The sequence below is a fragment of the Micropterus dolomieu genome, linkage group LG06 (genome assembly GCF_021292245.1).
Source record: "Micropterus dolomieu isolate WLL.071019.BEF.003 ecotype Adirondacks linkage group LG06, ASM2129224v1, whole genome shotgun sequence".
NCBI lineage: Eukaryota > Metazoa > Chordata > Actinopteri > Centrarchiformes > Centrarchidae > Micropterus > Micropterus dolomieu.
In genome coordinates, this window is record NC_060155.1 from 12063089 (window position 1) to 12133720 (window position 70632).

Sequence of the window (70632 nt, forward strand, 5' to 3'; positions counted from 1 at the left end):
GAGGCTGGTCAGATCAGCAAGCCTCAGTCCTCATAACATGCCTCAGCCCTCATTATAAACAGAATGCAGTCTCTATCTGATTGATCACTGGTCAATAATATGGACTGCATGAACATGAGTTCGGATTATCACAGAAAGGAAACATGCAACATGATTATATGTGGTCAGAGGTGATTGCCCTCTGGTGATCTCATTTCAAAAGGTAGATAATTAAATGGATCGTAAACCAGCATCAAATAAAAGATGTGTTCTCTCTGGGGATTAAGATGACAATGGATTTGAAATAGCTTGACACCAGCTGATCTTTCATTCATAAATCCACTAATGTCTTTTCAACTGCCTCAGGTTTTAAACAGAAACAAAAGGTTATCAGTATGATCATGAGTGGATGTGACACAAGGCTGAATGTAAATAAATTCGTGGCAAGAAGAAGATCTGCAACGATGTTGCAAAATGCAGTTTTAGAAAATAGATGAGTGTGTTAAACATCAAGTCACAAGCTGAAAAACAGCATATGTACTTATAAAAGCCAAGGCAAAACACCACAAGTCAGAAAAACAACCTTGTTTGGCCACCATGTACTTTTCTTTATAATTATTATTATAATTAATTTGAAAATGTTGTTTTTCCCAGCCCACAGAGGAACACAAACTCTTTCAATTAAAGATAAGAATATCTCTAAAACTGGAGATGTTAGCAGAGAGCACCTCCTTCCCTCTCTCACTGGGATGCTCGTCTCCATTCATCTGACTACAGGACTTTTGAAGAGCAGCATCCAATTAAATTAAGGATTACAATATTAACATGAGGCCTGGCACATACTGTCATCCACTGAGATGACATATTTGTAAAGGGATAACGTGTAACATCCCTTTAGTGTTTGTCCTCCCTAATGCCAAAATCTAATCTCAACTAAATATGCTCATTCATCATAGGAAAAAAACTTACACTAATATCAGTCCAAGATGGAGGGAATGTTGGAATTTAACTAAATGTATCACGGTTAATGCAGTTTAACAATTACTCCAATATTGACTTACGCACACTATCCATTATCTGCGAGATAAAGTTAATAAATATGACAGTAGTATTATCAGGGAAAAAAAGTAAAAAATGTAAGCTCCATGCTTGCTGGGACTGTAGCAAAAATTATGAAGATTTTGTATGACTTCTAACATTTATCAGAGATAGGGGTGAAGCTTGAATTCTAAGTAAAAATCAGTCTATATCTTTCAGGTTATTCTACAAGACACATAGCTTGTTTGCTTTGTGTGTTTGGTATATATGTGTTTTTTGCTGTTGTTGGCCATTGTTAGGATTGTGTGTTGCTATTTTCTTAATATGTGTTTATAAGTGTACATGATGAAGGTAGGTATAAAGTGGAACATTGAAAACAGAATCCCATATAAAAAAAACATTTTTGTGAAGAGTGCTGTAAAGTAGCTTTAATTAAAAATGTTAGCATAAGTATATATTATATTATATATTATATTTTATCATGAATATTCAGTAGGGTTTTTGCAATTCCTGGTGTTACCACTATCCATACTGTTTTGCATTACAAAGTGGAAACAGGAGAACTTACCATCCCATTATAGCTGCCCCTGTGGAACAGCGCATCAATACACCTTAAATGACCTGAAATGTCCTGATTCTGGATTATTTCCACTGTCACTGCCACCTATAAACTGATAAGATAGTCTTATCAAGGCTCGTTAGCAGAGTGAGCATATTAATTAGAGATGAAGCTGATAGTTCAATGAAAGGCACATTTTTGGGGGGTTTGAATGCACTTTTCAATTTGGATAAGATATCTCTAACTATCTCAGCAGATATGATCCCTATACAGATCTTTACATAGTTGAGGGACGAAGAAGATATTTCCCTGAGGGGAAACTCAATGTTTTCACTCTGTTATTACACACACGGGTCTGAAATACACACACAGAGAGATGTGGCTACCAGTCAGTGCAGCGCCCCGAGCAGTTGGGGGTTCAGCTCCTCTCCCACTACCAGTCAACTCTGGTCCAAGCTGGATTCAAACCAGCAACCCTCCAGTTCCCAGCCTAATCCCTATGGACTGAGCTACTGCCGGCTGGTTGCATAACAAAATCACATTGACAAACACAGGCTGGAATGAGTTGCCACCAGTTGCCCACAGCCAGTCATCTCTTTTACTACTATTTATTTCTCATCTGCATACATTTTATAACAAGTGTCCTTTGTGCCATGTCCAAACTGCTTCTATTCAGCTACTGCCAAATGGCATTCTGGCCAACGTTTGACTTAACACCTGCAAAGTCTTGAAAATTTGATTGTACACACCTTGAAAGCAAAAGAACATTTCCACTAAAGAAGAAAATGCTAACCTCTGTGGTGGAACATCTCCCTGAATCCATTGTGCTGGCACCAAGTGTTTAAATGGGGGGCAGTAGAAAGTCTGAGGGCACAGTTACAACAAGTCTATTTTGAGAGATTTCATTCCAGCTTTGAGTGTTTATCTTTCCCTTTGGCAGGTGGCAAGGGAGATCAATTCCAATCAAAGTCGACTGTTGACCAAATAACCAAGATGCCCGAATGTGGGTCTCTGTCCTCACAGTCCTGAAATGGTGTCCAGTGTGTGAGAACATTTTGCCACTGATGTCTCTATCCTGGCAGAATGACAGGTTGCCAACCTGTAGCAGAGCAACTTGTGAGTCTATGTGGTTTTGTGTACATGTTTTCTTGGACCTGAAACTGTGAATTTGAACTCAAACCAAATGCAAATAAAAAGTAAGCTAATTTTTCTACGATTTAGATCAAAGGAAATTAATTGAAGATCTTATTGCATCCTCTTTCCAACAGTGTAGAGCAGCTTTTCAGAAAATGCATCCTTGTTGCAAATGTATTACAGAAACAGCTTCTGTTAGTTAACTGTAGAAATACATAAAACCCTTCTGGCAAATACTATACTAAAGTATAGTGCACAAAATTAGTGGCAGAGTGATTTCCCGTGTGTGTCTCAGGTTTCAGGTTTCACCTCACTATAAAATTAATTCAGAAAAATAATTTGATTGACATGTTGTCTCTTCAAGGCACAAAAGCTAATTAGAAAGTCACTTGTGATTGCTGTATGCCACAATTATAGATTTAGCATATATAAGTATACTCACTTAATTGAATTGCCGATGCGAGGTGCATCTCTGCATACAAAATATGGTCTAGAGATTTCAAGGGCAATGCTTATGAATGTATCAAGTGAATTTAAATTATCATGCTCTGTGACCAAACAGCTCACAAGATAAACCTGTTTTGAAATGTCAACTGAGCCTTATGGGGCAAAACAATGGTGCCGCTAAAGCTTCACCGTGGAAGATGTCATAATCTCTACAGTAGAATTTACTTCCACGTGGAAGATCATGGCAGGGTGCACAGTTACACCTTCATGGAGGTGATGGGGGTAATCATTAGAACATCAGAGTGGCTTGTTGATAAGAAAAGGCGGCGGGGATGGGCCGGCCTCCCACTCAACAGGGTACATATTGCATCTATGTCACTACAGCGGTGCCCTGAACAAAAAGGCCGCTTGCCAAGCTGAACGATAATTGTAAATAGCCTATGCAAATCAAGCAGCATGTCTATTGTTCAGAGGGAACCTGCACACAAAGCACTCTCAACTCATCAACAACGCAAGGACAGGCTGTCAAAATTTTAGACAAGGTAAAGCAAAATGGATCAATACATTTAAATTAAAGCCTGCTATGATAGAGTTCATTTACACACGCTTTCTATGCAACCTGACCTTACCGTTTCCAGTAAGCCAATTTTCCCAGTAAGTTGAGTTTACGTGATCTGTTTAAGAAGAATGATAATAATAAACATCATCTAAACCCAAAACATCATGTAATTTTATTACAAAAAAAAAAAATTATATTGCATTTGTGGGGCTGACCTCCATGCACAGTCTCGGTTCTGGAACTGTACTCCTTAATAGGGGATGGACACTATTCTTCGTGGTGGTGAGCTGCTCCCCCCGCGACCTGATCCCGGATAAGCGGATGAAGATGGATGGATGGATATTGCATTTGTATTGGTTTTCTTTTTTTATGTTAGTGTTTTCTTGTGCTCACTAGAAACATTCAGTAGGAACACACCACTACTGCAGTATGACCTGTTTGTCTTTCTTCCTGCTTGTCTCCAATCCGGAAATCACTGAAAAGCAAAGTGAATGAGAGAAGGAGACAGATGCACATAAAAATGGGACAGTTGTTTTCCAACATCTTCCATGACCAGGGCAGACGATATGCCCTTATTGAAAGTGAGCATTGCTTTGACAGTTTTTTAAAATATGTAATTTTGTCACTGGCTAGAGCAGGTCTGGGCACTTAACGGCCGAAATGTTAAAAAAATCCTGATATATTGTGGTTAGGTAAGTCAGATTTGACACAAAAGATTTCCATAAAAGATGTTGTACTCATAGATAAATTATCAGAAAAGAATAGATGTACGGGCTGCAAGGGTACTTTCAACTAGAAAGAAAAATAAATTATACATTTTTTAAAAAGTACTGATGGCATTACCACAATGTGCAACAAGCAAGCTGCTTGAAGAAATGAATGAACTGACAAGTAAAAATTTCAGAAATGTGACAGCACTGCATAATTAAAAAAGCTTTTAAGGATCATTTCAGTATTTTTTAAACCTGGGCCCTATTTTCATGTATTTTGTGGTTGAAATGACTAGTAGGTACAAAAGGTTTTGTGCAGTGGATGTAGCCTTGATCTGTCTGCAATACTGCAACGCATTCCTTCGTGGCCAGTCTGTCCTCCTATCTGAAAAAAGTAAATGGTGAGTTATTTTGAGTTTAGAGTTAAATATTTCTGACTTCCATCACGTGAGATTCTATCACATGTGTGAAGTCATGTGAGATATGCGACTTAGGTAAAGTACTTATTTTAACCCAAACCATGATGTTTACTTAAACCTAACTTAGTAGTTTTTTGCCTAAACCTAACCAAACTGCAACAATTTCACAATGTTAACTATGTGTTTAATGTCATGTGACTTGCGTTACGTGACTTACCTATTGTACTTACTCTCTTACTCTACTCCTGACAGCTGTCGCTGGACTGACACGGTAAACGCTCATATGTGTCGTTTTAGGAGGCATGGATAAAAGACCTGTTTTGTTGTTATGGTTGGAGGACATGTTGTTTCCCCCGTCAAAATTACGTCCACAAAAAGTGCCTCTTTTTTCCACAGGCTCAGACTCATATGCGATCTGACCATTTCAGGAAAAGGATCCCTATGAGTAACACCCGATGGAAACGTTGCAGCGGCTGCAGCCGGTTTGTAGCTGCCGGCTGAAGCCATCTACCACACAGAACAAAACTTTTTGTACCTACAACTGCCAAAATATGTGAAAATAGGGCCCAGGTCTAAAAATACAGAAATTACCCTTTAAGAGTCTTTAATAAACAGTGAAGCAAATTGTATGGAATGGGATTGCTGTGTTGATAGGTTTAGCATTGACCAATACATCATACGTAAGTAGTAGTGTCAAATAATTTGTTCTGCTGAACCCAGTTTATGTAATTTATATTCCACAACACCTAATCTGCATCTGCAAATTGCAATCTATTTAGTCTGATTGTACCAATTAACAACTAAACAATCTCTCAATAGTAAAGACGTAATAGATTGTAGTAACACATGAATGCATACAAAGAAAGTGAAAACAAATATCAACGTACGCACAACGTATGCATTATTTTAAATTTAAATGAGAAGAATTTATCCACCTCTTAATCTGAGTTGTTACTGCTTTACAATCAATACCAACAAAATGCAGACAAAATGCTAATCTTTTGAAACCTTGTTATGTCTTTTATGTATTCTGTTAAAAGGAAACTATGATAAGAATACGGTAAGAGGCTTACACCATTTAATTTTCTTTTAAACACCGAGATCATGCTAATTCCAGGATCTGGTTATCTTTCATATTATGGGCAGCGCTCTTTCTGGCTGAACAGAAGAGGAAATAATGACTGGCATGATTGGTACAACCCGGGATGTTTTTCATCTTCCTTCTTGTCATTGACTCATCTCCATGACAGGAGAGACACCTTTAGCCCTCTACTCTGATGCGTAATTCAACAACTTAGCAACTAGTGTTTGCACCTGTGAGTCAGCCAACTTAATTAAGATTTAGCATTTTGGACAGCATCACTTTCCATGTGAACTCAAGAGGTTTCAGTCATGATAGGAGAAAATATGTTTTTTTACACAGGGCTGCTTTAATTGCATCCGTTATATCATAACATGAAAGGTGTTGTTTTCTTATTAGTGTGATGTGTTTGCTCCCACTTTCTGTGTAGCTTTACACTTTCATTTCCTGTTCTCTCTTTAGTCTGAGATGAAATCACAAAGCTGATCCCTCATGTGTTTTATACAGTATATAGCACATCCTGATGTAGGAAATCATATGTGATTTTCAAAAACAATGGGAGGTTCCCACTGACAATCAGGGATATAGAGTTAAATTCAGTAGAATTTTGTTTTACAATATGAAAAGAACCATGTACATAATTTCACAATCATTCTTCTTCATAGAACCAGAAGAGGGTTATTGCCCAGGCCTTCACTCAACCTATGACATTTTAATAGTTATTTGCAGAAAATCCTCCATTAACCTGCAGCTATACACATTTTATTTGTTGCACCGTGAAAGAAATGTTCTAGATTCTTAATCTATAATCTGACTTAATATATAGCAAACATTAAAAGCTGCCCAAAAATATTGAGCAAATTCAAATTTAAACAGTGTTTATGGCAATAAATTAGTTCAAAAGTGTGTGTAAAAATATAAAGCAATTATTACAATTTTAATGTTCAATTTGTGTAAATGGACTCCAGCACGAAATTTTCGACGAGATTATTACACGAGATTAATCTTCATGACATGATTGACCTCGATTAGGCACTGTGAATCTGCCATATGTCACAGGCCTATAGGCCTATATGCCGAATGTCCCGCTGCCAGTTCATGTTTGAGTCACAGAAGGATTACTGTAAAATACTTCTAAATGGTTTGAAATCTGGTTCTCTCTCTGTGAGTTTTATACAGTATCTTGTGTTACAATCCAGAAAAGTGACACACAATAATAATATCTTGTGGAGGAATGGAACTGTGTAGCTGCTCTTAATTGTAAATCTTAAAAAGATGACAGAACAGTCTACTATGTTACAAACAATCCATCCAAGTAGCTCAAATGATAATGGATGGACAGGCAATTAATCAGGAATGTTCCAACCTACATTCAGTTTATTCACCATTGTATTTGTGTTATTTTACCCTGGATGTATTTACTGTAAGAATGTAACATGTTCACAAGCCTTACAGCTATTTTTACTTTATCAGTATCATTTAGAAGTGTGATGCCAAGAAATTCCAAGAATTCAGACATCCTCCTAATATTTATCTTGTTGGGGTGGAAAATCATTTGAAACAGCATTTAAACACAACGAGACATTAAAGCTGCTCTAATCAATATTTTTAAGCCAAATTAAATTACTATGTGTAATGTAAAATGGGTTGCCCAACCCTGCAGGTCCCCTCAGCTCTACTCAGCATCTCTCAACTCTGTTGTGGTGTTACTGGTTACAACTTTAGTGTTTTGGTTCACTCTCACTGCTCTCATCAATCTTGTTTCCTGTCGCAGCAGGCAGCTTTTTGTCAGATCCACAGGAAAGATGCTAGTATTACCATAAAACAGAGACATTTAGTTTATAAATGTTAATTTATAATTCTTCCGTTTTTTCACTTTTTTAAAAACTTTGTGTGCAAAACATTAAAGAAAGTAGCTAACTAATTGTTATAAAATGTTTAAAAGTTGGCACATGAACTTAAAAAAAGAAGAAAATGTTAAATGTAAACTCTAAAAGGGCAATGTATCTTGAAAGATAAAGAGTGTAAATTAGAAAATAAGGGACTTATTTTGAAAAAAATCCTGATTGTGTAATGTTAGCCTAGTTACATTGGAAAATAGCAAATAATACATTTAGCAACATATTTTCATGTGCTTTCCCTCTTCATTTACATCCACTACCCTGACTAGAGGTATTTGATGCTATGCCTTAGTTTAAATGAGGCCTTACACTGAATGTTTCCTGTCTCTTCTTGCAACACCGCGACTTGGCTTTGACATGCATGAAATTCTGGACACTATTTGTCTGTCACTCTCATACTTAAAACTGTCCATCTTCCTGACTTCTCCTCTTCCATGGCTGATCTAAGACAGAGCCCTGGTCCATTAACACTCAGCCGTCATCCCTCTAATCTATCTCAGCACCTGTTTCTGATGCCACTTCTCCTTGAGTGAAGTTTGAAGAGGAGATTCAAATGGGTCAGCAATTGAATATCATTTAAGAGTCGAACATTAGTCCCATAGCACACAAAAATTCTTTGGAAGTGTCTGTAAGAGTCTTGTGTGTCAGCAGGTGTTATTCTAACAATTGCATCTGCAGCTTTCCTCTGAGAGAAAGTGAAATCCCCACTGGGATCTTGGGGGAGCAGCAGAAAGAAATACGCAATTTGCACCCATAGCTTCACTTCAGCCGGTTTAAAATTATTTAAGATCTCATTGTAAAGCATACAAAGACCATGCTCAAAAGAAAAAAAAGGAAAAGGCTTTAATTGGAATTTTATCATGCAGGCTTTCTAATTCCTTTTTGTCTGCAGTCTACTGATAGACTTTGGTCCCCACTGTGAAATATTTGTCTTTGAGCTTATCTGCTTCATTCTGAATCCCTAATTTATGTTATTCATGCCCTTACACTCCCACCTTCTCTCATTTGTCAAAGGCGCTTTTCAACATTACAGTTTTAGAAGTCCACCACCGCCACTAATATCCACTATTAATCCCTGGCATGTAGCTGTGGCAACAGATGCCTCAGAGGTGCTGACATTAATCAGGATATTACAGGTTGAGCCATATAGCTTCAACTTAAATAATTGTTCCAGTAACTGCAAATTTATAAATTTTCTTACCAGATTTAGATGATCGACTACTACTACATATTGCAGTATAGCCCAATGAGATAGCTGTTTTATTTAAAAAACAAAAAAGGATCTCAGAAAAGCAAACATATAAATGCTAACTTTCAGCCGGATCTCTGTCAACATGCTTCAAGATTGATTCAGACAGCATTTCACCAAGAAAGTTGTTTTTCATCTCATATTTATTAAATGTTTATGTATTTAATAATCAATGATTTAGTGTATTTGTGGGTTCTTCAGTTAAATGTTTACACTTTGGAACCAAATGTGCCTATTTTTTGCTGTATGTCACATGATGTTATTATTGTGTACTAGACTGTATTCGAAAGGACGGTACAGTTCAGTAACGCAATATGACATATGGATGTGAAAATAGATGTAGAACTGAATGTAAATGTGCCCTGCATCTGTCTTCTTGGAAAGGGGGAAGATTCTGCTGTCTCTGGCTTGTTACAAACTAATGATACATTCCTAGTAAAAACTCAGCTAGACAGTTGGGGAACCACTCCATGTTTCTTGAGATGACACAAAAAATGGTAAGTAACACAAGGGCAAGTCATGATAAATTGATATAGAAAAATGTTGCGCCATGCTCAAATTTAATTGAGAAAGCAATTAAATTTGAGCATGGTGCAATATTTTTCTTAAATAGGCACAAAAAACAGTAACCAATGTAATTTGGAAATAGTTATTATTTATTATTGGTTACATGGTTTCAATAAGTTATTACTACATATATTTGTGAATTTGGCAGAATCTACTTCTATTATCTGGCAGAGGAGGTGGCTGAACCTCATATTTGACTTTTTAGCCATGCTAGTCATGCTGATTCCAGTGGAACAGCCGCTATCAGAGGATCCATTCGTCGAAATTATTCCACACAAATATTACCCGTTGAGTTCAACTTTGGTAAACTTTGACACACAAATAGCATTGCATTGCTGACCAATAACATCCGTCTTGACAGTGCTGACCTTTGAGGGGACGGAGACTATCCTTTCTGTAAAATGGACTTGTTGTCCAGTCCCTTAGTCCTACGATTAACTGTAGGGAAAATATCTGAGCATGTTAGACTTAGATGGAAGAAATTCAGTACTATATGTCCTTTGCTGCATTCTGTTCACATAGCTTCTCTCTCCGACATGAGCCTGTCATCTCTGGGGAGGCTGAAGCCTGCAGGCAGAGAATTTTTGTTCGTGTGGTACCTACAATACATTTAAAACACCACAGGGCAGATGGCAAGGGATCACAATCTAATATACTGCATAACAGGGTCTAAATTGTAATTCAGCTTCCTTTCATATGGTAAACCTCCACTGATAAGTCCTAAACTGTTTGACAGCTTAAGACATAGCCAGATTAGACATCAGTCATATTCGTTTTAGTGAGGACAGCTTTATACAGCTTGAACTTTGCGCTCATTAATATTTGCAGCCTTGGATACTGGATAACATCAATTACAGCAATCATATGTCTTTCAGGGATTACAGACATCAAATGAAGTGCCATCTGCATGCTACACTGAACTACGTCACAGATGAAATCCCAGCTGAGATGTGGAATCAGCTTTGTTAACATGAGTGCTGTCACAGTTTTTTTTTTTTGAGGATACTGTTAAAATCAACAATCTAAAAACGATGTTTGAGGGATGGCCAGATGGAAACCAGCTTAATCACAGTGTTTACTAAAATAAATAATTGAACATTTAAAGGGAGAGAGACTAAAGAGCTTCATGATGAAATGGTTCCATGCAACCATATTTTGTAAAAAATTAAATATACAGTACATCAAGGACGGAGGAGAGAGGGTATTGAGCTGAAAGGTATAGTCTGATTTACTCTGTAGAGTCACTATTGATGAACTGCACGGAAATCTAGAGAATCAGTCATATTCGTTTTAGTGAGGACAGCTTTATACAGCTTGAACTTTGCGCTCATTAATATTTGCAGCCTTGGATACGGAAATCTAGAGAATACGGAAATCTAGAGAATACTTCGGAAAAAAATATAAAAATTAAGAGAAATTAAGAGCAACAGCACTCGGGGGACAATTTACTGAGCACAATGCAAATCACTTGCACGCACCTCAATTTTGATTTTATAGTCCTGGTGATGAAAGAAATAGTGAGGAGATGTGGTATCTTAAACTCTGATCAGGTGGCACTGCTATCTTTTTAACATTTCTTCCGCTTGTTCAGTCTCTCAGACATCCAGAAGGGGTTATATCAGAAATCCTCTTCAGTCTTCAGCAACCTGGCCTGCAAGTCTTCAATTCTGAGACAATCGAAGGAGGAAATCACCTGTAAAATGACATCTGGTCAAAGGTGTGAGGAATACAGAATTGCTTCGCCCATCATATGACAGCTCGTGTCAAATGTATCACCTCTATTATCCATGATTTGAATGTGTAGGACCTCAGCTTCATTGCGTCAGTTCTTCATTAAGGTGCTGCAGTAAATCCAGATGATGATGCAGGATGTGAGTGCTACCCCCTGACAGTCTGTGAGATTGGATGTGAAGTAATTATGACATTTATTTATTTATAAATTTTCTTGTGGCATAAACATTTTCGAATGATGGTGACTGTACTAAATTACTCGTCCAGTTAGTATGAGCCAAAATAAATAGTTTACTCAACACAGATACAATTGCTTGAAATCTTACAACATAAATCAATTGTTGGAAGAAAACTGGTTTTAAACTGTGGCCACAAAATTTCAGTACAGTAATGTCCCGGAGCAGACAGAACATAAACAGAAGTGGAAGGACTACACAGAAACTGTGTAGTCCTTCCACTTCCTGCGATGTCATCAGGACCTCAAGCTGACCAAGAGAGCTCTGCAGGGGTTGTACTTCCTGCAGCAGCTGAAGGAATTCCACCTGCCAAAAACAGCAATGGTTCACTTCTACACCACCATCACTGAGCCCCTCCTCACCTCCTCCTTCACCATCTGGTACGCTGCTGCCATTGCCAAGGAAAAGTTCAGACAGCAGCGCATCATTCACTCCACTGAGAAGGTTTTTGGCTGCAATCTGCCATCCATCTAGGACCTGTATACCTCCAGGACCTCGAAGCGGGCAGGAAAGATTGTGGCCAATCTCTCCCTACCTCCCACAAACTGTTTCAGACACTCCCCTCTGGCAGGAGGCTGCGTCCCATCAGGATGAAAACCTCACGCCACAAAAACAGATTTTCCCGACTACAGCTGGCCTCATCAACAAGGCCTGCGACCTCCACTGACACTGACTCTAATTCCCCCTATAGACACTACATGTTACATTAACGTAAAGTATACACATCTGACCTGATGCGTTACATTAGTGCACATTTTTTGGATTACGATTTTGCACATTGCACATATTCTTTATACTTCATACTCTGAATTGCATAAACTGCACTGCCCATTTATTATTTATTAAACTTATTTATATTGTACAAATGATTTCTTATTGCTTATGCAATTGTCAATCTTCGATTTTATATTTTTCACTTGGCAGTCAACCTGAATCTGATTGTGAGGAAAACATTTTGTATATGAGGTACCAGTTAAATACTCACTTGCTTCATAAATTCATTTCCCAATGTTCATTATTTGTAAGTATACCATGATTTTAAAATGATTGGTATCTACCAGAAAACAATAATACTGTACCTCATAATCAGTGGTGGAATGTAACTAAGTATATTTACTTAAGAACTGTACTTCTACACATTTCTGAGGTACTTGTATTTCTACTTTGTATTTCCATTTTATGCTGCATAATAATTCTACTCCACTGCATTTTGGAAGCCAATATTGTACTTTATACTCCACTCTATTCTTTGATAGCTTTAGCTAGTTACTTTGCAGATTCAGATTACAAATACTAAATATAAATCAACTAATCACTTATTATTATGGATTAAGCTACCCTGCAGTATATGTAAGTGATTTAAATTACCTTTTTATGGGTTTCCATAATTCTGCTTAATCTTAAAATGTGTTTCAGGAAAATCATCACTTGTATTGCAGTTACGAATGCACAAACCCTTTAGGGAAATAGTGAACACTAGGAGTTGTCAGAACCTCTTGGTGGCTGGTGTTTGTCATTCACTCTTCACTGATGATGCATGTTCAGATGTGCAAATATCCCTCCAGAGGAAAATGCTGCTTTAGAGGAAAATCAAGAAATGGTTTACCAAAGACCTTTCTGACAAGGACAAAATATTATTTTTGGATATCCCAAGACATCCAGTGCTCATATTCAGACTAGAGAAATCATACACTGCAATGACTTTCAAGCTCAGAAAATAGCCTATTCATTTCTCTCCCTAGGGGTTTTTTTGTGGAGATTTTTTTGCCATACTCATATATTGCTTACAATTACATGTGCAGTGTTTTCACTTACATCTGGGAACACCACATGACCAAGGCCTTCTGGATAAAGAAAGGATCTTTAATGAAATTGTTTTCGTTTGGCAGGATCACATTATTTCACCTCAAACTAAGTGATGAGGAGCAGCAGATGTCTCAAGTCTCTGAAGGTTTGAATGAGAGCTCTGACAGTACTGTGGTACAGCTTCATCTTTTAGTGCCACGGACCAAGAGGCTCAATATGGCATCATTACAGTTATTACAGTTGAACTGAACCTTGAACTTGGGTAAAATGTGACTTTGCTAATAAAATGTGTTGAAAGCTGTTGAAAGCTCCTAAGAAGTCTAAAACAGATCTGACGCAACACCTCAGAATATTGTGACATGTATGATGCATGCCACAGTCTAAAAAATGCCTTAGAACCAAAACCATTGCATATAAAATTTAATCTGAGGCAGCGGGAGTGACATCATCTAAGGCACCCAGAGTGTGACAGTCTAGCATGAACTATTATGATAAAGCTAATGGATGGATCAGCCTCTGGGAAATAAAGTGGTTGCAATCAACATATTTCTTCATCCTCAGTGGGTAGATGTAGTGTCTCACATGCCAGCTTACCAGCAGTCTCAAGTAGCATGTTTCTTATGAGCATTTCTCCAAACAGGTATGTAAGATGTTTTTAATAGTTTTAATGCCTTCCCTGGTAGCCCACTCAGCCTCCTCTCCACTTTACAAAGACAAATTGAGGAGTCTGTGAAATAACACCAAACTACTGATTGCTATACAATTAGAAAGCTTTGAGTGTAGCCCTCTGAAAATGAAACAAAGCTTCTTTTGCGCTTCCAGCTGTGTTTGAATAATTTCATGCACAAAAATTGTTTTTCCTTCAGGGAACAGCAATATCTGAAACGTGTTTTTATTTCAGTGCTCTGTTATATTATATGCTTCCTTGAGGTTGCAGGAAATTAAACCACAACGGCCAGAATGAGCCTGGCTGTTCTTTTAGAGGGGCCAGTTAAATGAACTCTGAAACGAAGCATGCTCACTTTAGCACTGTTGGGGTGCAGTAAGTAAGCGAAGTCAGATAGGTGCTCTAAAATAGGCCACAGAGTGGGACATGTTGCCTGCAGCTATCCTTTTGTAAATACATTTCTTTTACCTTGTACCTTTCCATGATTAGTGGAATGCAAAAAAACACATAGCATGACATTTTCAAGAGAAAACTCTGCAGATTAAGCCTCTTAACATTCTACCAATACCCAGTACCCAAGGACATGTGCACAGAAGGGCTGGGGATCAAACCATCAACCTGTGATTAGCTCTACCTCTTGAGCCACAACCACCAATTATCTCGTTACTTGTGTCCAACTATAAAACGGTTCCTGTCTGTGCTGTTGTCAGCTGCCTTTTCAGTGCCACATCAATGTGACCCACCTCCACCCCATTTACATGTGCTCTTCACTCTGTCATCCCCACTAGTGTGTAAAGACTCCAGGGGGATAGTCCCTCTCTGACATCTATTGAACTTTTTCTGATGAGCACACTCGATCAAATACATTCATCTAATTACTCTTTCAGCCGGTCTTAGTCGTGATCTCTTTCCACTGCTCTGGTGCAGAATATGTGAGATAAGAGATCAACACTATAAAACCACTGCCTACTGACCAATCAGTTCACTTGGAAAATGGCACCACCATTCGATCCTGCAGTTTTATAGGCTACTTTTATGTATGCTGTGGGTGATGTAGCAGCCGGTCCTTACTAAAAAAAACAGCTGTATAGGTCAATTATTATATGGCTTATTCTAGGCCGTTTACGGTAGGACTCAAGTCACTGTACACCTGTCGCTGGACTGATACAGGAGATGCATTCACACAGTGGGCGATTTTTTGTCTTCTTGCATTTGGCAGCTGCAACTATGTTTAGCCTGGATTATGTGTTGAACTTCTTCATATTTTTGTAATATTATAGTTTGCTCTTTGTTTGCCGCTCTGCTGCCATCAGACCATGGTTGAGATTAGTCATCTGCTGCAAACAACACCGCTTTTATGTTGGCCTTGTATTGGGAAACCTTGGGCTGACTTGCCAGGATGATAACAAGGGTCATGTGACCACTTAGCCTGATCACAATTGTTGGGGTTAGTGAAGCCAGATAATGAAAAGATAGCCTGGGTATGTTGAACTTGCTTTTGGTCTTCATTTGATTCAGTGCTAATATACAAAACATTGCTTTATGGACAAAAGATGTTACACAAGAACACAGAATAAGATTTCATGTCATGTTTCAAACACCATATTTTACTGTCTGCCTTAAAACACCATTTTGAATTATTTAGCTTAACACAAATTTGTGTTTTCAGAACAGATGTGAAGGTGTGAGTATGTGCAGAATGTTCCTCTATACTGCTGCTGTTGTCTGAGACCGGAGGCTGATTGCAAACAACAATCTGTGTTGTCTGCACTAACAAATCTGATGGCAGCGTTGTGAGGGGATTTATTCCAAAAAAAAAAAACAGTGACAGACGAAATAAATGTATTCAGGTAAACCCATTCTTGTGAGATGTGCTGTATACTCTCTGTATTACTAAAAGAGAAAAAAAGTACACACTCTGAGGCTTTAGATAAACAAAGACTGCAGCTGACAAGTCTTTTCTCATCTTCACCCTAATAACTCACACTTCGGAGTCCCAAGAGTCCCAGTAATAACACAAACTACTAAAAGTCATTTCAGATCATCCACTTGAGCTCCAAGTTGCAAAAACGACCACTTGGATTATTCTCAGGGTGAACAAAGAACATGCAAATACACTCACACAGACTCAAGAGGTCTTGCATGCACATAAATAGACATGAACAAACAGCACAAACAAATCAACTGGGATAAAAAGTCAAAGCTTGAGCTAAACTTTGGAGTTTATTTGTTGGGGTGTAAGGAGGAGGAGGAAGCAGGAGAATATACAGTCTCCATCTACAGAATTGGACTGGTCTCAATGTCGACTTGCTCTTTATGCCTACATACACATTTTCCTTCTTGGTTTTCATTCCCTTTAATATATTTTTTCCCCTGTTTTTATGTTCTTACTCTGAACAAAGTGAACAACCTCAGGCTAGTGTCTCTTCAACAAAATTTTAGTTTCTAGGGATTGTGACTGTGTGGTCTTCTTTAAAAAACAACAACCTTTTTTGCGCAAACCCTCACACACTCACACACACACACGCACACACACACACACACACACACACACACATTCATACTTACCACACAAATAAACAGTGCAGTACATACTGTATAGTGCTACTCAAGTATGCAATTTATTCACATTTCTCGTTTCAAAAGGGATTCATCAGCATTAAAAGTTGTGTTCTTATTCACTGTGTGGCCAGTTGAGAATTCAGTGTGAAACAAAAGCTTATTGGACTTAATATTATTTAATATTTGTAGCCCACAGAAAACAATCCAGCAATGTGTACTATGATGCGCAAATATTTCACTATCTACAAATATGTATTTTTACATTTGTGATGTGTAAAATCATATCCACAAAACTACGGAGTGGCTTTTACAAAAAAAAAAAATTGTCAATTTGTGGGTCATGTTACATTTGTAACAACATTTATGCATTTGTGGAATTTTTTCCAATGTGTACTGCAGAGATCTGTAAAAAAATATATACAGATATCTTACTACCTAAAACATGTATTTTTACATTTGTGTAAAATCATATCCATAAAAATACAGTGCAATTAGCAAATATGTACAATTTACTCTGTACACACATATTTAAATTTTTAACATACAAAGTGTTATTTACGCATTTGTGGATTTATTTTTACACAGAAAACAGTTTTTGCACTTTTGTGGATCATTTCCTGTCAATTTGCAGGTTTTTGTTTAGGAAATTTGTGGAATTTCGTCCATTCTGTACCACAGAGATATGCAAACAGAGATCTGTAAGTGTGAGAGCAGTTTATTAGCTACACCAGCAGGTGGAAGTAATGACATTGCTTCCCACGAGCTGTTATGGTGCTTTCAGACCAAAAGCGAAGCAACATTTTCAACTCAAGCGAGAAAGTCGCATGACGCTGAGTCGCGATAGCCTATCAGTGTTGAGATTGTCCATATATCACCGACGGCTTCAGAGTGATGTGTGGAGAGGGCCAGGCAGAGCGGGGGATTGAAAATCTGCTGGCTGGCTGAGAGCTGCTAAACTTGGGGGAGAGGAGCAGGGAACAGCGCTGCAACCATTGGACAAATAAACACCCGTAGTCATTCGGATTTGGCACTGACAACTATGCCGTTTACTCACGGGAGGAGCTCGGAATAAACTGCTTTTTTAAAATTAGCTTTTTACTTTAGTTTTTGGGATTTCAACGTTGATTTATCTTCACTGGAGCTTCTCAGCAGCTAGCGTCCGTACACATCCGGTTCCAGTGTTGTTGTTAGTGTCGTTAGCTCTGTCGGACTACGACTTCATATTTATAAAAACCGGACAAAACTGGACATTACTTGGAGAAAAGAAAGCGAGGAGGTTGAATTACCTGGTGAGTTCAGAAAACATTTGTCTGTAACTTTATTCCAGCTATTACTGTACTTTACTGTGACCAAGTTAGCATAGCATAGCCCTGATCCAAACTCCATTCAGAAAACATTTTAGAAGTTGTTGTCCTGCTGTCTTGCTGACAAAGCATGAATTCATATGTTTAACAAATCTGCATCTTGTTGTAGTTATTTCAGCATCAGTTTAATCCGTTTATTGCTATTTAATCACAGCAAAATGTTTACTTTGGGTTCATACAGTTGTAGTAATGGCTAGTTGTGTTTATTACGTTATATTCTTGCGTTGTGTGTGAACACTTGCAGCGAATGTAGTCATGCGAGGAAAGCGTCGCGAGGCGAAAATTCGCGGTTGGTCTGAATACCGCATAAGAATATCTACTGCAGTACCTAGCCTTATCTGCTATACTTGACAATTAAAAACTGCTTTTTTTGTGTGGGAGTATATTGAAGAGACACACGATAAAGAAATTTGTTACAAATGTAATAAACTGGATAAAGCCATCAAGTTCTTAAAATAACTCCAGCACAGAGAAAGAAACACAAAAACAAAAATCACAACAGTTTGGAAGGTTATTAAAACATTTCCAGCCGACAAGAGCTGCAGATGAGCTGGCAGCACACATCTGTGTCGCCTGAGCGTGAAGAGGAACAGGATTTTAACGAGCTTTATTACCTGCTGTAATCAATTGTTCCGCTTGTTTTGGAGAGGAGGAGACCGACTTCGGCTCTGTGTAAAAACTTCCTGACTGATGAAAACTTTAAGTATTTAGCTTAACTCCGTCAGCTGTTTGCTGTAAACACACCGCTGGATGCTGGCTGCTGTTTCCGAGCGATACATTTAATGCAGCTGTACGATCTCAAGAGACATCGGCGAGACATGTGTGCTATCTTACTGTTGGCTGTGATTTATTGGTTTGGAAACAACGGTGGAAAAGAGAGGAGCAGTCTTAGAAAAACAGCTAACATGCTCGCCAGTAGCCTCTAGTCGCCCATTCAGAAATTCACTGCAAGTCAAGCCCCACCCCCCCAAAGTAACGTTACTTTCAGAAAGTACTACCCCCCCGAGCAAGGACTTTTTGGGGGTAAAATAAAGACCCTACAACTAAATTCAGACCCTGGTCCCTTTAGTGGAAACACAGCGAGTTCGTTCTAAGGTTCCTAGTTCCAGGGTATAGTTCCTTTGGTCGAAACACGGCTAAAGTAATGCGAGGCACAAAGCTTTGTCTTTATTTCCAGTTCAACAGTAGGATTTACAGTGTGTTAGTTTGAGCTCAGCCCACTACAACGATCTGCCTTGGCACACACTATTTGGAAGATCAGGTATTTTCCATTGACCCCTCACAATGCACGGGCAGTTCTCTGCTGGTGATAAAATAGTGCATTCGACTTGGCTCAAAATGTAAGCTCACAGTTCACAGTGCAATGTATGCAAATATTTACAAAGATACCAGTGACAACAGGTCATTTAGTTTAGCATATCAATTGCAGTAATGTATAGTTGCCTGCTTCATCCCCCAGATAGGTAATTTACAGTATTTTACCATGAAGGTCTTCTTAAACAATGCAATGCAATGAACTGGAGGGGTTAACCACAGCTATATATAGTCACTGCCACTCAGTTCAGACAGGTCAAAGCCGCCCCTGCATAGGGCATGTGCTCAACATGCCGTTCTAGTGTTTTGTGGCACAATGACTCAGAGGAGTAGGTCATGGCTGGCAGCAGCAGAGCATAAACAGACTGGACTCAACTGCTCACATCCTCAGCCAAATGAACTGGCAGTCAAATGGCATTGAGGAGGGCTTATCGCTTGTGCAACTTGAGCAGTACTCAGTACTTGACTGCTGAACCGCACTGTGAAACGGCTTTAATCTTTGATTAAGTCACCTTGAGGCCTGTACCACTGTGCACGACGAAATTTATTCACGTTCTCATCCCCGGATCGTCAAATACTCGGGTTCGCAGCTGTCTTTTCACTAAGTACAGTAAGTAGCTCATACTAAACCTTGCAAAGTCTCTCAGGCTGACTCCTGAGATCATTTTGTCCTTCTATACTGTAGGGAGTCATGTTAAAGCTTAATCAAACCCAGCCAGTGTGCTATAGAATGTACGGCTGGCATTTTATATTTTACACAGAAAATCACTATTTAGCCCAAGTTATTGTTTTGTTGTGTGTCATTTAGCCTTGCTCTGAACCATGTAGGTTCCTCAGAGGCTCCAAGGTGCACTATGTGTCCCCCCTCCCTTTGCATCTCTGCAGTGAGTTTCTCCATGCCGTGTGATTGCTCTGAGCGACACCTTCATGATCATTCAACACAAAGTCGGCCTGCAGATGCTCGTTCTTTGGAGTTTAGCTCTGCAAAAAGGCTCACTTGCAGAAATTATGTTCATTTGAATTAGGTCAGCTACACTCAAAGGGTAAAGGATTTAATTCAACATGCCAGTGGCAACAAAACTGAGAGAAAACAACAGGAATGTCCCATTAATTTCAAATGTTTCTTTTAGTTAGTAACCATATTAATGTCCTCAAAAAGCACATGTGAAAACCAATAATACTCGCAAGTTGCATCTTTGCACTACGGTCCACTGTAAGTGTGATTAGTCATCCCCAGCCAGATGAAACTAGCTTCTTATCTGCAGCGAATGCTTATATTAGCAAATAAAACCCAGAGTCATCAAGCACCCTAAGGCTCAGAATTTCCAGAGAAATCCCACATAAGATCCACATCCTTTCATAAATCAGCACACAATCCGTAGTTGAGTTGAGTTAAGTGGGATTAGATTTTGGATTATGCCTTTGGGTCTTGGGATACCCAGCCTCCCAGATCTGAGGGTCACAGGTGCACGATTTGGTTCCATGCATCCCTGATAAAATGTCCGTCTTATAAGCTCATAGTTAATGCTCTACTGTTCAAACAAACAGCACAGTTACCGAAAGCATGAAAATGTTATGTCGTGTAGGCAGAATAGAAAGATACAGCGATAGAAATCTTGGTTGGGTTGCAATCCCACGCATTTTTGACAAACAAGGAGATGCTCATTATTGTAATTTACAATTCCCTTCCCTCTAGCAATAATAAGCCCCGAAGAGTACAATTTGGAGCTCATATCCAGTTTATATGATAATTATGCAAAAAGGATGGATTAATCAGTACAAGACTCTGTTTATGCCCAATTTAAGTTGAAGCAGTGTGTATGGGGGTTGGGGGGGGTCAAACTTTTGTGACAGAGCAGGGAGGAGAACTTTTTTTCATCATATACCAATATTTTATGTCCAACCCATTCTCCTGGAAACGGTGACAAACTTTCATGTACGGTACATGAGTTGCTGGGAAGCGCTGGACTTTGACACCGGAAGCCAGGGTTTGCTCCTAGACCTATTTATTTCAGGCTTCTTTTGTGAGATTTATTGTATAAAAAATCTAATAGTTACATCGACAAGATAGCTTTAATGTGCACCATGGATCATTAAGGTCCTATCTTTTTCAATCCATTCTCATCAATATCAGTTGTCTGGTTCTGGTATACTAATTTGGTGGATGTCATAACTGTCCATTTAGCAGCTTTACATTTAAAGTAAGAGAGTGTTTGTATTATCACCATTTTGTTGTTTAGCAGAAGAAGAAGAAGAAGAAGGAAGAAGAAGAAGAAGAAGAAGAGGGTGTGAATAACACTGGAGAGGACCTTGCTTTTTTATGAAATGAAATGTAACATTCAGCCCCTCCCCACCTCAATCATCTTCGCACTGTCCCTACATTTACATTTATTCATTTAGCTGATGCTTTTATCCAAAGCGACTTACAATTGCTATCCATGTCAGAGGTCGCACGCCTCTGGAGCAACTAGGGGTTAAGTGTCTTGCTCAGGGACACAATGGTAGATGTCTCACAGTGGGAATCTAACCCAGGTATCCCACACCAAAGGCAGGCATCTTATCTATGCGCCATCACCACCCCTAACACAGCAACAGGCTATAATATTACATAAACTAATTTCAGATTTTGTAATGCTTATGTGATAAAGCGTAAAGCACTCTATTTGATCTGTGAAGTTACGGAGAGGCATTCAACCCCAGGCTTTATGTTCACCATCTTTATGGTAACGATTATTAGAATGTTTGTGTCTTCAGCTTAAGAATGAGAACCCACAAGTGTTCTGCTTCATTTCACATGTTACACAAGGAGCATCGTGTGGTGACATATAACATAATAAAACAATATAAGACTATTCTTTTAACATTGGGATATGCTTTTTCCATCAGAAAAAAAAACCCAGTCATGATAAAAACACCCCTTTCTCCTCCCAAGATTGTTCATCACGCGGTCAAGTCAGCATTCATTCTGCACTGTGTGTTACAAATCTATGAGTACGTGATCTGAAAGCACAGGGTGGTGAAATGAGATGGTGCTGCAAGCTCAGAGAGAGCTCAGAGAGAAAGCCTCACGCTAGTGAAAAGGTCTCATCTCAAATTGAACTGGTAAACAGCCATGTTTAATCTTGGCACCTTTCACTGGACAGGTTTCAAGTCTTGAAGCCATATTTTTGAATATATTATGTACTGGTACATTTACAATTTTTAAATGACAAATTTGGTTAATGACAAGTTCAAACAGCAAATGAATGTGTTGACTTCTACTGTACTGTGAAAGGTTTATGTTTTCATGAGACATACTGAAACTCTTAAACCAATCTCTATACCCAACTACAGTAAATCCACTCTCAAGTGAACACAGCAGTTCATTGTTAGAGAGGAGAGTCACTCAATCTTATTGTAATTTGCAGTTTTTTGGAAAATGTCAAGTGTTGGGAGTACTGAACTACATGCTAATTTTCATTGTGGTCATAATTATTTTCACATTTTAAAATCACAAATAGGCCTATTTTGTTAAGGGTAAAGATATCTATTTTAAGAACTCTCATTCTTTCTAATGCTATTGTCACTGAAGTGTAAAATCAGGCTCTGCTTCTGAAAAAGAATAGAGGACTGAGTCTAAATCATAAAACTTTTCAATACAACTTGTAAATATATTTTCTCCGTCATCAAATAAGACTGACCTTACTGAAAAATAACAACAGTGTCTGACATTTGTTAAAATGCTTAAAATTACTTTTATTTACATTTTCAGGACAACTGACCTTTTGTGGCTGTGGAAATAACAGAAAGAAAGGTGGAAATAGCATGATGTTGTTGTTATGTCACAAAACCACTTAGGGAGGATGTTGAAGTGGATGTTTGGGTGTATAAAGTGTCTGTCTTTGACACTATGTGGTGGGATATGAACTCTCAACCATGATGGGTGAATGTGCTACACCTCCTGCCAGTACCCCTGGAATTCACACTCCTATTTCCTGCTTTGCTTTGCTTTACTTCCTGTGGTGGCACTGAACTCACAGGCATCAATCCTGAGTTACAGATTTGTCCAATATGGGTGTATTTGTCCAATATGCGTTGCTAGGAATACTTGCCAGGTGTGTTCATAAACATTACCTGGAAATTAGGTAAATTCACTAATAGGACAGACACATACAGTAAGTTAACTCTGTTAACTAGAAGTTCTAAATCAAAGGCAAATGGACTGGAGGTTAGCGACCCATTTAAACTTTCAGTTTGGTGATAACTGAAAGATAAAACCCGACAATCACATTTATTGCATTTAGTGGCCTGTATTGTTCCGCTTTTGGTACTTTGCAGCTGATTAACTGCTTAATATCTTGAGTACACATTCAGGCAACATCCACATGCATCAACATGTAGGCCTATGTACATGTTTATTCTATAGGCGCTGCATGTCACACGTTACTTTCATCTGAATACAGCGACTTTCCCCCATATAACTAAACAGGACAGGTGGGTGGCTGGTGTGAAATGTTCGATTGACAAAGCTTATAATGTGGTCAATTTGATGTGTCGGCTGTCTTTCACCGGGTTGCTGCAGCACGTGGATGAATGTGCGGATACGCGGCTCTGATTGGCCAGGCACGCGGATCCCAGCAGGAGCGCTGCGCTCTGTACTTGTCATTACTGTTGCTCCGAATCACAAGCCCGTGAACACCACTGGGCTCGGTGTGGCCGTCCCTTTTCGGACGTGGAAATTAGTCATTATTTAAAGCGACGGCTCGCACCATGGATGCTACCATTTATCAGATCATATTTGGGGAGCTCGGGGACTTAAACTGTAGTTTAATAGATGCTTTCCAAGACACTTTTTTGGAAAACGCTTCATTGTCATTGCTGAGCTTTGATGGTAAGATGGAATTCCTGCATTTTTTCTTTCTCACTATTGAGGTTGCGTCTTGGATAAGGGAAACAATACGTCTTCCGTTTGTTTATATTTTTTTTATTGTTTTTATTTCTCCAAGGTTTATATTGCAATGCCACTACCGATGAGATTGGAACCTGCTGGCCGCGGACCAGCACGGGGAGGATTGTAGAGAGACCCTGCCCTGAGTACATTAACGGGGTGAAGTACAACACAACGAGTAAGATATTTAGCGGCCAAGGCAAAAGTACCCCATTGTGCATTTATGACATTATACATTGTGTACATAATTGGTTTGTCAATTATAAAAACAAAAGAGATAAAATACATCAAAGAATACAGACAGATGTTCTGGCTTCAGGTAAAGGTAAAATATTATATTTTGATGAAAATGCAAGGTCTGCTCATTAAGAATAATCAAACAAATTCAGCATCCAACAACATAATGTGTCTTAGTGCTGTTTCATCATGTTCTCATCTTGAATTGGGTGATTTATTTTTGGTCTGTTGAAGCCCTTATGGTCTCATGTAAAGCAGTGATGACTCTGAATCTCAATGATCATTACACCTCCTGTCACTGGAACTGCTGCATCAGAATGAGCATGTGTGCTGTTCATGGAAGTTTAAAGGACCCATGTGCCTAAAAATCACTTCAACATCACTGAAATGTGATGTGATTACAATTATTATTAGATTATATTGGATTTAAATGATTGTTCAGCAACCTTGCCAAACTTGGACGATTTGACATACTGTTGAGATATTTCTATTGAAGCACACAAGCGAAAAAGAAAAGAAAAAGTGAATAAAAACCTTCAGTGGTAAACTGCACAGTTAAGAGAATATGAATTTGAAATTAATGATCATAAACAAAAAAGAAGAATTGCATCATAACAAGAAGAAGTCATCAGATGCAGAGTCACATATTTACAATAGCTTCAGTTGACCAGAATGCATTTCAATCTACTATTCCATAACATAAAGGACTGTTAGCCATGCAGCAGAATCTTCTGTCCACCTAATCTGGAGTGGGCTCCAATCACATATATTTTTCTGAATCTACCCCGCAGCTATTTCAGAAGGCTAAGCCACACCTGTCATCACAGAGCACATTCAGTGTGGATTCAAATATTTTTATGGTTTGTCTTTTAAGTCGTAACATCAAGTTGCAGCCAGTTACTGGCTATAAAATAACATTTTTAACTTGCTGCTGACTGAACAGCAAGCTGAAGGGAAGGTTTTTGTCTGCTGGCTGGAAAGACTGAGCAATTCTGAACCCAAACTGTATCAGCCAACATTTGTACCAAGAGCTGAGAACAGCATACAACAACTCTCTACCATCCCAACACTGACATGTTCTTTACCCCCTGTATTAATCATCTGAAGACTGATGAAGTTGTTGCTGACATACTCAAAAAAGTAAATTACAGTATTCATTTCACAAAATAACATCAGAAAATAACTCCTATGATGCACTGAGCACAGGGGCAGGCTGACAGAGTAAAAGTGTCAGGAGCCGGGGTTTTTTATTCAGCACAGCTATACGTATACAGCTACAGGCTCAGGTGCAGTGTCATTACCAAGTAACCCACCACCACACACACTCACGCACACCGTGCTGTCTGCCTAGTCCCTTCTTATTGCATTGATTCACCAATTGCTCTGCTGGTTCTCAGTGACACATGTCATATGCCATGACAATATGTGCCCTCTCTGACATACCTTCATTTATTGACACTCTTGTGGATTGATGTAACACGTGTGACAGCTGAGGCTTAAATATTGGGTTGAGACAGCACTGACTGAATATTTCTTTGAAACCGATCTTCCAATCAAACAATAGGCTTGTGAAATTCAGTGGAGTATAATGGCATTTTTTGTTCGCTTGGGATGATAAGGTGGCTGTTTTAACATGTCTGATGCATCAAGTAGGAAATAAGAAGTACAAAAATCAGAGAGAAAATAAACTATTTTTGGAAAATGAAGTCACGTTACACTTCTGAGGTAGAATGAAACAGGTGACAGATTTCTTTGTTCCCCAGTGTAGAGCTCCTGAGTAAGATAATTACAGGAATCAGTCTTTCTGACTGCAGATTGTTTTGTTCTTGCAGCATCAACAACATAAAGAATTAAAAGTGTCAATTTATTTGACCACAGATTGGTCTGTAATGTGCATGAAATAAGCTGCCATAAAGCTTATTTCTATAAACATCATTGCATTTTATGGAAGAGGTTTTAGACAAGAGACAAAGTAGGAAAGAATATGAGGGAATTTTTAGTTTGTCCACTTTGCAGACATGTAATGCAACATATTTTACAGCATCTTTCACAAGTTCCATTGTAGCAGAAGATAGTGTACTATTGGATCATATAATTTTGTATTAGCAACACTGTGGCAGACTTGATTAGTTTAGCTGTCTCTGATCAATTGTCATATGTGAAAAAAACACAGAAATCATTATGGCAACAATGCATATGAGCATGGAGTATGGGACTGCAGCATGATGTGTTGAAATTGCGTGCTTAGCCTTAGCATGCACTTCATTCGTTTAGTATTTTACTCAGTATGGTATTTTTTCTGATGTGTCACATTTGCAAAGCAACAAGCATTAGAAACAGTCAAGTTGTCTGCCTAGTTGTCCTCTGCTAGCCACTACTAGAGCATCTAAAGAGATAAAAGGCACCTTACAGTAATTGCTGAAGTAGGATCAGAGAAGGGGCAGAGTTAATATTAAAGGAATAGTTAAACATTTTGGGAAATGCACTTATTCACTTAGCTAAATATTTAATTGGCTGCAGTATGTGTTTTGAATGTTATGCTTTCTTTCATAATACTGTATCTTGCACTGTCACGTTGTGCCATGACATCCTGTTGATGTTTTAACACATCTGTATGCACTGTGGAACTCTGAGATCTGTAGATCTCAACTACTCACTCACTAGTGCTAATGCATTTTTCCATTCTTCCCTGTTTAAAGATAATGGGGTTCTTCAAATTACTTTACATCACAATGGTGATGACAGTAAAAATGAAGCAGAGTTGATTTATTTCCTCAAAGACAGAATTGTCCATGTTACATTTTAATGACTTCCGATCTGTTAAATTCACTGTATTAGGGTGAATGTTTTAGTGCAAAGTGTATTAAATAGATTCTGGTTAAACACAGCAGGGAAGCTTTTTACAAAACTCATAATTGCATAATTGATACTCAAGTCACAGGATGCTGCATGTTTTCACAACAAAGTGACATGGATCCTGAGACAATGGCGTTGATAATCTTGATCCTGCTGGGTCACATTAGCTACACCCATTTGCAGCCATGGATAAATAAAAATTTGGTTTACAAAGTAGGTCAGACTAAGAATAGACGTAGGCTCTAACTTCACATGAGCAGGTGTTAATCAACACAGGCAGTTACACACAGAGTCACAGAATAAAGTGGAATTAGAAAAATCGATGCAAAGTTACTGCACACTTTTGCTGCAATGTTATTTTTTGTTTCTGTTTATTTTGTCTCTCACATTGGCCACATGCAGGGGACTAAAAATGGGACTAACAATAGATTGCGTTTCATCTGTCTCCTTGGAATGTCTCTGAGCTAAACATTTTATGCTACAGGCGTGCATATTAGTAAATCATGACCCAAGATGGACTACTGTTAAATGTTATGGACAAAGCCCTGTGCTTTGTACTGCCAGTTGTTAAACACTGGAGGATATATAGTAAATGTAATATCTTGTATGTAACCTCCTAGGTTTTTGTAGTACTTTAAAATGAACAGCTGAGTAAGTTTAGTGTCAGCAGAATGTTGCAATTCACACAATCAGGTTTCACAGGCTTAACAGGCCCACTCAGGTAAGGGACTGTAAATTCCTTTCCATTTCTTCAAACATATATAAATATTAATGTCTGTGCAGAGTGGCTTAAGAGGTTTATGCATTTTTAAACCTTCCTGTCCCATCGTTTTTTTTTTTTTTTTGGCGCATTTATTCAACTCTCTGGTTTACATGAAATGCCCATCGTGACAGTTGTGGCAGAGTGGTTGGATGTGACTTACTGTCATTCATTCTCTCTGCTTTGGAACTGCCATCTGATGTGTTTTCTGTCAGGCTGCAGGCAAGACAAAGTGTTCACAGCAGTATAGATGAATGACAACACCAGTGTGTCAGTTTTTCAAATTCAAGCCATATCTCAGTGAACTGTGTGTTTTCTCTGTTCAGACTCTCAGAGTGTAACTGTAATTATTTGGTGAATCACTTTCCCTCCTTTGGTAAACTCACTCCATCCCTGTGGGCCTCTGTTCATTGTCACTGAGGAGACATCTTATCAGCACATAATGTACTTTTCTAGTCAACACAGCTCAAAGGCAGGATTGCTGTTTCTACAATAGAACTTTATTGATTCTCTTATCATGATTAATAAAGTCCAAGATGTATCAACGCTGTGGTGTGTCTCGGGCTCAGAAAGAGAGTGTGGCTGCTGGAGCGCTGCCTTTTGGGGAAACAGCTCAATCCTTTTTTTTTTTTTCATCAGAGATTACTGTGGAACATTGCCTCGTTTTTCAGAAGCAAACTTGAAGCTATAAACAGAGACAGGCTAAAGATTTAACTCTTCTCATTAGGCGTGAGAAAGAACCAAACACCTGCATAAAACAGCCATTTTTCTCCTAAAAAAAATTCTAGTTTTCATAGATGTGTCATTTACTGTAGATGTGTTATTTCGCTAATTGAAAGTGTTCAAGAGCCACAAGTGACATTGGAGGACAGAGCTGTGTGCACAAATCTTATAATGTATGTTTATAAGCTATGTATTATACTGATTGTCCATACTGTAATTTTACATGACATCTACTGCATGTCTGTCCATCCTAGGAGAGGGATCCCTCCTCTGTTGCGTGTCCTGAGGTTTCTTAGATTTTTCCCCGTTAAAAGTTTTTTTGGGGGGGGAGTTTTTCCTTATCCCCTTGAGGCAAATTTGTGATTTGTGAAATTGAGCGTAATTGACATGTGCAGGCTTGCTACTTCTGTAGAGGGACAAAACACTAGACTCAGGCCCGCTGGAAGTCCAGATCTGTCCTCAATACTTAACAAGTATTGCTGGTAGATAACACTTGGAGTTCGAAAGAAGTTACTGGAGTCGGTCATAGATCGATCCAATAGAGTTTATTGTCAAAGCAAGACAAAACCAGAGCAAGCCTTAGCAGACTGGTAAGGCACACTGAAAACATGGTGTGGAGCTTCTCATTATATAGCCCTGGGCTCTCCCCAGGGAGGTGGGGCCCCTGCGAGATACCTGCCTATTTTTCAATTTAATGTGGCCATTAATTAGTTCTACTGGTTTAAATCTCTTCTTTGATGTTTTCTTTTTTGACCGTCTTAAAAACCCCGTTCCTGTAATATTATACTCCCTTAAAATCCTAATTCTTCTATTCTCCTTAAAACATTAATTTATCTTTATTGTCAGTTAACTGTATAAACACATTATCTGAGGGTACTATTTCGTAGTCGTAAAATTTTTAAGACATTTATGTGTTATAAGACACCAGTAAACTCTCGGGTCAGTCACTTCCCAGAGTTTGGGCCCCCTTAAGAGCGTCTCTGGTCATATACCAGTAGCTTCCAAATTTATAGGCCCTGTTTTTAAAAAAACGATCTATGTCTCCGTAACCGTAATATCTGTCACAGGTATGGAGATCTATGTCCCCATCCGCATACCTTCTGTCATAGATATGTGGTCCAGAAATAATATAATATCTGGGTACATGATCTTTTCTCCTCTCCCACCGAGTAGTATCTAAGTCATATTTCTCAGATGCATATGCTTTTAATTGCATGCCCTTTTTGACCCATCCCTATTACACACATTCCACTGAACACTTATGAGGGGGTCATATCTCTTGGCCTGTCAACTTTGGTCTTATGCAAAGAGTTGAGCGGCACCTCAGAGTTCAGTTTAACACTCAGATCTACCTAGGGATGTTACATGCTTATACAAAAAACATAAGACATAACATACTGATAGATGATACATTGAGTAAATGATACATTCTGGATAAATGAAATGTATTAAGTTGGATAAATGATACATTCTTACTCAACACTTCAAAGTGCACATTCATACTTACTGATTTGAAATTTCCAAACCACCACATATTATTTTAGACACTAGTCCCAATGATGCAGTTGACTTCGCATGTGCTCAGAATCACACACTCATGGCTGCTACAACCCGTGCTCTTTTTCTTTGCTGAATCCAGTGAATGCACCAAAGTCCTCTGTAATGTACCTCTCCTGCGGTGATTCTTCCCCTTTGAATTCTCTGATCCACTTCTCCCCAGCGAGACTGGGTAAGAGGTTAGTCAGTCAGCAAATTCAGGTCAGCATGTGTAGCAAACATTTCACTAGCCACTGCACACCAGGTCCCCCGGGAGGTCCAATCAGCACCAAGCTTCCCTTAGACAGACCTTTTTTAAGCCACCAGACAGTAGGCTACATACATCCATGGTTGCTATTGTGTGTCCCTGTCTTATTGTCCCACTTTGATTCTTTCCCTTGCAATACATATTTATACAATGGACTATCCATCACAATCAGTGACTATTTAGTGGTATTCTACTAATTATATACACACACAAGAACATTTTAATTATTAAATTCCTCATCTCAGACGTGAAGTCTCAACGTCTTATTTTGTTTTGTTTGTGACACTTAAACAACATCTAAAAATGATTTAGTGGAGTAGCGGAGCCATGGTAGGTGTCTTCCATTCCTTCCACTCTGACCCTCGAGCCCCAAGCCCAAATTGGTGTTTTCACACCTCAAAACTCAGAGGCCAGATCAGTTTGCTTGTTAAGAGAGCTTAAAATCTTGTTAACAAACGACAATGGTATTGATCAACAACACCTCTGTAGTGCTGCAGTCACTCATTTTTATCTTGGGCTTTTTTGGAGATTCGTTTCCAAATGTGCTTTTGTGTGTGACTTCATATTTGTAGTTGTGCATGCATGTTTAGCTAGCTACTGAAAATTTCCCCTCCATGAAGGTCAATGTTGTTTTTGTGTTTTACTTCTGTTGCCTGAGATGAGGCACTGCCCTTGAGTCTGAAGTCAGGGAGTAAAAGTCTCCCATGCGCAACACAACATGCAGTATATTCCAGTGTAGCACTCTCAAACGTATGAAAACTCAAATTAAATGTTTGATTTTGTTTTTCAGTGTTAGTGTTTTTGTTTTGTGTAATGTGGCATAATATGGACTCATTATCCAGACACGCTATGCTCCATGTTTGGCTTGATGGTTTTCCTTAGGGCCACAGACATGTAGCACACAGCGTTTTGCTCATTTTCTCTCACCAACTGACTTTAGTACAGCTGTGAGGTGTGAGAGTTTGACAGCAACCATGCAAGCAAACGTTTGGATCTATGACCTATGGCTGTAGTAATTCCTAATGTGTCATGAGGGCATGAAGAGGAACAGGGAAGTGTGAGACTCAGCTGTGAGTAAAAGATTACCCAGCTTCCTCAGGCTGTGTTGGTCTGTCTGCTTCAGTGGTCATCACTCAAGGCATGATGTTTTTAAGAGAGATTCAGTCTTGCCTGCTAAACAAAAGGAGATAGACAGACAGTTTCCCAAACTCCATTTCATTGCAATTGTTCATTTTGTGATCTGCAGTGAAGCCACTGTTGTACTTTAATCCAAACCTTTACTGGTCCAACCATCCAAATGATTAAACTTGGTGTTGAAATGATCCAATTGTTCAAGAGCTTTCATCAATTTATTTATGGATTTTTAGCTATACTAGCACCATGGCTCTATGTGGGTCAGTCGGTCCACCACTGAAATATCTAAGCAACTATTAAATGGATTGCCATGACATTTTGAAATTCATGATATTCACAGTGCCGATAGTTTGGTGATTTCATGATTTTTCCTGTAGTAATACCGTAAAAAAAAGATATTCAGTGATTATTTCTTCACGGTTTGCTAGGTCTCTGCTTTGTTTCTGGTATGAAAACAGGGGGAACGTGCTGGACTCCAGCTCCAGCTTCTGAGGGTGCACTGAAGAGAGGGGTGTATTTGTTTGGCTGTAGAGTTCAAATATCAACAGTCCTTCTACTCTGTCTTTAATGTCCCCAATGGGGAAATGTGTTTCCACAGTGTGTGCTGTAAGGAGAGTACCGACTGTTGTCACAACAGAGCATGTCACTGAGTAAAATCTTCTTGTGATGGGTTGGCACAAAACTTTGTACACACATTCATATTTTCCAGACAATTATCTTTTTTCTCTGCCTGCCACTGTGTCTACCATTCAGAATTTCTTTCGTCAACTTTTGAAATGTATGCGAATGAATAACATGAAGGAGTAACATTCAGCTAATTTAGGCATCATTTAATGTCAATGACAAAATATTTACACATGTGACATTTGAAATGCCACCACAGAGTCCCTGAGCTGACTGGTGGGTGTGTGGGCTGTGTGTGATGCAGGCAAACTGATCTAAGATGTTGAACATGGTAAACATTTTTACCATTTTTTTGTGACCATGTTATCTTGCAGACATGAGTATTAGGTTAAAATCACTGTTCTTACTGTAAGTGCGCCTCACTTCCTGGCATGACTGCGACTTTAAGAAGAAAAATCCCAAACTTCTGATTTCACCTTCCCAAATGTGAATATTTGCTGGTTTCTACTTTTGGGATAAATTTCTCTATTTTCTGACACTTTACGGACCAAAAAGGATAAATCAAGAAAATAATCAACACAAATAATTGATAAGAATCTAGCCCTGTTTGTAGAATTAGGCATAGCATGGCTACTATTGAGCATTAAATGTATGGACATATTGGTATTACAGTGACTTATCAAGAATTTTTAAATATAAATGCAAAACATTTGTTTATTTGAACTAATGTAACCATAGAGCATATTTTTCTTTTTGTAACCTTGTAATAGCCATAAATAAATATTCATATTAATGAATATATCTTACCTTGAACTGTGCATCATGCCTCTGACGTGTTCTCCAGCTGGGGTCATAAACTTAATTTTATGCAAAGACCTCCACAACCTTCCAAATGTGCATATTTTGTTTTAGAGAAAGCAAACAAAATCTTTATCTAGAGGAATAATAATAACAGTTGTATTATGTACTCTCTCTCTCTTTCTTCTTGCGTGTGTCCACCAGTTCCGTCCGACTGACTCTGAAACCTAAACAAAACCTGCCCCCTTCCTTTTAGTCCAGCTTAGAAAAGCAACTTTCATTCTTTTATTTTAAATGTTCTTATCATTGAAAATAATTACCCTATTAGACATCTGAGTAGTACACAATACACAACATATTCATATCAGATTGATTAATGTTTTGCCAGAGGGGATGTATAGATGCATGAATGTCTAAATGTCTAACTGGCTATAAAACCTCAACATAGGGCATAAGCAAGTAATACATAATTTATGTCATGTATGTACATAGTGCTCCTTCCCATTAGTTAATTTATGAAATTCAATGAACCATCTCAAGTATAATGAGTGCCTATCATAGTTCCCTCCCCTCATGTGGAAAATGATGCTTCTGTCCCATCTATACATTTGCTGAGAGATGTAATATATCCTCAAATCCACAACAGAGATGACAAAGAAATCTCACAAAGGTGTACAGTAACCTCTGACTGTCTGCTGACATCCTACTCCAAGGTATTTCAATTTGGTTCCTAAACTGAACAAGCAACAACAAAGTTGCGCAGTCTCTGGAAATATCCTCTGCAACCCTGCCGTACAGCAGGGCCCTCCGGTTCAGGTTGCCAAGTCACACAGACAGCAGTTTTATTCTGAGTCCTTAAGAAAATATAACACATCATAAATGACAATGTGTGACACAAGGCCAAAATAGTGTGTTGTGTTAGGTTGGGTTGTAAGTGTGCAGTTTGTATTGATCTCTGATCTGATCTGAAACAAGATGCTGCTTTGAAATGACAAACAACAAAAGGTTTGAGAGATTGCAGTTTGGTAGAACAGTCGTTGAATTCTGACATACTTTCAACAATTATACTTGGGGTCATATCAAGAAAGAGAATGGTCGTTTAGGAAGAAGTCTACTTAGCTTTTGGCTCTGTGAGGCCATACTTCACACACAGCAGTGCTGATGTGTTCATTATCTTGGTGTGTTATCATGCTAACACTCGCTAATTAGCTTTCCTCTCTTTAATATCATTATCTTTGGCTTTTGGACTATTGTGCATGCGGCAGATCAGACAAAACAAAATAACAGAAAAACAATGAATGGATGACACAGACCCGGACTGTGTTGTCAAATTGATGAAGATGTTTTCTGAAATTTCCTTGTGTTTTGTCTATTCGCATATTTTCTTAAGTGGTAGTGCGTCTGCCCTTGTCAGCCACTGTAATTTGGCTTGATCGTTGGATGACCTAATAAGCCCCTTTCTGGGGAATAAAATCTGTGTATTTCCCTTAGGTTGCAATTACATAACACTTTAAGTCCGTGTATGTGATTGAGCAGTTTCTATCAGTTTCTATCTATCTACCTATCTTTCTATCATAATGCACTCTGAACAGGTATGAGCAACATCCAAAATTTGTAGTAATATCCGTTCAACAAGTTGCTCCTTTTACCTTCAGATCTTGGCTCATAATCTTTGGATTCAGACCTTTTCCTGGAGCATCAAAGTAATCCAGGTGATTTTTGCCGATACAAACTGCTTATAGCCAAAGCAGCATGACTTTCCATGATGCAGATGGGAAACTGTAGAGCTGAAGTTAGGTACCATGTCAAAACTGTATGCAAATTTTCCAGAGCAGCATTTCAGATTTTTGTCAATAGCTTTTTAAAACAAAGATCTTTTTCATACACACCTCAAACCACGTTTTAATTATTTACACTTGGACCCCCTCCCATTCCATGTAAAATCTCCAAAAATATGGCCCAATTAGCTATTTTTGCCAAGTGCAATTTTCGGCTGTTAAATCCTAGTTTTTGAAGTAGCCTAATAATAGGTGCCAGTACTCCCCATTCACATGTTGGCATGTGTGTCAGCTGGCACTGTGGTTAACCACAGTTCATTTTAATCCCCCCCGATCACACGCCGTTAAACAGAGCATGTGTATAAAATGCTATATACTGTATATATTATGTAACCCCTGCATTTGAGTTAAAAGGTGAATAGCAGCATACAAGTGTTGTCATATTAGGCCCTGTCACTTTAAGAGGGTAACCTCTGACCCTGAGCTGTGACAGACTATGATGTTTATTTTAGGAGAGGCCTCTGATTTGTCCATGTAGATGGCAATCACGGTTCTAAAATTGTGACTGGTTAAGGGGCAGGACTAACAGGCAGAGCAGATCGGAGTATACCGGTGTTGTGCTGAATGTGTGTGTTTTCTTTGGAGGTATAGCGACAAACTGCAGAAGAAAGAAAAGTGTAAATTAATTAATGTACAGAAACAGTTAGTAGCCTGGCTAGTTTATAATAAGTTTGTCATACTGCTACACAGTTTTGTGTATTGTACTGTGTGTGTGTCATCCTGACTCTGCTGCTGGTCCCTGCACGGGCAAATTGTTGTGCTGGATCGGTTGAGACTAGGCTACGAATTACGGTTGTTGTCATAATGTTGTTGTATAGCCACTTTCATAGTGGTTTATTATCCGGGATTATTAGGCCAATATGCTGGCTCGCTGCGCTGTATGAAAGGTACGGAGCTGGGAATGGGATATGTATTATTTTATATATTCTTTCCATTATGATTGTAGGATCCGGGGCGACTGTGGCTCAGGAGGTAGAGAGGGTTGCCCGTTAATCGGGAAATCGGCATTTCAATCCCTGGGTCCTCCAGGCTGCATGTTGAAGAGTCCTTGGGCAAGATTCTGAACCCTGAATTGCCCCCGGCGGACGTCCACCAGTGTAGTATGTGTGAATGCTAGTTTCTGTCAGCACGATGGGCTCAGTGAGTGAATGGTTATGTAGTGTAAATGTGCTTTGAGTGGTCGAAAAGACTATACAAATATGGAGCATTTGCATCTCTGGATCTCTAAAATGTTGTCTATGTGCGTCCTTGTTGACTTCAGCGGTGTTGAGCTCCTCTGTCTCCTCTCGCTGTGTGGCTTTTGTGGAGCCATGCTGTTTGCTGATGTTAAAAAACACAGTAGCAAGAGAGAGTATGGTAGTTTTACTGGTATCTATGTTTTGAAATGGTTGGTGCCCCACTATTTTTACGTATAAATATGACACTGGTCAAATCGGTGGTTAAAAAGTGGGATATTTCAAGAATAACTATCGTAGTTGTTTGTAACAATAATAACACCAAACTTATGAAATAGTATGTTACTAAATAATTACACAACTCTATACAGACACATATCGTATATTTCAATTTGAATTGAAAAATATATAAAAAAAATTTAAGCTCCATGATGTGTGTAATCTTGAGTAGACCAGTAAATGTTTTGTTCCTCCCCGTCAATACACTCCTACAAATAAAAGCTGTATTTATCTTTTCATGGAAAAGGTAAACTAGCCTATTTAAAGAACAGTTTATTGCTTAACACATAGAGATAATACACTAAACAGGACTTTTATGGAATGTTAATTGTACTGGTTTTAGTCTACGGACATTAGACAACTAGTAGGCCTAACATTAACTGCATTAACAACATTAACATTAACATTAACAAAGTAATTCAGTCTGTGATTTATGGCTTTTGGTTTAGTGTGCCACCCCAGGATTTTCAGTGGCACCCATGCCTGTAAAGCATGGGTGTGCTTTTGGTGACAGGAATGTTGATGAATATTCACCGTTTTTATGAATATTTCAATGCTATGTTATTTGGAACATGGTTGTATGGACATAAATATTATTTTAAAGATAACTCCCAATAAAAGTCAACATTTAAACAGTAAATATTGCCAAAATATGGACATTCGCCTGGTATATTTTGAAAATATTGTATGATAACTGTTATATTTGAGTTTATTGTCATCAAATTTAAAGTTTCAATTGCATTCCAGGTCTATTAAAATATATTTAGTTGCGTTATAATTTATAATCTACTAGCATAACACACCTGAATCTCTGACTGAACTGGCTGTGGTCAAGTTGCATTGTGGGTAACGTAGGTGCTAGGTTTTGACAAGGAAGAATGCATGAGCTTCCGACCCATGAGGAAATATTCACAGAATTTAACAAAAGTAGTATTGGAGAAGAATCGCAAAGTACTCCTTTAAACACGACTGCTGCAAAGACGTTCTCGAACTTTTATTCTGTAGGCACAATCACTTAAGAAGAAGTGATTATGTGACTGAGATCTGTTTCAGCACCAGTCACTACAATGTTTGTTTTTTTGCTGCTATTGAAGTAATCTGGCCATGGCCCAGGCATTATTTCTGGCGGGCCAACTTTGTCCCGCGGGCCGCCTATTGCCGACCATCTCTTGTTGATTGGCTCAGGGTAGGTTGACCTGAGCCTTGTGTGGTTTTGTCATCTATGTAGCTGCATCAGGTTTCAGACACTGAGAAATTTATCTCATTAAACATGGTGCAGCATTTCTAGAGCCACATCTCCTACGTCTTCTCAACTGTCAGACCTACGAGTAAGAGCACTTACAGTGGGATTTCTATTGAATTCCCCTGGACTAAATTCTCTCTGTCGTTATCGCTCTAATGCAAATTATGGTGTGTCATCCAACCAATATCTACACTCACGTTAGTGATGTTCAATCAATGTAAAACGTACTGAAGTCAAATCAGTATCACACACAGTGGTGTGCAACAAATAAAAAATAAAACAAAAAACATGTCAATTTACAATTAAGGAAAAATAAATTACACATCACATAGTGGTTTGGATTAAATAAATAAAATATACTAATCGTAACCCTAACAAGTCAATATACAATTAATGGAGATGCACTGGAAATGCAATTAAATGATGGTCTGTTATTCAATTAAAATCTACACTCATGTTAGTGATGTTTCCAACATGTATTGTAAATTAGATGTGTCTAATTCTCAGCAAAAATATGTAACATTTCGGCTCAAGCCACAAATGTGTATGAGACAGGAAAAGCTTGAACATCTTTCTTTAGCACTATTCTTCCCCTTGGGCTGTTCCCTTTTTAGAAACCATGTGTTAGAAAAAAAACATTCAGCATAGTTTGTCAAATGTGTATTAGATTTTATAATTTTTTTATTTCATATGCAGATTAATACAACAACTTAGTTTTCCAAGGAGCAATTAAAAGGACATAATTAGATGCATAAATAATCCCTGAAAACAAACAGATTTTTTAAGTAAGACAGGAGAAGTTATGGGCTTTTTTCCTTTAGCATATTTAAGCAATGAAGTGCTAATTAGTCAACAGTCAAATGCAAATATCTGAAAATGTAAAAGCTCATAGTATATGAGTTAAATTGCAGCAATATCACCATAAAGCATTTACCCAGAGGGATGAGCTTTAACACTTTGTAATGTATATGGGACTTGTGATCAAACATAGTCTGGAGCTTCAGTACCTCCTCAGGATAAACCTCAAAGAAACGTTTTATAGGTAATCCAGCCATTTTTGGAGCGTGTGCTGATAATGCCAAAGAGCCAGGGACTTTGTTTTGCTTTGAAAAGGATCAGCACCTCTGACAAAGTGAATGAAAACAGAGTGAATGTGACAAGGGTGGGACAGTATTTTTTTTTGTCAAGTGGTGCAGCTGCCATGTTGGGTTTGATCAAACTTGGGTTAATCAAGGGCTTGGGAACAGTTGCATTCTAATGTGATGTAGGCATGTTAGTTAGGTTAGACTCACTGGAGACTCTGGAGAACAATTTATGATCTGAACCACAGGTCATCTGATTCATAAATATGTGATTTTTTGGAAATTGGAGGCAGTCTGATATTTGTTTTGGGCAAACATATAATTTAGGTCATTTCTTTTCCAGATAGATGATAAACACAAGTAACATGAGGAAAAGAAAAAAAATGTTTTTATTTGCCCTTTGAAAAGGACACCTTGGCATCTAAGAAAAAAAGGTCAGGAGTGGTTGTTGAAAACAAAAAAACAAAAAACAACAGACTTGGAGATGAGATGCAGGCACAAAAATGGGAAGACCCATCCTGACAATGTAAAAAACAACAACTATTTTCTAACATAAATTCTATGAATGCTCTTATAAGTTTACACACATTTTCCAACGCAGCTCTTACACACACAAGGAAATGGTTTATACTTACAATTCTTTAGTATGAAGACAAAGCTGAAAAGAGAAGTCCACTGGTTTAACATTACACCTCCATAATCTTGTCTGACTCATGATGGGCAGTTAAAAAAAGAGGATAAAAATCAATGCAGCACAAGCAGAGACATTTTTATCCCATGCATTCTTCTTCCTTGTCAAAACTATAGCACCTACGTTACCCACAATGCAACTCGACCACAGCCAGTTCAGTCAGAGATTCAGGTGTGTTATGCTAGTAGTGGCTAATGTAGCTTCAAGTTGCTAGACTCAAGCAGAGATCAGGAGTGGGCCACAGACGTCTGGTAATCTCACTTCGTTCTAACTCTACATCCCCAGATTTCTTGCATTTTGTAACTTGTAGTCTTCAAATCCATCTGAAGCTGACTCAAGTGACATCACTCCAGGTATATTATCCAATTTTGCACAGCTCACTCACTCTGTAGCCTCACCAAAGGCTTTATGCATTTTCACATATGCAGGTGTGATGCAAAGACCTGTATATAGATTTTGATAAGTAAAGTTGAGTTCCCCTGCAGTACAGTAATGGGTGATGATGGAGCAGTGGACAATGCACATGCTTGTGGTGTCGGCAAGACACTTAACCCCGAGTTTCTCCAGAGGCGGGTAACCTCTTACATATATAGCAATTGAAAGTCATTTTGGATAAAAGCGTCAGCTAAATGAGTAAAATGTAAATGTCAGAGCTTTCAACTCGCTTCCTATATGATACATTACTGGGTGGAAGGAAGGTAAAGAAAGCTTTGGCAGATGTTAGAGAAGTTATTCTTAAACACATTTGTGCTTTGTTGCGTTACTAACAGAGACCATCATTGGTCATAATAAAAGCATAGATTTAAAAGTCAGTGTAACATTAAGTTCTTGGCTCATCCAGCAGCTGTGAAGACACTCTTATTCTAAAAGTGGGTACAGTAGAAGCTAAAAGTGCTGGCTAGACCGCAACACTCACTGCCAGGTCTCTTCTCCGTACTTGGTCGGTTTGTGATACCCCCTTGACTATGTACTGAATATAGTGCACTTAGTAACGCCCCTAAGCGCAATATGGAAACCCGTTGCAAGGCAGTATCTATCCACAAGGAGGAAGGAGCAGTGCGTGTGGAAGCTGAAAAAGTTTACTGCCATGAGACCTGACTCGAACTGGTAACCTCTGGTAAGGGAGGCGGACACGCTGACCAGCAGGCTAAAACCTATGGGCTCTGGCATTGGTCACCAGTGCGTCTCTTAAGGTGTCAGGGAGTGAGGTTTTTACTCATTGCACAGCCTCGCTGGCTTCCGTCACATATGCTACATGGCAGCTCTACTCCACTTCTTGTTGCCTAACTGAAATACCAAACTGCAATGAGCTGTGGGATTGCCATGCTGTTATGGTATGGCCTAGTTTACTTTGTCCCCAGCTCATGAAATTAAATTTCAAATGGCTCGAAGGAAACGCTGCCATAACTGGCTCAGGTGTACAGCTCGCATGAGCTGTTTTAATCACTCCACTTTGAGTTATTATAGCCTTTGATCTTTACTACAATTTGAAACTCATCCAAATAGAAGGCTAGAGCTTAACTGACTATTTCACACAACAACTGAAGCAAGTGGGTAATTTGTCATAAGCTGTGAGCTGCAGCTTGGTGCTTTGAGGAGGCATAGCAGTCAGTTTTCTTTGTTTAAGTCCATCAGTCAGGAAACTGAGCTCCTGGCTCAAAAGTAAGACAGATGACAAAGTAAAGCTAAACACAAGACACAGACAGAAAAGCTTACACAATATTTAAGTGAAAAATATTGTACTATAATATTCCTGTGGCATTGCTGCACATCCCACAGTTGTAGCACAGCAACAATCGGCTGAAAGAAACAGGTCAAGCTCAGCACAGACGGTTTGGTTTGTCCAGATTAGTTCATAACAATGTATTAACAATTTATCTCACATTTAAAGTGCTAGTGGAAGAGGAGGGCAATGTTGGCACAGTGCGGTTAGTAATGGGCTACTTAGATCATTGTTAACACCTTCTCATGGCAGCGTTGTTCCTTACCCAAACTCAAGAGAGACTGAGTCATTTGGTGATTTATATTTTAACAGTGTGAATATAACACACTGTAAAGATAAATGTGAAGAGAATAGCTTTATCATGCGTAATGCACAGATGGTTAATCAGGAATGTGCTCTCCCTGCACCAGTACCTTGAATCAGTTCTGCCTCAGTGGAATCGCTCACAGGGACAAAACTCTCCAAAACAGATATAATGTCATAAATTGCTGTTTGTTTGTCTGCACAGATTATCCAGTAAAGTGCTTTGATTGAACAATTGTGTTGGGATGTGCAAGTGAAGTAACCCACTACTAAACTGAAAGGTAATGTAAAAAAAACAGATACCATCAGAGAAGTAGTGCCCACCAACAAGGAACAACTTCATGTCCTGAAGATGAACTTATTTCAACCACACTGACATAAAATTCCAAAATGCATGTTTACTTGGCTTAATGAAAAAACACAGCATATGTTCCACTTTCCTTGGTGCATTATTACTGGTGGTAATCGTTTCACTTTCATTGAGATTGAGGTTTGCTTGAAACTGCCTGTAGAATAATGGATATCAAAAAATTCATAAACCACACAATTAATGTTTATCACGTTATAACATCTAATAGGTCACCTTTTATACCTATTTTCAACTTTGAAAGAGTTTGTTACTAATGGCTTTAATAATAGTTGATTAATTCTTAACCAAAACAGTATAGCTCTGCTATAAATGTTAGCAATTCATTAATAAATGTTCATGGGTTTCTCACTTCACCCTGCCATTAAGTCTGCAAATATAAATGTATATAACCCATCAGGTCTGCAGCTGTTCATTATTATTTATTACTGTAATGTGGTCCAGATGCTCTGCAGCTCTTTTCCCATAAGTCAACAGTCAATTCGAAGTTTTTATTTTATTTTTTATTTTGTTGGAACATTTAAAGAGCTAAGAACAGTCATGCTGGTTAAACATGCCAAGGGAGTTTTCACAATTTTGACAATCGAAGAAAAAAGCCATTAGCTAAAAAAACTCTAAATTTCTTTATTCAAATATCCAGACCTCACATACATTTTGAGACATGTACAAAAAATCGGCCCTGCGTTTTCGGGCTTAGCGGCCCACCAACATCGGTCAGACTCCTCTCACCAATACACCATCGTTCCATTTAGGGGGTCAGATTGGGGGTGTGATGAAACACTGAGACGTGACATTGCACAGGATGTCCATGACTACAAGACAAGAATATATTTTAATAGACCTAGTATTTAAAACAAAATGTATAGTTGAGATATTAAATAAAGGTGTCTGGGGGTCCTCCCCCAGAAGATTTTGAGCATTAAACACTAAATTTCCTGTATTCCGGAGACATTTCCTGCACCAATTTATGGTGGAAATGTCTTTATTTTTATAAAGGGAAGCACAAAATTCAGGAGGCAGGTGACAATTCACAATATAAAAATATAATAAAATATAATGCAGGAATCAGTAGCTTATTGGGTTTTTTTTGCTTAGTTACTTTTTTTTTTAACAGTTCAGAGGTTCCTTCTATGTTTACGTTGCATTGCAGGTTTTCTTATTGTGCAAATGAACCTTTTTCATAGCATTTCTATTTGTTAATCAACATTTCTTGGTGCAAGCTACTTTTCAGAACATTTTTAACAAATGCTTTCAAAAAGTGATGGCAACACGTCCCCACTGTAAATGACCCTCCCCCTCCTCCTCCCTACAGGTTAAGCTACTCCCATTACTCCAGTTTATTTGCCATGCATGCGACATTAGCTGTCATATCATGGTTGCTTAAACTGCACAAGAAATCATAATAGATGAACATATTGAGATTTTTTTGCAAAGTCACCAAACAAGCACAGTTTTAGAGTGTTTTGCAATTGACTGTTTTACTGCGTCGCAGGGGATTGATGTTCCATTCATTCAAGTCAATCGACTTATCACAGTTATCAGTTATCACAGCTCCTACTCAAATAGCAGAGAATTGGGATCTTCCTTCATGAACAGCACAAAGCATTGTCTAGTCACAATACAGTATGTGTTGCCATAAGTCTAATGAAAGCATATTATGAAGCCGTTTTAAAGAGTCATATTCTACTTCTCTGTTTCTAGTTGCCACAAGCTGATTTCTGCTGTCTGCTCTCCAAATACAAATGTCACATTTCGTAACATAAATTCGAAAGCCAAGGAAGCTGCCACTGCTTCGAGAGTCACTGTAGGCATTTCTTAGGTGGATGGTTTCCTCACTTTCTGCCAAATTGTTTTGTTGTTGACAAGAATCTTTGAGTCAGGATGAGTGAATATAAACATTACAGTCAACTCTTGTTTGAGATGTGTTTACTGTAACGTGCTAATCCACATTGGGAAAAAATAAGTATTATGCAACTTTATGAACGCTGATATAAATATATTCATTCATCCCTTACTATGTGTAGGGAAATATAACTCATTTACTCACAAGAAATAGTCAAAATAATTTGAAACAACTTTAGCATAATAAATAATGTTGAACAGTTTCAGTATTTAGACATAAACTGATCGTACAGTGAAATAAAGTTAATCTGTAAGGCATTTATTTAGAATAATATATACATAAATATGTAATACACACTGGTGAAAATATTGTCTGGTTAAATAACAAAAGGTTTACTGAATCTATTATTTTTAATACATTTTTGAAAACTGTATAAACCAGCCAGAAGCAACAGCAGCAAAACCATGACTGATGCAAGTTTTCATGCACAATAATAAACACCTAAGTTAATCATGTGTACCTTTGAAGCAGAGTGCTTGAAATTATCACTTTAAGTGGCTGGTCATAATAGAACAGAAGAAGATAATTTATCGCTGCTCAGTACTATTTCCACTGAACTCTGTATACATTTTTCAATGTTAAAGAGATAAAGGGCCCTCAGAATGTGCAGTGAGGAACTGCAAAATGAAAAATTCAGTTCAAAGTTGATTATAGAAAGCGGGTTTTAAAAGATATGCAAATAAACTGACAGAGTAAGAGGCTTTGCGTTTCCCCACTATGATTAAAAATGTGTATTGCTGAATTGGTATTCTGTGTAAGGCTCAGACAGATAGAAGTGCTCAAGTTTGAACTGAGCTCCTAAGAAATTACAAGGATGTTTTAGCTTACCTATAAACACGACCACAAACAACTGGCTTGCACCAGCACTTTCTCAACGCAGTGCAGCGTTTGATGTTGAACACGGACAGGAGATTTGAACAGAAGAACAAATATTTGTGTTCAACAAGTACCTGAAAATATAATCAATGTGTGCAACAGTGCTACAATTTCATTGTTTTCTCAACCGAGCTCCTAACTCTTTTCTTGCAGGGAGTGCTTACAGGGAATGCTTGGATAATGGGACTTGGGCGTTGAAGAGTAATTACTCCAATTGTGAACCCATTTTGGAGGAGAAGGTTAGTGTGGCGTCGCAGGACCAATCGTGCTATGTCCTTCATTCTGCAAGCAATCTGTTCACCATCTCAGATAAACGCTCATCACAGTTTCTCATCATTACACTAATAGCACTCAGGGAAAAACAGTCCGATAAAGCAAGTGAAGTGGTGTTGTGATTGCGTAACAGTTATTGAACAGCATTTAATTTTGCTACATAGCGCAGTTAAAGTGTTTAAACATTTGCTTCAAGATGCTAAATACACAAGTACAGTATTGTCTGTGTCCTTGAGAGCAAAGCCTGAGGCCAAACTGTAAGTCTGATGTATTGCCTGTAATGAGTTTTGGCCTGATTACCTCACATCTTGTCTCCTGATTATGTGTATTTCTGGGTCTTGCTCTATTTTCTCAGATAATTTTAAGCTGAGACATCCGAAGTGTGTCAGTGACATTTGCTGTCTCTTACTTTAGCTAAACACAGTGAAACCTATATATAATGATAAATAAATAGATACACCCTGGTTCTATTCGTTCATTTGTGTATTCCTAACATCTTCTCTTTGTTCTATTGTCCAGCCGTTGCATTAGAGAAATAATTCAAGCGTTGTCTTCACAGAGAAAATATCCAATGCATTATAAAATAGCGCTGATCATCAACTACCTAGGCCACTGTATCTCTGTGGGAGCTCTAGTCATGGCCTTCATTCTCTTCTTGTGCTTAAGGCAAGTACAGAAATAGTACTCATCTAAATGTGTCCTGTATGCATGATACCTCATAGAAGACACTCAGGGAAATTCATGTAATATCCTCTGACTGCTTATCATTAACTCGCTTATGTCAAATGAATAGATCTCTGCTGCTCGGCTCAGCTGGAGCACTCAGGCTAAGAAAGATATTATGTGGACTTCATTACACTTCTTCTCTTCAGTCATACCTCATGTCCTAGTTTAAACACACACACACAGACACACACCACAACCTCAGCTGAGTTGTTCTGTGGTTTGATCGACGTGGGCTTCTGAAGGAAAATATTGATTTCTTTAGGTTGAAGACCAAAATAGTTAACATTTTGTTCCTAGATGAAATCCCTTTAGATTTCATGGAACAATCTGCAGCTACTTAGGGTTCCCCCCCACAGAAGAATAAGAAAATGCCTGAAACAAAATGTTGTCATCTGAACTAAAACAGTCTTTTAAAAACCTGAAAATTTAATGATTTATCTTTTACCAGCTCTTTAAACCATGATGACCCACCATACAGTATTAAGTAGTGGGAGTCCTTATACACGTGGCCTTTTCTGAGTCATAAGTCAGTCAAATTTGATCACACAGACATGATACAGATATTTTTCAGCAAAAAAAATCAAAAGCAAGCCACCGCACACTGAATTGACTTTACTGTGATTTATTGTGAACAATGTGTTTTGCCTATGGCTTCATCAGGTTCACTCAGTGAAATTGCAAGGGCACCCACAGGTATGCTAAATAGGCCGTGTCTAGGTCACATGACCAGTAATCCCAGTCTCCACTTTTTTAATTGCTTTTTTAAATGTTTTATATAAAAATTCAAATGAACGTAAGACCTATAGGATGTCTGTCCTAAGGTCCTTAATAGTTTCTTGTCAGTTAGCTTTATATTATGGATATATGTGAAATGATGCAGTTCTTGTGACTCGTATGTTTTTCTACATTTTTCTATATTTTTCTATATTTTTTTATATTTATCATGTTGTGTATTATACATTTTGTGTAATATGTTTATGTTTTTATTTTGTTTTATTCCCAATCTTAATTGGATACCAATATTTCTGATGTCTATTGCAAATACATGTGTCTGCACACCCATGGGTATAGTGCACACAGGAACTGCTAGCAACTAATTCGGCATACTTTAAACCTTTATTTTTTTATAAGTTAAGTACAATGACATACTTGATTGAAGATATGCAAAATAAATGTTAAATAAAGTTTGCATATACTATTTGAGCATCTATCTGCAGTGACATGACTTGCCATTGTGTTGCTGACATTACAGTATATCAAAAGGCCAATGTTGCCCTAATTTTTGTACTCTAATTTTGAGACCTCAGTTTACTTTGAATCAACTGTACTATGATAATAAAACATTTCTTTCATTCGACCTGCGGGTATAGGAGTATACGATGTCTTCGAAACATCATCCACTGGAACTTGATCACCACCTTCATACTGAGGAATGTTATGTGGTTTTTGCTTCAGTTGATAGACCACAATATCCATGAGAGCAATGAGGTAACCTTATCGATTTACAGTTTTATAAAGCCATTTAAAATTCCTAACAAGTTCAGCTGTGAATAAGTTTATATTAAGAAAAGTATTAGTATTTTTGTTGCAATTTACAAGTAACTTTGAGTCGTGTGTTTTCTTTTTCAGCCTTGGTGTCGGTTAATTACAACCATATACAACTACTTTGTGGTGACAAACTTTTTCTGGATGTTTGTTGAAGGATGTTACCTTCACACAGCCATTGTAATGACTTATTCAACTGATAAGCTCAGAAAGTGGGTCTTCCTTTTCATCGGCTGGTGTGAGTATCTTCACGTTGACAGTGCATTAGTATCACTTCACTCGGCTGTTGGTTTTGTTCTCTTGATAAACAAGGTTCACAGTTTAAATGCGTGATTTTGCAGACTGATATGAGTTTGTGTTCAATGATTTTCATCAACAGATTGTGTTTGCTCAATTGTCTTCTCGTCAATTTTAGGACTTGACAAAACAATCTCACCTCAAGCTCCATTTAGTGGCTGGTCTGTAACTTTCAGCCATATCACTTGATCATTTAGAATTATTCTGAATTAGTATATATACATAAAAAAAACCCCATCCCCCTTGCGGTGCGGTATGTGTCATCCTCAAGCTCGGATCCTCTACCATAGGCCTGGGAGTTTGAGGGTTCTGCGCAGTATCTTAGCTGTTCTGCACTCTTCTGGACAGAGAACTCTGATTTTTTACCTGGAAATCTGCTGTAGCCACTCTCCCAGTTTGGGGGTCACAGCCCCCAGTGCTCCGATTACCACTGGCACCACTGTTGCTCTTACTTTCCACATCTTTTCTAGCTCCTCTTTTAGCCCTTGGTATTTCTCAAGCTTCTCGTGTTCCTTCTTCTTGATGTTGCTGTCGCTTGGGATTGCCACATCTATCACTGCAGCTTCTTCTGCTGTTTGTCGATCAACACGATGTCTGGTTGTTTAGCCATCACCAGTTTGTCAGTCTGGATCTTGAAGTCCCACAGAATCTTAGGTCATTCTCAACTACCTTAGGAGGTGTCTTCCATTTTGACCTTGGGACTTCCAGCCCATACTCATGGAAAATGTTCCTGTACACTATGCCAGCTACCTGGTTAGGGCATCCCATGTACGCACTTCCTACCTGCATCTTACACCCTGCTGTTATGTGCTGTACTGTTTCAGGGGCATCCTTGCACAGTCTGCACCTGGGGTCCTGCCTGGTGTGGTAGACCCCAGCCTCTATTGATCTTGTACTGAGTGCCTGTTCTTGTGCCGCCATGATTAGCGCTTTTTCAGCCATTGGTAGGATTTCTTGATATCGGCCACTTCTTCTATTTGTCTGTGGTACATGCCGTGCAGCGGCTTGTCCCTCTATGAAGGTTCTTCATCTTCCTTGTCCTCACCCTCGGGTTTCTGCTGCCTGAGGTATTCACTAAGCCCTTCACCTTTGGGGGCCATCTTCCTGATGTACTCCTGGATCTTTGATGTTTCATCCTGGACAGTGGTCTTGACACTCACTAGCCCTCGGCCCCCTTGCTACGCTTGGTGTACAGGCAAACATGCATTGTGAGGAGCTTTCTTGTCTAGATATGATATATATACATACGTGTATATATATATATATATATATATATATATATATATACAGGTATGTATATATATATATACGTATATGTATATGTATACATATATACATATATATACATATTATATATATATATATATATATATATATATATATATATATATATATATATATATATATATACACTGTATATATAACACTGTGGTCCACAGTGTAACATGACATTCCTTCCCAATTCAAAATGAGCATTTGCTTGAATGAAAGCGCTTAAGTTGTGTCTGGTTGGCGAGTGAAGCAAAGGGAGATCCTTTAGTGCTACAGACTCAAGATGAGGCTTTGAATTTATAAATGAACAGAACTGCAGTGAAGTGTAGACAATTTCCTGCTTTTGTGCCTGACTTCCAGTGATAGAATGAGTTATGAACGTGGAGTAGATGCCCCGTCATGACTGCAGAAATGATCTATGCTCACCATGACTTAAGCTATTAGGAAATGCAGAGTGTCAGAATATTCCATCATGAGGCAGAAAAATGCTCATGGAAACATGCTTGTATGCTTCCCTGAGCCATTCTGACATTTTCATTTTCTTTTTATGTAATGGACATTGGGCCTCATGCATGAATGTTTTCTTATTTTTCTCTTATATTTGTTCTTGCACAAAGCAATACAGGGAAAATAAGAAAATCCTACTTGGGATTCATGAAATGTGTGCTGACAGCAAAGTCTGTTCTTAACCATCTCAGTACGTTGATGAATAGCATTGATCTTAAATTGGATGCATGTACCAGGATATATGCAATTAGCATTAGGACTCCTCACAATAAACCCATATAATGGCACCATATTTAAGTTGCCTGTGCAAAACAACAAGCCACTCACATTTGACAGGTAATGTAACTCAGACAAAAGAAGAAAAGGAAGTTAAATAAAAGGAAATGCTGCCTAGCAAAAAACTTTTCTTTTGCAGAGATAGAAACTTTAATTAATGAAGTTTCATTTAGAAAAAACTGTGTCAAGTGTGAGCAGTGGGGTTAAGGGTCCAGAAAAGCACAAAACATGGTAAGAGCTCACCAGTTCAATTAATGCTGTTTGTGCAGAAGAAAGAACTCTTGTTGAAATTAAGTGGGGGGAAAAAAGGTTTGATCTGAAAATGGACACCAAAAAATGACTGTCTGCAGTCAGGCAAACTAATAAAGGCAAGGGACTTGGCCAGGAAACTGTCAAAACAACAGACATGAGCAGATTGGAGCCATCATTGGAGAGGTTTCTCTCTGAGCAGTCACTGGACAGTGACTTACCACAGCCAGGGAACATCCCGTCAGCGCCAGACAGCATACCCTACCCTTTCAGAAAGCAAGATCTGAAAACAATGTAAGTATAAATCCAAATTTTCTAAAGTAAAGTTGACTGCATGTAATTCCACATTAAACGTACATCTATAAAACATGAATTTTACCTAATCTATAGCCTACCATATACCCATCTTTGTTTTAAGCTACATGCCCATTTTAAATCATTGGTATATGAGTAAGTTAAACAAAAAACATATTTACGGTTTTTATTTTATTTTTCAGAAGCCTCTGGCTCCAGTCCACCATCCACCTCTCAGAATGCGCCTGGACCATCAAGACAATCCACCAGGGTTCATCATGGAATCAATTTTCAAAATCAGCAGAAGATATTACTATACTCTTCACTTTTCTACACATTTTAACAAATGAATGACACTCTAAAAGAAATAAATAAAACAGCCACTCATTCACCATGACTGCGCTCCATGATCCAATTCCTCAGCACCGACTTCACTGAACACACACATCGCCAACTTTCGGTGGAAGTCCACTCTTCCAGACGCCCGACTTCTAACCAGCCGCACCACTAGACTCGACCCGCGGCCACACACCAACCAACCTGCAGCCCCCAATTCTGGCTCCTTCCACAACCATCTCTGAATGGACCATTGCCCACCTTCAGCATGCACTCAAGGAAAGGCAAATCCCATTCCACTGGACAGCCAACAAAGCCAGGCTTTTCCAGCTTTACACAGCCACCTCCAACACCACTCCAGCTGGCTGCTCACTTCCGCATTCCAAACTAAGCTCTATGCGGTCCCAGCATGCCGATGCACGTGCATCACCCCATCCCGGCATCCTTTCTTCTTCCCTTCCTTCAGCTGCAGCTAACATAGCTACTTCTGCTCCCCCGCTCAAGCAATTCTTTCTCTCTCGCATCAACCACCAACAGCGCTGCTGTCCACTCTGCCACAGCCACAACAAGCCACTGTGTTCCACATCATGGACCCACTCCATTTCCTCTCGTTCTTTCCCTGTTCCCCTCCCCAGCTGCAGGGCCGAGTTGAATGACTACCTGTCCACCTTTGATTTGGCTCCGCAGTTCGGCGGCACTGGTTTTTCCTAAATCACGTCCTTTTCACATCCCAGGCCATATGTTGCCTACAGCAATTTAATCAGGACACCTACTGGGGCAACCTTGACTCAGAACGTACTGCTTTGCATTTGCAGCAAGCTCCTACCTGGCTTGCAACCTGTGCAGCACCTCTTCTCATCCAGCCACCAGCTGCACCATTGCCACTTCTTTTCCCTATCCTTATGCCCCACCCACCAACAACTTGCCCACCTTTCCGAGGCTCATGTACGCTGTTCCTCCACCTCCCATCATCACCATAACCACCTACCATCCTACCAGAAAACGTTGCAAGCAATGGTTGATTCCTCAGGAAGCCAACAAAGGGAAGGCCTGTACTGTACCAATGTGGCAGAATGATTTGCAATAACTTCAGTGATTCAGGTTGCAACGTTTCGGCGCCCACACCAGAACCAGCTGCCCCCATAACCCCATCCAGCACGGTTCTGACCACGCAGATACCTCAAAACATGGATCTAATCCACGTCTTTAAATCCGCCCTGAAGACCATCCAACCACCGGTTCGTCGACAAAACACCAATAACCTCATCCTCCGTCAGGATATCTTCCAGCCACCACGCCTGGTTGACATTACCAGCACTTTCATTCTGGAGTTTCTTCTTTTTTGGCATTTCTTGTAATAGGTTCGTGTTACCTAACCATCTGCACCAAATTCAGGTGCAAGAGCAGCCCCAAGATATATTATCCACTTCCTTTAAAGCCTCCCTCCCAACCTAAGAAATTCCATCATATTTCTAAGTGTCCAATCACCTCTACCATTGTACCAAGCACCAACTTTTCTCCCTACTTGGACACTTAAATTTTGCCACCCGTATCATCCCACAAGGCCAGTCCTTCTTTCTCATTTTCTGTCCCTTGCCGTACTCAACAATGCTTGTCAGTGGAGCTGGAATGACTTCCCTTCACTGGATTCGGCGGCCACTATAGTGGCAGTTCACCCTTAGAGTGGCCACTTTCTCTCCCTTTTCTCAGTTCTTGACCACTTCATCCCTTCCCCCTCGACCCCTTCATCCCTCCCCTCCTGACCCCTCCATCATTTCCTTCCTGAACCTTCTTGCTAACCAAATAAACTACCTGTTTTACCTTAATTGGCGTGGTCTTAGTTAGTGAACAGGTGTGTATTAAAGCTTGCCAACTGCAATCCCCCCAAGATGTGATTCTGTGCATTAAATATTATGTGAATGTTTTTTGAATGGAATTGTTTTCTATCGTAGAAGGGGCACGGATTTGGAGATGGTGCCTTGATACGCACATGAATACAATGGACTGCTTATAGGCTAGTCCAGCAATTTTTTAAAAACCCAATAAATGACATGTGCTATCATAATTAATTAATGGGCTGGTGTGTGTGTGTGTGTGTGTGTGTGTGTGTGTGTGTGTGTGCGTGAGGGCACATTGGTCTAATTTTGTTGTCATTTAGGCAAGTCGTCTTTAGTAAGTGTAGAACATTTTTCTTGTGTGTTTTCATAAAGTAAATTGCCTTTTCATCCTCATTATAAAAACTTTATAGCCCAACTTTATAGCTTTTGTGCATGTGGGCTTTTGTGGTGTAGGGCATTATCAAATTTTGATCTTGCGTAAGAACAAGCAAAAAGTACACAAGTATTGATGAAGTTCTTAAATTGTTTGCATTCACAATATAAGATCAAAAGATTCATTCATTAAGCCCCAGTGTGTGTTCTTGACAACATAGACACTTTAAAATAAATAAATAACTAGCAGATGAGCAGTTTACATATGATTGGTAATGACACAGAAGCAATCAAAGGCAGATATCACACACATGAATCTAGTTTTAATGACCTTTTGTGATTCTAATGACAATTCGATTATCTGTGTGGCTTCATCTTTAAGGAAGGTCAACTCATCAGTACTTGAAATTTACTAGGCACTCCTGCAGGTGTGGATTAAACACATTTTTGGTTTTGATCCAATATATAAGCCACATACCCTGTAGGGTGACAAATTATGTTTTAATTTTCTGTAATTGATGTTTGTTGTGTGATATTCCATCTCTTAAAAGACAGTATCATTTGCTTGTTGGGGAAATTCACAAATTCAAAAATAAGCAGGCTAAAAGGGATGGAAGATGAAGGAATACCTTAATTATTTAAAATGTAATAAATTAAAATGATTTGTTAAGAGTCATACTAAAGTAGAAACTGGTTTATAAATGCAGGTGAATTAATATGAGGGATAATTATTTTGTTCTTTCATTTTTACAACAGCTGCAATGTAGAAGCCACACGCCATTGACGAGACTTCTCAGTGTGCCACTGCTATAAGTCTTGAGAAATCGTTAATTAGAATTCATTAGGAAATAATGGAAGTGGGGCAGACTAAATCTCTCTTCCACCAGAGGCCCTAAAGATAGCTGGGATCATAATAGGTTTAGACCTGTATTCCTTCAGCTCCATTAAAGGTCATTTCACTGATCATTTCACTGTTACAAATATCTGATCCACTTTGTCTAGCTAGTTACAAAACGTGACCACATCTGGTCAGCTTTCTGTCACAGTGTTATTAACACATCTGATTTGGTTATACTCACTAATGACATTTAGCTAGAAGATGCTTTGCTCGTTTAGCGTGTCAACTCACTGCCAGGTTGACAAAGTCAAGAATGAACTGCTTAAAAAAGAGCAGACTTGATGCAGCATATGTATATATATATATATAACCAAATATATTTTATGGTGGATTGCTACATTTATTAAAACATTACAATTAATGTTTTGTATTGAACTTTTTCTAACAGTATTCTATGTCCCTTATTCTGTAAATGTTTTGTTATTTCTGACTTAAATTAATCTTTTGATTTCTTTATTACAGGTATTCCATGTCCTATAATAGTAGCCTGGGCCATAGGAAAGTTGTATTATGAAAATGAACAGTAAGTATAAAAAAAAAGTTCATCTAATGCCTTTTTAAACATTTTCTTTAATTTGATGGTATTGATTCTTTCTTTTCTTGTGTCAACAGATGTTGGTTTGGTAAAGAACCTGGAAAATATATGGACTACATATACCAGGGACCGGTTATTCTTGTGCTCCTGGTGAGTAACAACACAGAAAGTCATCGCACTGCACATCCACTGCTAGTATTCCCACACTATGTTGTTAGAACCATTCATTTATTCAACACACATTTTACACTAACATAAGATTTATCACTAATGCCTGCTTGCTGCTTGTAGGTGTAAACTGATGAAATCTGCACTGAAATGAAAATAGTTTTATAATGAAACCCATTTCCATCCTGCATCTAGCTTGTTGGCCAGGTGGAATTAATCTTCCTGATGGGTTAAGGTATTTCCACACATAAGAATCCTGAAAATAACAAATTGTATTCATAGGAATGTATCCGATAATGGTTATGTACAAGCTGTTATCAACATGTAGTAGTGCGGTGACCAGATCTGATTTGTGTGCTCTTCACAACACAACACTGGCTTGCTAGGAGAGGAGGTGGCTTTGTCTTGTGTTGTGCCCTGTCCTCCTCCTACTCAGCATTTAATGAGCAGGGTCTGTTCGCAGCAGAATATTGCTCTTGGTGTATTTCAGTGTAAGCCATTTACACAGGGTTCAAAACTAATTGTTTTGTATTTTGTTTGTTGTTGTTTTTTTCTAGATAAACTTTGTTTTCCTCTTCAACATAGTAAGAATTCTTATGACCAAACTAAGAGCGTCAACCACATCTGAAACAATACAGTACAGGTGAGTTAGTGCGGGTGTAGGGCACCAGCTGTGAATAATTTATGGTGAACCAGATTCCAACCTTGTAAGGTTAAAATTGTTTTATTATGTGACTCAGATTTAAAGTATAACTAAAAACACACAGGGAACTATTGACTAATTAACCTTTTATGGCATGTAGAGGCCAACAGATTTTCTAGCATGTAGGGCACCCTAGAGGGAAATGCACCGTGTTCTCTCTACTGGAAGGGCACACTTTAATGCACTGCATTGTGTTTTCTCCACTCAAAGGACACCTTAAAGCGCACTGCACTGTGTTTCCTTGCACATTGGACCATCGTAGAGGACACTTCTTATCCCCAAAGTCCACCAGTGTGTAGATGGTTGGATGCTTGTATACAGTATAGAGATGACACTTCTCCTGTTGGCTCCTTCCAAGGACAACATGTAATGTTTTAAGGCTGTGAAAATCATTATCATCATAGCAGCTGGTTCAGTAATTCCCGAAGAGACTATGGCAGACATCAAGTTTTGAATTTATGGGCTATGTTGAAAATGCTTGATGTGTTGCTGTCATATTTTTTTCAAAATGGAAGTCTAGACAAACAAATTGACCTGAGTGAGCACAATGTAGTTACAGTACTTCATGGAGCAAGTCAATTCATTTAGTCCAACCAGTAATCTTTGGAGGTGGAAAACCTCTCATGTGTCTGACAAGACTTGATCAGTAAATGCAGAGATTTGCTGTGTGCTTGAGAGACGTGACCTGTGTGGAATCCTGATTTATGACCCACACAGCTTGTGCATCGGACTGCTAAATTGTGAGAGTGTTTTCTCTCCTTTTACTTTAACTGTGTTTTTGTCCTTCTGGGATTATTTAGAGTATACAGGGTGTTTACAGTGTTACAGCTCAGACAACTTCAATGTAGGCTTTTCAGGTGCGAGTTAGATTTACAGTTATTGTGTGACAGATATGCTGACATGAGCCATGCAGATTTTAGTGAGTGGAGGACAGGAGTGTCAGACATAAATTGTTGACCTAAAAATAGAGCACGATGGTTCTTTGAAAATTACGCCAGTTTGACCAGATGTGCATGAACAATATGAACAGACAGTTTGAGTCAGTTTGACAAGGAAAGATGTGATTTTTTTGTGATCTTTAAATTGCTTGCTTGGCACAGCATGTTAAGAATGTGTGCAAAAAAATTATATTAATGATATAATAATTAATATAATATAATCCCTCTTATTTAAAAACCTTTTTGAACATTTTAGGTTTCCAGATCTTTTCTAGCTCTGTATTTAGGAGTCCAATTGACAGTTCAACTGCTTCATCTGCAGTTCCTCCAAACCAAAATCAATTTATGACAACATTAACATTTAGAACTGCAGACTTTATGGATAATTGTAAAAACTATTTTAAGAACTTATTAACATTTTTAACTGCAGACCTTTTAGTTGGTAAAACTAACTAAAAACATGAGTCCTTATTAATGCATTTAATAAAAATTTTGAAATGCATTATTAACAAATAAAAATTATATTCCAAACTTGTTATATGTAAAGCATTGCATTACATTATTATTTATTAGCCATTAGTTAAATCATATAAACCCTTAAAATAAAGTGCAACATGGATCTGTTTCCATCTTGGAAACTAGGCTTCATCTCTAATATTGTGTTGATATTTTGAGAAGCAAGGGGGTGGTGTGATTCTTTTTTTCCCTAGACTGCCACTGACTGTCCCGCATTTTCCAAGATCATCAAATGAAATTCAAGTTCTTATATTAGTAATTTTTTGGCTGCTGATGCTCCATTCCTGTCTTCACAGAAAAGCAGTGAAAGCAACACTGGTCTTGCTACCTCTGCTGGGCATCACCTACATGCTCTTCTTTGTGAATCCGGGGGAGGATGACATCTCACAAATCGTTTTCATCTATTTTAACTCCTTTTTACAGTCTTTTCAGGTGAGAATAAGGGTAATGATACAGTGTGACACTGGCCAATACTAACAAAAACCAGCACACATTGTAAGCAAAGTGAATAATGTGAATCATACTGATTTCTTTATGTTTTATCACAGAGTTGTGTCACTTCTTTCTTTCTGACTTTTCAAGTTATGAGCCTTCTTGTGAGAAGATGATTTGAAGTAGCATCCTGGCAGGGCTTATACACAACATGGCCCTCCTGCCTCATGTTCAGCATTCTCAGCTGACAGGATTAAAAGGGCCATGTGGGCATGTTTTCTGCTCTGTGGTGATTTTTTTGAAAATCTTTCTGTCTGATGCACTTAAATGTAAGACTGAGTGGGAGATAAAAATGGATTTCAAGCTGAGCTTTTTTACAACCAAGAATTACAGTATATTTGGCATGACAACATTTGCTTCCAAAATTGAATGCCTAATTCCTTTTCTTCTCATGACAGCACCATCTGAATCCACTGATGTCTAATTATGGTGTCATTACACAAAACAGCTGCATTTACTCCTTCTAATAATAACGTGTCTTATTCTGCAGGGGTTCTTTGTGTCAGTGTTTTACTGCTTTCTAAATGGAGAGGTGAGTCACTGGAGTTGAAAAAGACTGTCAGTATTTATGAAAATTCATTAAATTGTCAATGTGTTTCTTGATATATGATTTTAATAAAGCCCTACATGGATTTACTTGATTAGTTAAAATCTTTGTTAAGTTCAAGCAGGAGTAGGACAGGTAGCTTTCATAAAGAAACCAAAAACTGCTAAAAATTTTCTGTTCCAGTAGGGAATTGGAACATTTTGATAATGGTGTTTAAATATGATTAAAAAATACTTTAATTGAGCTCTGTCATTTTCATCTAATTAAGATCAAAGCAAATTGCTGGAATTCCATCTGTTTTAAAGTCATTAATGCCATTACAAGAATTACACTATTTGTGAAAAATGAAGGACCCTCTTGCTGCTCTCTCCCAACCCTCGAACAATTAAAACTCAGGGGTGGTGAGGTGGTTAATTAGAGTAAAAAAATTCCACTGGCTTCATACATTTCTATTCCTTCTATTCTAGTCTGAATTCAACACTAAATAATACTTTGACATTTTGGGAAATGCACTTATTCACTCTATGCCAAAAGTTAGATGAGATTGAAATCGATACTACTCTCATATCCGTTTGTTAAGTGAGAAGCTACAGACAGGAGACAGTTAGGTTAGCTTTAGTTTTTGTACGGATTAAACAGACATGAAATAACGTGTTAATTAGTGAGTTTTAGAGGTGCTAGTAGGCAGATTTTTTCACCTTTGGACAGAACTAGACTAACTTCTCTCCAATTTCACCTGCTTCTTATTGAATGAACAGATATGAGAGTGGTGTCAGTCTTTCATTTAACAATAGCATGTCTAGCTTAGTCCAAACTTTGAAGACATGTTCAAAGTTAAAACATTTTTATACATACGATTAGCAACAAGTATTTAAGCCTGGAACAAGAAACATTTATTCTCAACATTTTAGGTGCGTTCTGCAGTAAGGAAACGGTGGCACCGATGGCAGGACAACCACGCTCTTCGAGTGCGAGTGGCACGAGCCATGTCCATCCCTACATCTCCAACCAGGATCAGCTTTCACAGCATCAAACAGACCACAGCTGTGTGACCAGTGGGTGGAGCGTATAATTTCCAGCACAACATGTAAGGGAACAGATTTGACAATGAAGTGATTTACAGAACAGACTGATTCCTCTAACAAGGCCACAATGTGTCCAGTGTGACTTAAGAGCAATGCGATTTCTGTTGTCTGGTGAGAACAAGTAATAGCATCTAAAAGTACATTTTAACTGCACAGGAAGTATGATTGGACATATAAAGTTCTTGGAGGGTCTATCTAGTATAACATATTGCACATGAGGTGCAGGGTTTGAATTTCTCTGGAGATTAGAGTATTAAGAAGACTTAAAAATGGCATCATCATCAAACTCATATCACAACAAGTCTTACAGCCTTCTTATCGCTGTCATCTTACTGCTTAGTGGTTATTAGTGCAAGATAATCCATCAAATTTTATAGACATCTGCTCCATTGTTACTTGGTGGGATGGTGACAAGGAATACTTGCAATTGTTGTTAGATACAAGAACCAAGATCCAAAAAAACAACTGTACTTTGGCATCAACAGCTGCTTTTGACAACTAGCAAAGAGGTTTTTAGGGAAGAAAAGGGTCCACCGGAATTAAATCAAAACAATACGGTCTAAAATACATGAGATTCAGCGAGGCACTTCTCATTCTTGTCAAAAGGATTAAAATTAGTTTAGCATGAAGTGAACAATTGGTTTTCACCTCACAAGATGTGGTGAAACGTTTTGGTCAATGGTGATGGTGATTTTATACAAACAAGCCATTCTAACGGAGCCTTTATTTGTCCTCAGAGAAGTCATCTCCTTTAAATCTGTGTTACTTTTTACAATGATTTTTTGTACTGTACTGTACTTGTGTAAACATTGTTAAAATATGTGTTAGAAAGTGATGCTTCCTCTCTGTACCTATTTCTTTCGACCGTCATTTTTCGCTTCCGGTTTGGTGGATTTTGCTTTTTTTCTCCTCAGAGAAGGAGGGTGTGAACATACAAAGCAATTTAATGTGTTATATGTTATATCCCTGAGGCCAAATTTAAGCTCTCTTCCAAATTAGTAAAGGTGTTTATACTTCCCTATATATACTGTATATATAGAGAAGTATAGTTGGGAAAGTGATTCTAAATCATTTATATAATGTATATGTATGTTAAGTGCATGGACTTATCATGCAGGCACAGGGAAAGCAGATTAAATTCTTTTAGCTTTATGAAATCCTTGTGGCTTTTTAGTAATCAGTGTTACAAGTAACCCACTGGCAAGAGACAAAAAGCCTGATGAAGTGAACACCAATTGCTTCCATAAACACTTTACCGGCCTGTAATGCCATCTCTTACATCCGCTCAGGCTGCTCACATAATAATGGGAAGAACAATATCTGTAATGTTAAACTCCCAAAATGCTTTTGATTTCTGCAACAAAAAAAAAAGATGAAGGAAATAGGAAATATTATTTTTGAGAAGGATTACGTAGAGTGAAAAATGTCTGAATTATGTTCCAGGATTAAGTTTTGATGCAGATGCCTCCTTTGTATGTCCCTAAACTCGCTACACAACATCACAAGAGTATTTCTGTCTGTCAGGCAAAACAATTGAAAATTGTTTAAAAGAATAGTTTGATATTTTGGGAAATATTCTTATTTGCTTTTTGCAGAAAGTTAGAAGAGAAGATTGATACCACTCTCATATCTGTCCATTAAATATGAAGCTACCGCCGGTAAGCTTATAGCTTAACCTTCAGACTGGAAAAAGCTAGCATGGTTCTGTCCAAACGAGTAGCTGACGGTTTCCTTGACCTGATGGAGACAAGAAGGAAGTCCCTGCTTCCAGCCAAGAAATAGTCCTGCACAAAACATGTAAAATGTAGTTTTAACACTTTTTAACACTTTTAGTTGCTGGCAGGTGAATTTTGTGACCTTAGTGTAGAGCCATGCTATCTGCTTCTTCTTGTTTCCAATTTTCATGCAAAGCAAAAGCTAACAGGTTGCAGGCTGTAGTTTCATATATAACTATTTAACAGGCCACATTTAAGATAGTCATGACAACGGTACTGATTTTTTCATCTAATTTTCAGCAAGAAAGAAAGTACCCATATTTCACAAACTGTTTTAAGAATACATATTTTTAGTTTATGTATATTTTTAAATGTTTTGGTACTCTAATGTTTAGGATTAAAATCTGCTGGATCTACTGTGGAGTTGGATTTAAAAAAGTAAAACAAAATACAGAATTTCTTATTTCAAATTTGTATGAGGGTGTTGTATAGAACATAAACTCTTTCATCACTTCTTGTCGTAAAATGTACATTTCATACATTGATGTAATTTGTATATTTTGTTAATTAACAAAATAATGTTAATAAATAATAATGTTTTTTGATGATGTGCTGCTCAACTGACATTAGCTGTTATATAAAATCATCAATCATGCAAAGTGATATTGATGTAAATACATATTTACCTGAGTTTCTGTTTCCAGCATCACAACCTGTGCAGCTGTAACACTGCACACCCTTCCATGACTTCCTCATGTTATATAAACATAAAAAGAACATTACTTAATAGTTGTGAAATATTTTCATACAGAAATAAGAAAACAAATCATTTATTCAAACTCACCAAAGAGACAACCCATGTTTACCAGCATCCAGAAGTTTTAATGTCTACATATTTCTATTGTTGCCACTGCACTTTGTAGACCAAATCTTGTTGACTTTATTTTGTACGACATTGATTTTACATGATGAAATGTATTCAATGCAATGTGATGTCATATTTGTTAACTTATTACTATACATGAATATGTTTGACCAACTGATTTTGTGGAAAACTATTTGTTGAATCACCCATGTTGCCTTACAAACAAAAGAAAATGCATTTTCTGAAAAGGAAGCAAATGTCTCTGTAATTAATGTATCATTGTGCCACTGATATACATTTGTACATGCACATGTGAAAAAAAAATACTGATTTGAATTAAAATGATACTCTTATTTTTGCTGTTTGGCTTTTCATATTAACGGTCTCATATTCGAGGGAGCTTGTAAACAAGAGTGATCTATGCTGACAGAGTATATGTTGTATTATGTCTATTCAGTTAACCTGGGCAATATGACATTAGCTGCAGAATGCACTTATGTGATCTGTTTAGTTGATTCATTTGCTACTTATTCTCATCCCCAAGCCCTTTATGAAATAAATGCAGCAGTCTTATAGTGACTCAATCAAATAATTGTTCTTATGATAGAGTAGACCACTGCGGATTCATTGGCACAGTGGCATGTAATTTTCTATCCATCCATCCATCGTCCACCGCTTATCCTGCGTACAGGGTTGCGGGGGCATGTAATTGTCTTACTTGTAAATATAGTTTTCACTGATGGAAGTGAAGATGCCCTGAGAGTGCCTGCTAGGTTATGCAATATGAATGTAGATACAGTTTCATACATTTCAGGCTGGGCTGGAGTGAAGTGGAGCAGAAACTACTGCCTGTGCCCAGAACCCTCAGGACTTGATGAGTTATACATCCCCGAACAATTAGCTGAGACTCTGATGCAGCCTAATAAAGGCTTGTGAAAATGAATGCTTTTGAAGGTTGACAACAGTTTGAAAAGCGGACAGTAGATGTGACATTCTGGAGTCTAGCGATACCAGAGGCGAGCAGCACACCCGCATTTCATTGTGGATTGTTTGCCCTGAGTTCCTTTGTGTCTATATTAAACTACATTTCAACAGTCATTACCCCAGCCAGAAATAAATGACTGACATGACAGCCACGGGATGCCTCTACAGTCTCAGTAATGTTTTTTGTGCCACCTGACGGGATTTGTTAAGTCTGACAACACACACACACACACACACACACACACACACACACACACACACACACACATATATATCTTGTCCTGGGTATATTGTTCATAATGTAATGATTCACAATGTAAAAATGAGCTCGGTGTCCCCAATGGTAGCTAAGACCTTGCACATGGAGACTTACATTTTATCATGTAGAAGGGTCTCACAAAAAGAAATTATTGATTGAATTTCGGGAAATGTGAACTTTATGGGCTACCCCTTTAATTGATAAATATTTTCTTTGGTATATTAAGTTTTAAGCTTCACACCACAGCCTTTGAGTTTACAATACTGAGGTAACATATCAAGGTTGAGTAATGGAAACATTCACATCCTGACGAATATCATTTTATTTTTACAGTATTGGGACCTTCTTTTTACCCTAAAATTATTGGACAGAGAACTACATTTCAATGTGTGGTGTAAAGCATTTTTCAGTGGGTTATATCAAAGCATGCCTGCTCCAAGAAGCACCTGTTGCCAACAAATCATTCACTTATGGGGGACTTTTTATTAAATTGACACTCTTTATATAAGTATAAAGAACTGCATGCATTAAGTCAGACTTCTGGCTTAATTTAACGTCTTTGCCTCTGACGTTGAGTACTGTTAAGGTGCACTTTACCAAAAACAGCGTTGCTCTTCTTGGAATCACATTAAGGAAATGATTCCATTATGATACAGCCGGTTCACTGAATTACTCAGGCTGTGCATTTGAGTTGAAATATTCCATCAACAATAAACTGTTGCCATCCCGGAGGTCCAGTGTAAAATTGACTGTGCACAAATAATGGCTATTCATATATATAAATAGCCCGATGCTCAGGCTAGAAGAGGTGAGCTGACTGACAAAGATTACGTGGTGTGATGAAGGTCAGCCGACCACAGAAGGAGAGGCACTTGGAAAACCTATCTGTGGTAAACATGAAGGTCATATTAATGTTAAAATTAAAAAAGTTTGGGTGGATTCATTTCTAAATGAGTTTATCCTTTAATAAGCTGGTGGGTTAGACATTACCCTTGGCCAGAAATCTAGTGGCAGTTTTTGACCAGGACTTGTGTTTTGAGCCCCACGTAAAGAATGTTGTTCAGTCATGTTTTTATCATTTGAGAAATATAGCAACAGTCTTTCTGCCAAAGATCTGGAGAAACTCATCCATGCTTTATCTCCTCCTGCCTCAACTATTGTAACTCCCTATATACCTGTCTCAGTCAGAAATCAATTCATCACCTATAATTAGTCCAAAATGTTGCAGCTCGACTTTCAACTGGAAGATGTGACCATATCACCCCAGCTTTAGGGATCCTTTCCCTCACTGCCTGTTTCTTTTAGACTGATTTATAAATTCTTCTAATTACTTTTAAGGCCAGGCATAGGTTGCACCTTCCTATATCGCTGAATGTTTATTCCCCTATGAGCCAGGACGCAGACTTCCAGATCCTCTGGTAGGGCATTGCTAGCTATTCTGAGGTCTAGGCTCACAAACAAAAAAGACAAGACCTTTTTTTGTTAGAAACCCTGTCAGGGAACAATCTACCAGAGGAGATCAGGCTCACAGAGTGTTCCTGGTTTTATCTCACTTTTTAAGACACATTTCTACAAAAAAGCTTTCACAGTGTGATGCTTACTTTATATTTCTATAATTTGTACATTGAATTGTTTATGTTGCATTGTTGCAAACCACTGAGTGATACCAATTTTACTTGTCTACGTTTACATTGATTGCTGTAAAGCACTCTGTTACCTGTATTGAAACGTGCTGTACAAATAAAGCTATTATGATTTTTGTTATTATTACAAACTCAAGCTGTCTTGTATTTATTACTACAAACCCACAGAATACATATATGTATAGTGTATACTGCTAATGTTACACTCTTTGAACTTTGGGAATATGTGTGTAAAATTAATGTACAAGTCTATCGATCTAGAATCTAGAATATTTCTATTTGAAGGAATGGTGCAGCTTATAAAACATATAGGTTTAAATTGTGTTTTACACTGTAAACATCATAAACTCCAGCTTCAATGAATAGCTGAAACACGCAAATACAATGCTGTAACTCGAATAAAAGCACATTGTTCAATTTAAAGCAGCTTGAGAGGGAATTAAAGGTGAACACTTAACTGTTTTTAGCCTCTAGTAATACACTTTCGGTAGATTCAGCATGAATTCACTGATATTTGTTGGCATTGTTAGCAGCTACCAGATTAGATATAGCAAATATTTCATGATGCAAAGTAGCCCTTTTAACAACTTAGCATTTCAGTGTTCACTGAAATCCCTGTGATTGGATGACAAAGAAATTAATTAGGCAACAGCTCCTCCTGCTGGCTTAAATGGCACCACACATGTCCTATCCATCCATCCTCCATCGTCAATCGCTTATCCTGCGTACAGGGTCGCGGGGGGCTGCAGCCAATCCCAGCTGACATCGGACAAAAGGCGGGGTACACCCTGGACAGTTCCATAGCAGGGCCACACATGTCCTAGAGAAACATAAAACTATAACTATATATATAGTTATATATAACTATATATATATATATATATAGTTATATATATATATATATATATAGTTATATATATATATATATATATGGTTGTTGATGCACTCTGTATACCAAGCTACACAACAATTTTATATTAATGCAATTTAATATCCTGAAAAACACTGACTGTGTGTTTTTACCCTTTATTTTGCACTTTTTTTCCCAGTGATGTAAAACAAAAACTGTCGTCTTTCATACACCTGTTGGAAAAGAAAAAGTTTTGTTTTCCCAGCACTGTCAGCACTGAGGTCCATAGTGGAAAAGTTGTATTCCTAATGTACTCAGTGCTGACCGTGTGCCAAAATTCACCTTCTTCTGGTGAGTGTAATTCTCTCTTTAATAAAATAAGGAGCATCATTTTGCGAACAACATCGAAAGTAATTTATTTATTTACCATGATCTACAATATGAGCAGGGATAATGATCACATCAATACATGCGGTCTTAGAAAAACAAGGTCAAATACTGATGAGTTATAGGTACATCTGAGACGCATGGAAATAAGAAACATACAAAATGGGATTTACAGAAACACAAAGATCTTCTGTGGACAAGAACTCAAGATCTTGTTTTGTAGCGAAGAAGAATATTGAATATTATTATCATATTGATTTCATAATGGAGAGAGATGTAGCACCAGAATGACAATGAGGTACCCATTTTAAGATGCCATAATGTGCTTTACAAAAGCTTCATAATTTATGCATCCATTTGAATCCTCTTGGTTTTGCATTAGCTGCTCCACTTCGTCCTCCCTCATCTTCTCACCTGTGGTCCATACGGAAGAAACCAGGAGAACTGTCAGCTCAGTATGTATTTTTATAATGACGGCTTTATAAAATTAATTTGCAGTAAGACTGTTCAACTCACCCAGTGTTGCCAGAACGTGCCTGAGCTCAGCTCCCATGACTGTGCCATTCCCCTCCTTGTCAAACACCCTTAGACCCTCCACAAAGTCCTCATATGTTCCACGGTCCTTGGCCTTGCAAATGTGTTGGTGTATGGGCAGAAACTGGTCAAAGTCAAGCATCTTGGTCTGCATGTCTTTGGAAAATAATTAAAGTGCTGATTTTACCAAAGAAAAAACAAAAAGCTGGACAGTCTTCAATCATGACGAATGTTGAACTTTATTTGAGCCTTTCTCTGTATTCAGCTAATGCTCCCTTTGAACCATAGTATTAACACCAATCTCACTGTGCACATAGACAAGAGGGGAATCACTCAGCACATTACATGTTGTGCATACCACCCACCTTCAGGCTTGGGCTTTCCAAGGACATGCATGATCTCTACGTTGGTAGGATTCTGGCCCAAAGCCCTAATCAGGTCTCCACACTGGGCGTAAGTGATTTTCATTTCATTGGCTGGTGTCCTGTCAAACAGCTGGAAAGCATCTTTGAAGTCTGTGAACAAAAAGAAAATCAGCTTATTCCTTTTGATTTCTATTCAGTTCAGTGTGATCGAAAAGTGCAGAAAAAATCTTTGAGGAAAGGCCTTGAAGAGGCTGCGAAGTAATGACGTGTAATGGTATCCCTCTGATAAAAGGGTCCTTTTACACTTTACATTGATTGACATGCTCTTTCATCTCCTTTCAAAGCTTAGCTAAATACTTAGATGGATGTGTTTATTTTAAAATAATAACATATCCCTCAATTGCTGCATCATCAGCTGTTGCTGAACATTTCTCACACACTAATGGAGAGCACAAACCACACATTCCCTCTATAAATAGTTGTCAGTCCACGCAACACAAACGACAACTGTAACAACAACCTCAGCTTACCCTCAATTTGCTCGGGGGTGAATTCCAGCTGAAAAAAGACAAAGCAAACAAGGCGGTTAGGTGCTGCTGATCATTCAGGAAAAATTACAGTTCACAAGTCAAGGGAATGGGACTGACAGCAGAAGAAATTCATTTAATCAGAAGTAGAGAACAGAGAGTCAAGCATGACCCTGTGATCTTGACTCCACCTTTGTTATGACATTCCAACTGATCTAGTTATAGTCTGGATCTGTTCCAATCACAGCACATTGTTTATAAATGACCTTGGGCTTAACAACCCCTTCTTACAGTATGTATACTGTCTGCTACTGTCAGCTTCATTTGAGTTTATTTTTAGATGCAATATGTGGCAAACAACCTATTTGCAACTACATGAGTGGAAGATAAAGAAAAAAAATTAAATGAAGTCCTGCACACTTTTATTCAGACTTAAATTTAGTGACATGCACTAATTTAGAACATGTACTAATTCAACAACCACGTGTTCAGTGAAGAACAAAAGTGGTTTAAAACTTTAATGGGGAACCCATTGAGAACTCTTTAAATATGTTGCAGTATGAAAGAGGCTTCACAAGACCAATACATTTTTAGTAGTATTAAATGTAAATATAATGCAGTTTTTTTTGGTGTTCTATTCCAGCGAAAGAGATAAATGTTAAACTAACTACTGTCTGTGTGACTATTCAGTTTTACAATCACATTGCACTCCAGTTTAATGTAACTGGAATGTAAATGAATGCAAAGTCTAAAAATAAATAATTGTTCTGAATATCTATGACAACTGTTGACTATTTATAGTCTATGTATATTTTGGACTCCCGTGAGTGCCCTCCGTTTCAGACAGTGTGATGTCTGGATATCTACAAAACCCCAGCCCCTCCACAAAGCTTTGTAAAAATATTATCCAAACACTTATCTGAGCATGTATAAAGACGGATGGCGATGGAAATAATTATCTATATTTTTCTTCCTCCCGGTTTTTCCACCCTTTTGCCCTCAGAGGAATGGTGTGGGTGGTCTGCTATTCACAGACATAATGAAAATCATATTTTGTGGCTTTAACCATGCTCCATTGTAACATGTCAGCTCACTCAACCAGGAAAACATTTATCCATTGAGAAGGGGCCAAGTCAGCAGAGGATCTTTCCATGATGTCTGGTATCAGCTAGTTTGCCTCTCAATCTTACAAGAAGTCACAGCTTCTTTAACTGTATAACACAATTTGTTATGGATGTTGGAGCTGAAAGACTGAGAAATATTATACAAATTGCCATTACAACCACAACCCATTCAAATGGCTGTACAGTCTAGTTTCGCTTGCACTGCCAAGTTTAGGTCACATGGGGTCTCTGATGCTCTCTCTTTAAACACAAGCTTGGCTCATAACATCTGAATATTTAACATTTCTATGAAAGCTCTTTATTAGTACTAATACAACTGTAATATAAAAAAAAGATGCTACTATACTAACAATTTTCAGTGAGAGTATTCACTTGTCATTTAAAAGATTAAAATACCATTACTTGATATTGCTTATTTGTTTTGATTTACCGTCACTGATGCAGGGTCAAACTCCGGGGTCTTAGGACGCTCAGGCTCTGGGGGTTTGGGGGGTGCTGCTGCAGCAGGTTTCGGCTCTTCCTTCTTCTTAGGGGCCATTGCAAGAAGCTCTCCGGAGACAAAGGGCAAGATGACACAACAGAGGGTACCAGCACAATGTGGGTGGAGGTGGCCGATTAGAGGTTAGACCCCTTTATCCACTGTCCACAGGTGTCATCTCCACCCCCTTCTATGCCAAACCACACTGCCAACAATAGGGGGAGGACTATAAAAGGATATGGCTTTGTGCTTCTATTTAAGACAAAGGTTGTGTGTGTGTACATCATCAGGATATGGATGATACAAAACTATATTAGCTGAAATCCTAGGCCTGGTTCTGCTAATGAAGCTATTTCCATCAACACGATCAGTGAGACCTTGTGTAACCTCCCTTGTCTTGGACTGTTGACCTTGTTCAGTGAATTGGGGTGTTTTTTTTAGTGAAGAGGAGATGATGAAAATGATGATTGCTGGACAAGAAGTGTGTGAAGTTGTTTAAATTACAATGCTGTATGATGAGCTGCAATTCCCCACAATTATCCTTGATTATTATTCAAGATTGCGACCAATGAGACAGTATTAGCACCAGAATGACAATGATTATTGACAGTGAATATTCACCGTGCACATGATGTGCCAAGACAAGCCTTTGTGATGACCATTTATCTGGTCTGATCAGAGGGATTTGCAGAGCATTAAACTCAAATCCGCCCCAAAATAGGATTCACAGAATGTTGTTCCTGTCTGATCTCGGACCTTTCGAGTGTAGTTACATATGAACAAGCCTCTTTCAAGAACATAAACGTCAAGGAAGTAATCTGGGAAGACACTAAGTGCCACTTTTTGAAACTGCCATTCACACTTGAATGGAGACAGAGGTTGTAGACAGAGTGACAGCCAGGATGTTGTTTTTGGTGTTTGCACTCAAGCAAATATTCTACTAATTTGCAAATTAATTAAGAGTGTAGCAACCTCCAAAGTTCATTCATGGGCTGAATCCCAATCTCCACCCTTACAGACTCACAGTCTCTGAGGCGCATTCGAGGTAAATCTGTGAGGGCTTAGGGCTGTCCCACTGTCAAATCAAATCGTCAAGTGCATGAGGGATCTCTCACAGACTTTTTGAGCCTTTTATACACACTTTCCATAAGTCCGCATCTATGCAGACTTTGCCTAAATGAATTACCCACAGTTCATAGCGTTCTGACGTTAAACACAGGGTTACCATCGTGTTATGTTGCGGTGCCCTTGCAGCCTCTCACACTTAAGCACTTAGGGTGTACCCCGCCTTTCGCCTGATTCGCTCTAGCCCCCCGTGACCCTGTACGCAAGATAAGCAGTTGATGATGGATGCACACCTGATGAATTTCGCTAGTCACAGGATTATAATAATAAAGTATGGAACAGCCATCAAGGGTATTTGGGGTTTGCACCTACACTACCATCTTTGAAAAGTAGTAAAATGCATTTTTGTTTACTTTAGGTTTTTTCATTGTTGTTGTATTTATGTGCTTTTTTGCATGAATTGCTTCTATTCTTTTTAAAATGAAGTTAAACATCATGTTTGCAAATCATGAAAAAAAAGTCCTAGAATGTGAATGTGCTGAGAAAGCTGCAACAATAAAATGTAACAACAAAACATGAAACTCACTGAAGTTGAAATTTCATGACAGCAGGTAAGACTGAAGTCATACATAATTACCATAATTATGAGAACTGAATCAGTTGATAGCACTCAGTAAATTATTGTTTACGGTAGTTAAAGGCTCACAGTCAAAGGGAAGGTAGGTACACTATGGATAAAAAATAAATGTTGTTTTGTGTACAGGTGCTGCAATCTATTTTGATTTCACATCTCTAGACAGATGGAGTATGAAATATGACCCATCCAAAAATAAATGAGAGTGAAAGCTAAAAAAGAGAAGCAAGTAATTTCTCCTGCAACTTCAAAGGCTTAACAGTGCATTTGAACAATCCATTAACAACACAGTGATACAAATAATTCTTGCACTTGTTTTGATTTTTAAACAAATTTGTTTTGAATTTTTCATCTTGTGTCAATGTACCTAATGCATTATTTTACCCCCTCCACACATCGATCATCTGAAATCACATTTCTTTACATCCCTTTATCTTTGCACTGACAGATGTTACTGAACAGCTGCTCTGGGCTTGTATCTAAAGCACTGGGCTCCCATCCATCTCATGCGACAAATATGGCAACAAATCAAGTCAATAGTGGCAAATGGTGAGTATTGGCAAATCTATTGTTGAGAAATGCATGCAAGATGTGGCCTTCATCATCATTTATCAGGCTTGCAATGCTGTACCACATGCATTCCTCTTATCTCCATCCGCTTGCTTTTAA

General features: G+C 38.3%; 2 protein-coding genes across 2 annotated transcripts; one reads left to right on the top strand and one right to left on the bottom strand.

Moving 5' to 3' along the window:
- Window positions 1-24072: 24072 nt before the first annotated feature.
- LOC123972501 (corticotropin-releasing factor receptor 2) lies at window positions 24073-58669 on the top strand. The gene is made up of 12 exons (XM_046052024.1): window positions 24073-24193; window positions 24309-24428; window positions 44820-44905; window positions 45499-45605; window positions 47036-47153; window positions 47295-47448; window positions 54012-54072; window positions 54162-54234; window positions 54810-54895; window positions 56706-56841; window positions 57392-57433; window positions 58360-58669. The coding sequence occupies exons 1-12, from the start codon at window positions 24073-24075 to the stop codon at window positions 58498-58500; spliced, it is 1245 nt and encodes a 414-aa protein (XP_045907980.1). The 3' UTR covers window positions 58501-58669.
- A 6612-nt stretch (window positions 58670-65281) lies between these two features.
- myl13 (myosin, light chain 13) lies at window positions 65282-68324 on the bottom strand. The gene is made up of 5 exons (XM_046051802.1): window positions 68217-68324; window positions 66666-66693; window positions 66136-66285; window positions 65753-65926; window positions 65282-65650 (listed from the first exon to the last, which is right to left on the bottom strand). The coding sequence occupies exons 1-5, from the start codon at window positions 68322-68324 to the stop codon at window positions 65544-65546; spliced, it is 567 nt and encodes a 188-aa protein (XP_045907758.1). The 3' UTR covers window positions 65282-65543.
- Between the last annotated feature and the right edge of the window lie 2308 nt (window positions 68325-70632).

Bases quoted from the DNA above. Each gene is read 5' to 3' on its own strand.
- LOC123972501 (XM_046052024.1), top strand. From the start codon at position 24,073: ATGGATGCTACCATTTATCAGATCATATTTGGGGAGCTCGGGGACTTA. The intron at 45,606-47,035 runs GCAAGTACAGAA...CTGCGGGTATAG, and splicing joins ATTCTCTTCTTGTGCTTAAG to GAGTATACGATGTCTTCGAA. The intron at 54,896-56,705 runs GTGAGTTAGTGC...CTGTCTTCACAG, and splicing joins TCTGAAACAATACAGTACAG to AAAAGCAGTGAAAGCAACAC.
- myl13 (XM_046051802.1), bottom strand. From the start codon at position 68,324: ATGGCCCCTAAGAAGAAGGAAGAGCCGAAACCTGCTGCAGCAGCACCC. The intron at 66,286-66,665 runs GTAAGCTGAGGT...TTTTGTTCACAG, and splicing joins CACCCCCGAGCAAATTGAGG to ACTTCAAAGATGCTTTCCAG. The intron at 65,927-66,135 runs GTGGGTGGTATG...TATTTTCCAAAG, and splicing joins TGGAAAGCCCAAGCCTGAAG to ACATGCAGACCAAGATGCTT.